General features: G+C 34.5%; 3 protein-coding genes, 1 long non-coding RNA gene and 2 pseudogenes across 9 annotated transcripts; 3 read left to right on the top strand and 3 right to left on the bottom strand.

Moving 5' to 3' along the window:
• Positions 1-1,986: 1,986 nt before the first annotated feature.
• LOC111811522 (uncharacterized) lies at positions 1,987-4,274 on the bottom strand. The gene is made up of 4 exons (XM_023698413.2): positions 4,150-4,274; positions 3,902-4,078; positions 2,762-3,037; positions 1,987-2,685 (listed from the first exon to the last, which is right to left on the bottom strand). The coding sequence occupies exons 1-4, from the start codon at positions 4,187-4,189 to the stop codon at positions 2,213-2,215; spliced, it is 966 nt and encodes a 321-aa protein (XP_023554181.2). The 5' UTR covers positions 4,190-4,274; the 3' UTR covers positions 1,987-2,212.
• Positions 4,275-6,711: 2,437 nt separating this feature from the next.
• Positions 6,712-17,737, top strand: SHOC1 (shortage in chiasmata 1). 4 transcript variants are annotated; one of them, XR_002817553.2, is made up of 11 exons: positions 6,712-7,067; positions 8,762-8,848; positions 8,937-9,020; positions 9,122-9,193; positions 10,306-12,281; positions 13,332-13,539; positions 13,696-14,190; positions 15,065-16,735; positions 16,818-16,958; positions 17,035-17,118; positions 17,527-17,737. XR_002817553.2 is itself a non-coding variant. In XM_023698400.2 (10 exons), the coding sequence occupies exons 1-9, from the start codon at positions 6,750-6,752 to the stop codon at positions 16,920-16,922; spliced, it is 5,016 nt and encodes a 1,671-aa protein (XP_023554168.2). In that variant the 5' UTR covers positions 6,712-6,749; the 3' UTR covers positions 16,923-16,958; positions 17,035-17,737. The 4 variants fall into 4 exon arrangements, 3 of the variants coding, with proteins under 3 accessions (XP_023554168.2, XP_023554171.2, XP_086974121.1); XM_023698400.2 differs by having other exon boundaries at positions 17,035-17,737; XM_023698403.2 differs by having other exon boundaries at positions 15,077-16,735; positions 17,035-17,737.
• Positions 17,738-18,151: 414 nt separating this feature from the next.
• LOC111811514 (Myosin heavy chain-related protein) lies at positions 18,152-22,978 on the bottom strand. Of its 2 annotated transcripts, XM_023698405.2 has the most exons (9): positions 22,792-22,974; positions 22,366-22,566; positions 22,149-22,271; positions 21,988-22,025; positions 21,781-21,880; positions 19,535-21,574; positions 19,382-19,420; positions 18,649-18,734; positions 18,152-18,528 (listed from the first exon to the last, which is right to left on the bottom strand). In XM_023698405.2, the coding sequence occupies exons 1-9, from the start codon at positions 22,858-22,860 to the stop codon at positions 18,279-18,281; spliced, it is 2,946 nt and encodes a 981-aa protein (XP_023554173.2). In that variant the 5' UTR covers positions 22,861-22,974; the 3' UTR covers positions 18,152-18,278. The 2 variants fall into 2 exon arrangements, with proteins under 2 accessions (XP_023554173.2, XP_086974122.1); XM_087117996.1 differs by having other exon boundaries at positions 19,382-21,574; positions 22,792-22,978.
• On the top strand, positions 22,449-25,962 carry LOC111811536 (uncharacterized). 2 transcript variants are annotated; one of them, XR_015411922.1, is made up of 5 exons: positions 22,449-22,590; positions 22,880-23,386; positions 23,706-23,781; positions 24,879-24,958; positions 25,165-25,962. It is a non-coding gene; the product is annotated as an uncharacterized LOC111811536 (long non-coding RNA). The 2 variants fall into 2 exon arrangements; XR_015411921.1 differs by having other exon boundaries at positions 24,879-25,962.
• A 10,254-nt stretch (positions 25,963-36,216) lies between these two features.
• On the bottom strand, positions 36,217-48,465 carry LOC147789244 (rop guanine nucleotide exchange factor 7-like; annotated as a pseudogene).
• On the top strand, positions 38,758-44,436 carry LOC147789245 (uncharacterized; annotated as a pseudogene).
• Positions 48,466-62,354: the final 13,889 nt, after the last annotated feature.

Here is a 62,354-nt window from a genome sequence, read left to right on the forward strand (position 1 = left end):
TGCTAAGTAATGAAATCATTTCTAATATAGAAGATAAAGACGGAATCGCAATCACAAACCATACTAAGAATTTCCATGGTAGAAAAATTGATAGGCACTCTATAAAATACTAAATCAGGTTCTTTATAGAGAAAGTCATCATATTTTACCATTCAACCTCTCTAATAAATCTTAACCAAATTCATCACGATCTATTGTAACACCTAAGCTTAGGAGATATAAATGACCCATACCTTCCTACTTAAGGTCTAAATATATGCATGATAATAATGTCGTAAGATTTTATTGTAGACCGAGGCTCAAGTCAATGAAGAAAGAAACTATGCTCGAGATAGTTATGAGACAAATAAAATAAAAAAAAACGGGCAAGGTCAACATGTCATTTTGCACCTACTCTTACTTGAGGGGTCTGGTTAGTTGAATAATAACAATAAAGAGAAAGAAATAAGAGAGGAGAAAGAAAAGGGAGAAGAAGTTAGGAGTGGCGTGTTCAGCCAACCTATCAACACGTGTGTGAGCGCGCGCAGATTCAGGTCGACCTGAACACCCGCCACCAAATCGACACTTCGTTTACTGTGAATAAATAGGTAAGGCCGATGATCTTGCCACTTGCTGTGCACCACGTGTCATGCCCACAAAATTCGAAGGGTAATTTTGCGTCCACTGGGGTTCAAAGCGCATCACTGCTCGCGTGTGTGCCTTTTACAAGGAGCCTTCTCACCCATTCAACCTTTGTTTGCTTGTTTTCGCCCCAATTTCAGTACTGATCCTATTGTTATGTGAATTAGGACCCATCAAGAAAATTCCAGAATTTTTGGAACCCTCCCCATTAAGAAATTCAAGCTCTGGAAGGCACGCATCAACCATTTAAGTAGCTATTTAGATTCTCACGAATAGTACTTGTAGGAACTGCTTGGAATAAGCATGCATGCTGTCAAACTAATAAACTTAGTCATCCAACCCGAGTATATTAGTATGAAAGCCAGGAAAATGAATTAATTAAATAAATTGATGGAATCTAGATATGAACGGCTATGAAATCTATTTAGATTGAGATTGTGATACTGTATGTATGCATGAGGAGGAAGGGAAACTTGTGAAATTTGCGCTCCAAATGAAGATGGACGTCATCTCCCTGTTGAGTATGTTTGTTAATATTGCATGAACGACTTTATGTTAACTCTAGTGCATGATTTTTTTTTTTTTTTTTTGGTTGAATAGTAAGAAAGTATGAGCTTAGACTAAGGTGCTTAAGACTAAGTAAGCTAAACAAAACCCTAGAATGGATACCTCTAGAATATCGTGCACTTAGGCTCGTGAAATAATTACCAGCGGACCCAAATCCCAGTATTCTAGACCACGACAAGTTTGTGAGACCTTGCGCGAGAATTCTAGAGATGAATGAATCCAAATCTAAGCCACCAAGATCCGCCCCAGAAGGAACTAGTAGTACACGACGGTGTTTGTAAACAACCGAGGTAGCCGCCAAACTTGAGTAGTGTGGATAGTGTCACCAGAACCTCCACTTCCCTCTCTGCTTCGATACTGTATCGTCGAGACAAAACTCTGATACTAAGATCGTTGAGCTAGGCAAAGCCGAACAAAGAAGTGTGACCTGTGCCTCAACCTAGCAGTGATAGCTAAGGGGTATTCTGAACAGGACCCCTAGGCCGTAGGAACCCCCATGAAGGAGGGAGCATGAAACCACGTAGGGTGACTTGGTTGGTAGCTGACTGATACACAGAGGGTTCGAACTCCTGATTTTGTCAGTTAACCTCCACACGCCTCCACACATGATGTTTAAGGAGAAATACTTGGTTGGTAGCTTAGTTCACCTTCCCTAAAATCCCGGGGCTTAAGCTCCTGAGACATGGCTGTGAATACCTACTAACATATTGACATGGCTGTGAATACCTATAAATATGTGCATACATTTTTGTAACCCATACACAATACTTTTTCATTTTTTTTTTTGAAACTATGATAAAAAGTTCAAAAACATCACGCTATTATATTACATTCTCTCTTATAATATAAGATTGTATCCTTCATTGTATGCATTAGTAACTTAACTCATTATCCACCATGTCTGAAAAAGTTCTGTACACAAAACAAACAAACAAACAACAGCAAACTACAACCTCGTAATGGTCACAAAAGCAACTGAATTACCAAAAACAAAAACGACACCAGAAATGTGTCTGCAACCACTTCAATTCGCCGATTCCTGCAGTATCCGCACCTCCGCCTCCGTCCCACCGTGGTCCTTCCCCGGCCTCCCTTGCCCAGCCGATTGGCCTCCCGCTTTCCCCAGCCACGACCCCACCGTGTCTTTCACCACACCCACCACACTCCTCCCCGACTCCGTTACACTCCCTTTCGGCGGCTCCCTAAATGCACTTTCTCCAACTTTCACCACCTCCTGCTTCCTTCTATTCAAAGCTTCCGAAATCACTTCCGACAGGGCTCTGTCCTCCTCCCCTGGCTTCAGCTTCTCTGTCACTGTTAAAGCTATCTTCGATGCCACAAAATCCTTCGCTGCCACTGCTTTTCCACTCACCGCTGAACCCACAGCTGAGATCTTCTGAGCGTAACTGACCTGATCTCTGCGTTGATTCTGTTCGTCGTTTACTTTCATTTTTGCAAATGAATCCAAAATCTGCGATTCCCCTGCTTCTTCGCTCCCTAGTTCAAAATGAAAACGGACAGATTAAAAAAAGGGTCTTTTTTTTTTTTTTTTTTTTTATGTAAAATTAGTTACCTGTGCTTGCGGGATCGTGAACTTTGACCTCAGAATTACGAGGGTGAAGGTGGGTTTTGTTCTTAGGCGCGTGAGGATCCTCCTCCAACTTACTTGGAGACAGAGACATGGTCGTGTTTGAGGCATCAGCAGACTTATCCACGGAAGTAAAGAGTGTGGTAACTGCAGCAGGATGACTTGTCGTTTCTCTTGGACCTGGAGGAGGCATTCCAATTCCGACGCCTTCATGCTGCCTTTCTCCACCCACACCGCCCCTCATTGCGGCACCTTCATACACTGCCCATCATATAAAAGATCCATGTAATTTGTGGTGTGGATGATTGAGAAGAATCCCGCGTTCGCTAATTTAGTGGGTTTATAGGAATAATCTCTCCATTAGTACGAGACCAATATCGTACCATTGTTGGATTTATAGGAATACTCTCTCCATTAGTACGAGACCAATATCGTACCATTGTGGAGGGGTGTGATTTCTAATATGGTATTAGAGTCACGTCCTTAATTTAGTCATGTCAATAGATTTTTCAAACGTCGAACAAAGAAATTGCTAGCCTCGAAGATGTATGAACAAAGGGTGTACTTTGTTCGAAGGCTCCAGAAAAAGGAGTCGAGCCTCAGAGGGAGGCTTTCGAGAGCTATGTAGACTTCAGGAGAAGCTCTATGGTATAGTTTGTTCGAGGGAAGGATGGTTAGGGAGAGTCGGCTAATTTAGTGGAAGATCGTGGAGAATACGATGAGACTCACAGAAAAGTCACGAGAGATTATGCTCAATGTAGAGCATATCATACCAGAGACAATAAGACTCACAGAAAAGTCAAAGTCACGAGATTATGCTCAATACAGACAATATCATACCATATCATCACGAGATTATCACGAGATTATGCTCAATGCAGACAATATCGTACCATATCATCACGAGATTATCACGAGATTATGCTCAATGCAGACAATATCGTACCATATCATCACGAGATTATCACGAGATTATGCTCAATGCAGACAATATCATACCATATCATCACGAGATTATCACGAGATTATGCTCAATGCAGACAATATCATACCATATCATTATGGAGGATCGTGATTCCTAACAATTTGAGTTGTTTTTTAAGCATCAAAAGGGAAAATAGATACCAGAATCTTGAAGGACCTCATCATCTTCTTCTTCATCATCATCATCATCGTAGTCATGAGGATGGTCATGGGCGCCATGCTTTGTAATATTGTCCTTAATCTTCTTAGCCTTAGCCTTCACCTTCTTCAACACCGACTGCTTCTCATGATGCTGCCCATCTTCTTCCCCTTCCACGCCTACCAAAATGTCATTTTTCCCTGTTTTTCTACGCAAAAAACAACCAACTACAAAAGAATAAGAACGATACCTTGGTGGTGTTGTTGCTGAGGGGCGATTTGGGAGTCCATAATGAAAGAATGTGACAAGATAAGTATGAGAGATAGTAATTATAGTAAGGAAGGGAAGAGGGTATATCTTAGAGGGAGTTTTTGCATGGATGTGTGGCCGTTTAAGAAGAAGACACGAAGTAACTAGTTAAGGGTAATGCACACGTAGAATACAACGTGGCATGTCACTCTTGTGGGAATCATCTTTTATTTACGTAATGGATAATTAGAGAATGAACGCCCCACCACCAAAACGTGGGTAGAAGGTAATGAGGGTTTATATTTTAATCTTAGGTTGATATGAACCAACCGAGATCAATTATATCATATGCTTCAATGAAAATGTGAAGAAAATACGATTGAAATTATCAAAAGATATTTCAATTCATGCCACATCGAAGAAAAATAAAGTTTCATGTTATAAATTTGAGGTGGATTACAATTTAGAGTTATTGTATTTCATTAATGTATTTTAAGACTTTTTATTTCTTTTAGGTTACAATTACATGATGGTTAATTATGGTTATTAAGTATGAATATTAATTTTCTTTAATAGTTTCATTTTGAGGCGGTATAAAACCATGTATGTTGTATTTGTAAGTAGACTTGGAAAACATAGTAAAAGAAGTAAGCAGACTTGGAAAACATAGTAAAAGAAGTATTTGTGCTTTTCTTTAGCCAATGACTAAGTTTCTTTGCAATTCTATATAGTTTAGGTTGCATGTCGAATCATTCAAGCTCGACATGATCAATCTTGCTTGTGGAGTGATTCGAATCTCAAATAAGTGTTCTTGCGTTGAGATATTTGATCAACAAGAATCATTCAAGCTAGACATGATCGATCTTGCTTGTGGAGTGATTTGAATGTCAAACAATGAGATATTCGATCAACAAGATAATCCCAGTGATTTTCACATATCATGAATATTTAATTTTGCATCTAATAAGTCATTCATATTGATTGGATTGAAAATCGAATTTTGTAATGATCCAATTAAAAAAATTGATTTGATTAGATTGACTCGAGTTGGGCCAGTCAACTTGGACTAGTCGTCCCTAACTTCGAGAAACGGTTACTGGCGCGTGTGTTCTTTGTATGACCATTTCTTTTGTAATGATCCCATGTTTATGATAATAGTAAAAATAAGAAGGGGAACGTTATCATATGTAGGACCATCATTTAAAACAAATCACTATAAACATTTTTATCGACTTAAATGTTTATAAATTCATTTTAAACATGATAATAGGTGAAAATACGAATGACAACATTCATTTTCAAAGTTTAGAAATAATAAAATGTTGTTGGCTTATCCAACATTAAGACTACGACTTAAATGTAGAAACTTAGCTGTCCTGATTTGATTCTGTGGCCTCCACCACAGCTGAAATAATAATCTGTACATGGGACCTTTGTCTTTACCTAAAAAATGTAAACGTGATTTGAGTATTTAAAAATACTCAATAAGTGACCCCATTGTTAGGGTCGAAAAATACAATCACGTGCAAACATGGTTCATGGTGGGGCCTACTTCTCGTGACTATTTCTTCTCACACATGAACCCACTGGATGGGATTGTATACATTCCCTAGGTTTGACTACGGGCTAGCGCATGCTAACATTGCCAAAAACTAACAAAAAGAAAGAAGTGTGTATCCATATCATGGTGTATGTTTACATACAAGACATATCGGAAAAGTATCCTATGCTCGTGACACACAACATGCATGAAATCTCGCATTTTCAAATCATAGTACATAGTTATGATGCTTCCATACTTTTCATGACATGACCTTCCTGTGAGACATACATACGTGTGAATGACATATCAATTCATTCTTATTATACATGACTCATCAGTGTCTCATACGGTATAACGTGAACATGATATCATAACATATATAGATTTGACATATTAGAAGAACCTTCATCACATGAAGATCATAAACATCACATAATACAAGTAATAAAACGTAGATAAACCACATGGTATGTGTTATTCATATAACATATAATGTCGAAAATCAATTAATCACGACAAGCCATTGTATCTTGTTCTTAAATCGAAGGTCTTGTTTTCAATATATATATGTGAAAAAGAGACTTTAAAAAGAATCCAAATAACAAAGATCGATAAATTAAGTTACCAAAAGATTATGGAAGAGACACACCATTGTTGACACGAGCTATGAAGGTTTTAAAAATGGACAAAGATGTCTCTCCCATTTGAGTCGTCTTTGTCGTATCTTGCTATGGTTGAAATGATTACAATAGTTTATTATTAATATTTTTAAAAGTATATGAATTTTGTAAATAAGATATTTTAAAAGTAGAAAGAGCAATTCCAAAAAGGGTACTATCTTCTTTTCTCTAATCTCTAAAAATGGAAAGAAAATGAGAAGAGGAATGAAATGAATTACATCGCAATAGGAGGGGTACTTTTGTAAAAAGTAAAGCTATTTAACTAATATAAAATTTAAAATTGGGGGATATATATTGCCCCCATTTGCAGCGCCAAATTCAGTTTAGCTTCACCGTGACCGTTGTCGCTCTTTTCTCTGTCTCGCTCTGTCTTTCGAAATGCGAACTCGGTTCCTCAACATTGATTTCTTCGCTCCAGGAAACGAATCCTTCCACCGCCTCCCTGTCCCTCACCGCGTTTCTAATCCACTTTCCACTGTCGGCGACCTTCTCCACTTCGATTTTCTCCCTGAAATCTCTCTTGGAATCGATAGCTTATCAATCGATTCTGCTATCTCCAGGTTCTTTGACGACGTTCTTCCGCGGAGAATCGAGGATGATGATGTTTATCGCGATGCTGGTTGTCAGTCTTCTGGATTTCATGGTTCCGCGGAGAGGATTTTCTCTTCGGGAAGTGTTGGAACTCGACTTCGGGAGGTAAAACTTTTTGCTCAATCAATGCTATTCAGTTTCAGTACAGATCTCGAGTGAATGTTCTATACTTCTTGTGGCTGTGAAAAGAAATCTGTTCGTGAGAGATTCTACGAAGTTTATGTTTAATAGCGTAATAAGCTTGATTAAGTCTAGGAACGGTCTTTAGCTCAATTTTTACGATTCTCAAGGCTATCTAATATTCTTCAGAAGATATCCTCATTTCTGCTTTAATTACGTGGATATTTTTATGTGAATCCAATGCGGTGATCGAACTCAAGAGTCACGTCATTGTGAGGCAACAAATTGTCAACTGAAAGGATTGTTAAAACATGAAATGATTTCCAATGGATACTTTTATGCATGATTTTCATGAAAAGCCAATTTGAGATGTTTCGGATGAACTTTTGTGGTTTTATGTTTCTGTCTTCCAATCTAACTTTTTCACAGAAATGCATCTTCAAAGTGAAATATAATCTATATAATACAAAAAGCCTGCCATACAAGATTTCTCACGCTAGGGAACCACAACCACGTAGGGCAATGTTGTTTCTTAAGATGGGGAGAGCGAAGAGAAAACTTGGTGTCTAGGAGAATGACTTCTTCCTTCACCTGTAGTTATCAGTACTTGATTTGATTGCAAAATAGCACGTTTGCTGACAATGATTAAAATTGCTGTTGACTGGATCGTCTCTATATTGTCGAACCCAACTAATGTAACTTATCAATAATTTAACTAGATGAGCTGGGACGAACTAACAGTACTCTAGCAGTAATAGTGACCAATAATTTAACTAGATGAGCTGGGACGAACTAACAATACTCTAGCAGTAATAGTGACCTTTAAAGTACATTTTGATTCTATTTTTTGTTTAACAAATGTGAAAATACTAATATACAACGTCAAAATGAGTTAATTTTTATCATACTTCATAACATTTTCTTTTCTTCTTCAACAATAATAACAATTATTATTAATATTATATAGATTCTCAGTAATGTTTTTATTATTATTATTATTATTATTATTTATGTACATCACCTTTGGACAACCTTTAAAATTGTCATCTTAGACCTGAAACACCGCTTCTATCCTGATACATTTATTTAAAAAGATAAAATTAAGATTGAATTGGAGAGTAACCATCGAGTCCTTGAGACAATGTTTAAAATTACTACATCATTAGTTAAGAAGTAGCAACTCTTGAGGTTCTCATATTGATGTATCAATACTGGCTGCCCAGATTATGGGCACTCTTCAGTGTAGTTTTGTGATTCTCAAGGTATTATCTTGGAGGTTCTCGTAATTTCTAATTTTATTCGTTAAATAAACGTTTCTCCATTGAAGGAAAATGTAGTTAATGATTCAATAGTTAGGTATAAATTATATTAGTATTAGATTGAGCAATGTCACAGAACGCCCATCATTCTAACTAAAAAGAAACCTCCATGATTTATTTTGCAACCTGCACTAGGAGAACTAGTTAGAACCAATCTTGACATACCATTTCTTCTTTCACCTTTTTTGGGCAAGTTTTCATTTGTGTTTCCTCAAATAAAATAATCATGATTATGTTTTTTTAACTCTTCATCTTAAACTCTAGATATTTTTCTTTAAAGGATTCTGGTAGTGGTATGTACCTCCATCACTTATTCAGCGTTTCCTCTTTCCTTTTCTGGTTCATTTTTGTGGATTGCAGGAAGAAGCTAAGGGTACTTATGAAGATAATATGGAGGGGAGTTGGAAGAATTTTGGATCTGAAACTTCAGAGATGGAATTCGTAAAAGTACCCTTCTAGCTTTCTTGAGATAAATTATTTTGTTGCATTGTTATGGTATAATGAGGATTTGAATATATAACATATGTTGTGGCAGAAGGATATTGGGACTGAAATACGGAATAGAAACTTTTCAAATGATATGATCCAATTTGAAACACCTCAGCTTGATGCGTTCTTGGTATGGTGTATGACTATTTAAAGTGAAAAATACATTTGTGGTTTATTCTACTTAACTGAACTTTGGTTACGTCGTGTTAATTGTTTTGCTCATATCTGTAGGAAAATGCCTTCTTGTTTGAGAAGGAGGAGGTACAAATTCTGACGGCAATGCCAGAGGTTGAATTTGATCTTGTAAGTGGAATATCCTTGTAAATAACTTCCGTAATTGATGTGATAAGCTAGATTTTATGTCGTCCATAGTGTTGCTAAAGAGAACAGGAATATTAAGACTTTCAACATTTTTTCATTCTTAGGATTCTGATGGACAATGGAACAAGAAGTGATGACATCTTGTTTAGAAGATAGTATTTGGGTACAAGAAAAATAATATTTGGGTACAAGAAAAATAATTAAGTTATTATAATTGATTGATAATGGTATAAGCAGTTACAGAATCTGGTTTAAAAGGCCTTAGGTTAGAACAAGGAAGATGATAACGTTATTATAATTGGTAGACAACGGATTAGGATGTACGAATGACATTATTTTAGGATAAAGAAAATTGTAAAGTTACTATAATTAGACAGACAGGTGCAAAACGTGCCGCATGTCTTTGCACCTATCTGAACTCTGAAGTGAAGATTTTGCTTGGAAGAAGATAACGAGTTTTCTCTCATTCTTATTGTGAGATTAGAGGATTGACAACTTAAGATGTATTGACTGAGAAATAATGATTAATTGGTTTAGCTTTTTCATAATGCACAGTAGTATGTGCATTACTCAACTTTTTATTTAAGCCATATTTATGAAGAATTATCTCGTCAGTGGCTGTTGAAGGATATTTGTGTGATCCCATTAAATAATTTAATGGAACTAGTTGACTTCCTAATTTTTCTTTTTGGATTTATTTATATTTAGTTAACTAGTATATATAGAGATTTCAAATATATAGATTATCTAGTGATTTAGAAATAGGGTCAATTTATACTTGCAACAATGGCTTTCAAAAGTTTACATATATTGCTATAATGCTGGTGATGCCAGTGTAAACCTAACTGTCGGCAGGTCTCTCATAGTTATAACTAACTAACTTTTGTATTCAAGATTTTCTCTACTATATCTTTCACGTAGATGAACTTCCTTATTTTCCGGGTATCCTCTCTTCTTATAGAACTTTAGTTTTTGTGTGAAGTCTGCAAATCTAAAAAAGTCACATGTATCTTCCTCATGTTTTTTTTTTCTTCACAATTTTTAATGGTTTCTCGTTATAGGTAAAATGACGATAATCTGGATATTTATTGCAGGAGACCCTTAATCAAGGGCTTCTTAAATACCCTTCCGAGGTCAAAGAATCAATTTATGATGTTGAAATCATTCCCTCAGAATATCTCTTGGACCAAGAATCTTGCTTGTTTGAAGATGATTTTGCTCAGGACCAGAAGCTATCGCATCAATTCACCTTTCCCTTTTTAGAAGTAGACGAGATGGTTCTTGAAACTTTGGCATTCTTGTCGTTGCAGGATGAACTTTTCTTTATTCTTGAGAATACTGAATCAGCTCACATGATACAAGATGATAATTTACTTGTCAATAATGAAGAATACTTGTCCTCCATGAGGTGTGATGCTGAAGAGTTTCTTTCAGATCATTTTTTGAGGCCATGTGCTGTTTCTGAGTTGGCATCCCCTGACATATCTGGAGGATTGTCTGACTTAATGAGCATGATGGAAACTTTGGAGATTGCAGTGAGCTCTGAAGTTCAAACAAAATCAAGTTGTGATTTGTCTGTAGAACCAGCTATTTTTGAAGAATTCCAGCTGCTGGACACATACTCAAATCAACATTTTGGAGTCATCTTTGATTTGGAAGTATCGGCCATGTCAGAAATTACTGACTGTACATCCATTGAAAACACGAATTTCAAGAGTTTCAATGAATTGATTGTTTGTCATGAACTTGTCCTTGTAGATGACACGTTCAAATCATTACCTGTGCCTATACTATCTAGTCAGGGATCTGAAAAACCCCTGAATGCCTTCATAGAGGATGTTCTAGCCAACCTAAATAAACAATCATTATCAGCTTCCGATGGCATATATTTGGATTGGCATCTATTGGATGAAAGTAGCTACAGCTCTGGACTTTATTCTTCGTATCAGAATATGTTGGAAGAAATTAATTTGAAACCCGTAGAATTTGACCAGGAACCTTGTGAAAATGATGGTATATTTTATAGATACGTTTTCTCAGATGATGCTTTAGTAAGGGAAAGAACAGAAGACAAGGGTGAACTAAAGGAGTCTTTTCCTGAGGGTATTCCAATGCTTTCTGGTCAAACTATTGACGTTGCTTCAAGCAAATTATTGAATGAAAGATGTCAACAAAAAGAAAGGCAAGGTCTTGCAGCTGTTGGAAATTCCGTGAAAGCTTTATCGTCATGGAAATCAAAATCAGAGTCCAACGATCTCAAGTTTTTCTTGAATTCTCAAAAACCTGCTCGTGTGAGAAAGAGTGAATCTGTATTTAGTGAAATTGACACCAATACTACTCTCCCCAAGGTTCCACGTGATGGAATATTAACTAACAAACCTTCTATGTCCAGTGCTGATGATAGTCTGAAGCAATTGAATGTTGCAGTACATCAAGTTTGTCTGTCTGATAACATTCTACATCTCATTAATAACTCTGAGAAAACTTATCTCGCTATCTTGCAGAATGAGACAGAGCTGAGGAAGAAATATCTTCCATATGTAGCTGAAGATTATTTATTAATGCTCAGCCTTCCGAAACAGAAGTTAATAGACTGTATTAAGAAAATATATCTGCAAGGGACCAATACTTACTGGGAAGAAAAGATAATGACATTAGCCACGTTATATGCCACTAAACAGATAGTTTGGTATTTGTGTTTCTATGGTATCCACCCAGCTCATCTATATCTAAAGAAGTTATGTCAGAGCTCGGAGTGCTTAAAATCGAGGTTGGGTTTCTTGGTGTCATCGATTGAGGAAGCAGGAAAAATGGTTGGCAGAGAAATTACCATATCGCATCCGGCACTTACTACTATCCAGGAAATCTTGTGCTCAAGGACTTCTATCAGTAGTCTCAAAGTTCTGGTTGTAGCCAACCAAATTTTCTGGTGGTCATTGAAAAAATTGCTCGGGTCCTTTGGGATATCCTTTGCAGAGCTAAATTATGGGAGTCTTACAGATGAGCAAGTATCTAACGCAAACGCTATGGTTGATGACCTTGCTTCCAATTGTTTATTGGTATCCGAAGAGTAAGTTCCAAATTTAGTAAGTAAACACTTCACAAGCTACTTGTTGTAGGTCATGTTTTAAATGCTCAACGAAACTAGAAACTTAACATGTAATGAACGATGAGGGAGGTTGGCATGGATAATTAAACATTCACTCATTAATTATCAGTTTTTTACTTTAAGCGTAGGTTATATGCAGCAACAGATGAACGCATGTTAGGAATTTTATGAGATAACTTTATTTTCTGCAATTAGGTTTTTTTTTCCTAGTGCATTATAGATATATTTTTTTTCTCATGCTAGTATTTAATTTGTTTTTCAATGTTCATCACTCAAACGAATTATAGCCATAAATTGGGAATATTCAATGTGAAATATCATGCATTTGCATGTAGATAATCCATCACAGGCAACGTTTAAATGAAAAAAGGACTAGGCGGAATACCCTACCCAATGACACCAAAGAGAAAGAAAACCTATTTTCATCAAAATCTTTCTCCTTTATGGAATATTTTGCATCCAGGGCTAGATATAGTGTTGTATATTTTAATTTAAAACGAATTTTATACCTTAGGTTTTAATTGATGAGAAGAATACCTTCTCCATTGATATAATGGATTTGACTTGTACATGCCCATTGGAGTGCTTTTCATTTTTTATATTTTCCCCTTGAGTTTAGTGTCATAGAGCACTTGTCTTTTTTCAAAAATATGTTTGTAAATTGTTGTTTTTTCCTTTTGGTATTAAAAAAAAGAAAAAGAAAAAAGAAAAGAAACTAGCTGATGCTCAAGCAGAGGTACAAATTCAAGTGTTGAGGTAAATTTTCATTTTTTAACAATTGTGAATTGTGACATGGTGTTCCATGCTTCTTGTATGAGTAAAATTTAAATCGAAATCAGAACGTATGGAATCCAAATGCGATAATCCTGGTATTGCAACTTTCAGAATATTTTTTCATCCAATTTTTGCCTTTTGACTTTGAATCGAGTTCTCAATTATTATTATGGCACATTCTAAATTCAATAATGTGTTTGGAAGAACTAAAAATGTTTGTTCTTCCCCAATTTCAAGGTACATATCTGGGAGTTTTCCATTCAATAAATTTAGCATTGTCTTGGAATATGGAGGTCTGAATGGTTCTTCTCAGATCTCCGCTTACTTTTCAAATTTAATCGACATGCCTCATCTACACTTCATAATGTTGGAACTGGATAAGTGTGGCAATTGCAAAGCATTTTGTGAAGGTGTTGATTTTCCTCAACATAATGAACTGACAATCGTAAGTTTGTTCCTCATACATGTTTGCTGATATATTGCTATTAAGTAATGCCAATGATTATTATGGGATTACATGCTTTTATTGAGTTGGAAAAATATGTTACCATACCTATCCTTAAATTTACAATTGATTAATTCTTTCTGTATCTGTTCTTAGGAAGAGAAGTCTTTGGTGGAGAATCAAACCATGATGTTGGAGAAATTGTTGAACTTTTTACCTGTTGAGGAAAAGTATATATTGGCCTCTCCGAAGAAAACAATAGAAGCAGAGAATCGCAGAGTGTCTCTGCGAGCACCAGTAGTACCAGTCTCAGATAAATCTCAACATACTGACCTTGTGTCCTTTCCTGAGGCAATTATTATTGTGAACACTCAGAAATTTGAAAAGGAAATGATTGTATGTAGAAGAAGTTCCTATCAAAGAATTCTTGCATTGGAGAAAGAAGGAGTGCAGGTTGTGGAACGAGATCTGTGTTTGCCTGTGGATCTAATAATTGCTCCTGGAATTTGCTTATTTTGGTATGACTGCACAAATATTGGCAGGAAAGGCAGTACTTCAAATGAAGCTTCTTTGTGCTTGAATTTATGCATAGAGAATATTGCAACAGATGTTCTGACCTCTCTAAGCTTCGCTTTTCGTGGTTGCGTCCTGGTAATTTTTCTACTCTATGAAGACTGTTTATTCTTATTATTTATGAAGAGACTATTTCCCATTACCTTTGTTTCTTCCCTTTTCGACTCCCTTCCTATGCATTTGACATTATTGTCATAATTTTACAACTGAACTACTATAGCATACTCTTGTATTCTTCTTGAAGATGCCAGAGTTATCTTTAATTTTTGTTGAAAGTTAGAGACAGGATCTACCTTCCAGCTACATGCTATAGCTCTGATGCTCAACATGAAAAATCATTGTTTTAGTTATGAGTTAGGAAGGTGCCAAAAATAGAAAATTTTGCTAAACTGCACAGGAGGTCGAACCAAACGAGGGAATTTAACAGCTTGTTTTCATGTCTTGGGTAGAGGTTTATCAGAATCTAGGGAATTTGATTGAAGCAATATTTTAGATATAAAAGTCTGCTTCTGTGAACTTGTCCCTTCTCTATAAACACTGTCACTTGGCTTGTTCGTGGAAAATAAGAGTCCTTAATTTCCTGGAGTTTGCAATTAGGCTTGTATAATGTTTTTCATTTTCTTTAATCATTCAAGACTTGGTTCGTATTCACTCATTTTTTATATTTCAGTTTTGAAAAGTGATGACCAAATTTGTGCACAAATGAAAAAGAAACTTAGTCAAGTGATTACAGTGTATGCAGGATTCTGTCATTGTCTCTAAATCTTATTCATTATTAGCTATACTTCAATTCCTGCATTTTCTTGCATGGACATGGAAATTTTTTCATCATAGTGTAGCAATTAGTTGGTTAAAAGACCTCAGTAGACTGATTGTTGCTTGTTGTTGGTATATTATAACCAGGTGCATAATCCCTGATATTGGTTATTCTCTCTTTTGATACAAATAGTAGATTTCTTTTCAGGTCTTCGAGGGAGAAATCAGTTCCCTATCCATCGTCATGGAATCATCAGATGGACTTTATGCTGCAGCGGCAAGTTTAGAAATTGATTTTCAGCTCTTCTGTTCCTATTCATCTGAGTTGACGGATGAAATTATCCTAGGCTGCATTGAAAATGTTTCTAAGTTGATGACCAGGCGCATATACCCCAAGATGTCTGAATCAGAAACTCTTGCTGAATCATTTCTTACGAGTTTCCCTTCAATTAATCCTTTGATAGCTCACGGGATACTTTCTTCAGAAAGCCTTCTTGCTGACTTTCTAGAGTGGCCACATGAGCGCAGGCTCCATGCAATTAGAAAATATAGTATTCCCGATGACTGTATCTCTCTATTTAGTGCTCTGTGCAAATATGGTGAGCGGGAGGATTCAAAATCTGTGATGACAGACTGCTCCTCTTCGCTATCTTCTGGGGCTGATTCAGAAAAGTGTCACTTTAATGGTAATTCTGAAAGGAAGAGAAGAAACTTCACTGGTGGTACCCAATGCATTGAGAAAAATACGGATTGCTTGTATTCCAATACGCTGAATCCGTTCACTGCTGGCACTGCAGAAACTTTAGTAGCATCCAAGTCATTTGGTTCTCAACTGTTTGAAGATCCCGAAATATTTTGTGATCTCAAAGGTTTATCTTCATCTGTAAATAATTTCTTTGATCAAAACCATAATCTAGCGTCTTTTGACGCAACTGTATCGATGGATCCTACCAGGGTCTGCAAGCCACGTGATTGTTGGATCTCCACAGCTCCTGAAATATCCGATGAGATTAGAAGACATTGTTCATCATTTGTCCAAAATCAGGGTTTAGACCGAAGTAAAAAGAAAATACACAACTTTCATAATATGAATAAGTCTGAGAATCACCATGAGGAGCTTATAGCTGAAGTAGACAACCTGATTGATAACCCTGTATTAAAAGATCACTTTGCAACTATGGCTCCTATGAATTTCTTGCCTTCGATGCTTGAGAATGAAACAGATTCATCAAGAAAGTCTAAAATTCAAAGAAGATTGTCTTATGGACAAAGCGATCACCCTTTCTGTGCAGTTGATGTTGGGAACAACTCGAGTTCAGATTTTTGGAGTTCTATCAATTTGCATGGACAGAGTTCACGAGGATTGGACAATCAGTTTCCAGATCCTAGTTTCGAACCCAGTATTATGCCTCTTAGGTACAAGGATGATCATTTAGATGAGGGTTTAACACAAAATCCTTTAAGAGATTCAAAAGTATCGTTTTCACTTTCAGAGAAGGACACATCACATTCTGATGTAACCCCATTGTCCGTTGCTCTCCGTTCAAAACATCTTCAAGAAAGTTCACCTTGGACTATGGAATTTCTTAACCGAATTAGGGAAAAGAGCAGAAATCGTCAGCATTCGGTTCCACGTGGCTCTTCTTCACCTTTTCCTGAGAATTTGGGTAATGTAAAAAAAACTGTTAAAAGAAGAAGTCCCTCCATTCTTGAATTTTTCAAGTACCAAGGGGGAAGCACTCTGCGGAAGAAACCGGAACAAAAGAGACACAAACCATCAACACAATCATCAAACTCATCCAAGAATGTATTAGTTGCAACTCGTGAACTTTCTTCAGGGACGCCTATCGATAAAAGATCAAGACAGGTTTATATGTGCTTATTTCTGATACCACATGTTAGACAGTTTTCTACATTCTTTAAAACAATTTCTCTGAAATCACTTTCAGACTTTATCTTATGCAACTGATGGCAATGGGAGCCAAACTAAGCTGGTCTGGAGCAATGACAATTATGGTTTAGGAAAAAACTCACAGAAACTTGGTAATAAATGATCCAATGGAACACTGCATATGCTGGCAAACTAACAGGTCATTATTTCTCTCTTTCTTCTTTAATTTTGTATCTTTGAAGTTATAAAATAAAGTAATTATGCTTAATGTGCAGATTTTCATCAGCGAACTATTCTAATACAACTGAAATGGTGATACTGCAGCTTAATCGCAAAGATATATCCTTGATATTTCACTGGTAAGCTTTATTGGATGCACAACCATATCTTTTAATAGTAAATTAGAAGCATAGAATTCTCATATCGACATTGTCCCATCAACTACTCATGATTAGTGGCAAACTGATACTAGCCTGTAGATGAAACTGTTATTTCTCTCTTGCGTAAGGAATATGCACTTTTACTTTAGAAGCCTTACTCCAGAAAAATTAAATAAATCCATTTCTTCAAGTAATGCCAATAGTTTTAGTTTCCAAACATATAAATTTGGAGTCGTCTCGATTGGATCTATTTTCACCTATACATTTGTGACTAGAACACAGTGTTAATTTGTAGGAAGTGTTAATATAACAATTTTGAAAGTGATGTTTTGGTAATTTATGTTCTGTTATTTCAAAATCTGTAACTTGCGAGGTGCCACACTGCAGCTGCGCTGTCGTGACCTTGACAGAGAACCAAAGCACTGGGATCATCCTCAGATGTGTTCAAACATCCTGTATCTTTACAAGCTTAGAATTTTATTATATTCATACTCAAATGCCACTTCACATAATTTAATTATGAAAGGAAGACTGTGTCCATGTTTGGGAGCTCCTTATTCATGATTCTAGCAAAATGCTCTACATTGAGTTTGTTACACGTGTCAAGATGAGTGGATAACTTAAAACTGTCAGTTTTTCTCTTCATAGATGGAATCATGATTTTAATCAACATCTTAATAAAACCCTCATCTAGAATGGAGGCTCAAGAGCATATAAGTGTTGACTATGATTATACCCTTTTTACTTAATTGTTACCATTAACTTTCTGAACCCAGCACATAGCATTCCTGCATATAAGTGTTGACTATGATTATACCCTTTTTACTTAATTGTTACCATTAACTTTCTGAACCCAGCACATTGCAACCTTATTGGAAGCTAACTCTATTGGAAAAAAAAAATCTGGAATATAAGGCCCCGATTGGTAGTTTGGTGCTGAAGCTTGGGGGTTAAGAAAAATGGGCTTGTCTCCCAATAGAAAAAAAAAAACAAAAAAAATGAGGGAATAATCTTCTGACAGCAAATATCTATAATTTTGTAATTTTCAATAAATTGGTTATACCAAGTTTTCTGTTTAAGCACTCGATATTTTCCTGCTGAATATTCTCAATGACTTGGTGAAGAACCAGGTAAAAATACTAATTTCTTTTACTATTTTTAAGGTTTCGCACAGTCATTACAAGTTGTTGTCTTTCGCCTTCTACTTCTGCAAATTTGAGACTTATCTCTGAATATCTCTCTTCCATTTCTTTCAGCTCTCTTTCCATAGTTTGGTTCTTCTCCTTTAGAGAGGACATTTCAGTAAGGAGGTCAATACAACAGTCATCGTTACTTTTAACAGAAGTTGACAATTTCAGTTCCTTATTTGATGAGTTTGAGTCCACTTTCCTGCAAATCAGAATTAACATTTGTATATTTAAGTAAAGAGCCCTTATAAGACCCATAAAATACAAGTAAATTATGGAAATGAACATGCTTCTGAATGTTGAACTGACTGACTGCTTATACCTTCCACAAAGTTCTCCATGAACACTGTTCTGGTTCGGTCTCTCTTCTTTATTACTTGTTTTGGTGATACCAGAACGGTTGATGTCCTACATTTCAAAGACATCTGATGTGTTAGCAGTCTAGAACATGGATGAAGTTATATCAATGAAACAAAAAACAAGGTCTAACAAGGGCAATTTTAGCCTAGTATGAGCCAAATTCATTTCATTTTTTATTTTTGATATCTCATTTTTCACAGAGAACTATGATAAACACTAAGTGCTTGACAGTCTTTTCACATGCTCCAATCATGATGATCTGGAATTTATGTAGATGGAGACAGGAGTCACCCTGATGAGGTATTCTGAATGTATATAATTACTTATAATGCTTCTCAGTAGAAAAAAAATACGTTAGGTAGCTAAGTTAATGTAGTTTTGTACTTGCAGCATTAGATTAATTCTGAACATAATCTTGTTCTCTAAGTGACTGTCGAGATGATTCTTCTCTAGAACAAAGATAACTTTGTATTTACTACAATACTAGTTCCTTGCAGCTGCATTGCTTGCTGTCATACATTGACAGTAGATATTATCTTTCTTTCTTCTATTTCATTTTTGAATATATGTTTAAATCATAAAAATTTAGTACTTTCTAACTATATAAATGGTGGGGAGGACTTGGAAAACATCAATTTCGGAATTTTGTGTAATATTTTGTATCTGGATATTTAGTTAAAGGGCTCGAGAACTACCTGAAGCGATTGCATCACCTCTTCTGAAGCTGAAAGCTCCTGCATGGTATGAGGAAGCGTTTGAGATACATTATGAATTGAAGCTGAGGTTAGATTCAAAGCTGAAATTTCTTGAACTTCCAAATTGATGTTTGACATGCAAGAAGTTCTCACCTTATTTTGTAGTTCACTCTTTAGTTCGAGTACCTGTTTTCTTAGGTTTTCTTTCTCAGAATTTTCTGTCCGTGATTCCTTCCTTAGCTCATTAATTTGTGCTCTAAGGCTTTCCATTTCAGCTAGTAGATTGTCAATTAATCTATCTTGCTCGTGTTTGGAAGCTTTCATTCTAATCAGCTCTTCCTGTACCTTTTCTGCTTCTCTCTTCGAAAAAGCGATCTCTTTTTCTAAACTTTCCCTTTCTTTCCTTCTTTCTTCCGATGCTTCCATTTCAGAAATTGAACATTCAGGTTGTTCGCTCTCTGCCTGCTTTGCAATATGCTTTTCTGCATTTAGCGTTTCTATATTTGATTTCAGCATTTGGATTTCCTCCTCCTGATAGTCTTCATGCTCTTTCGCATCTTCAAGTTGTCTGGACTTATTATCTAGCTCCATTGACATGTGATGCATTTCATTTGTTTTTAACTCTAGCTGGAAGGAAAGGTCATGCAGTTTTTCTTCGCTCTTTTCTGAATCTTCATTAGATTTCTGGAGCATTTCTTTCAATACTACTTTCTGCAGACGCAATTCGTTTATTTCTTTGACAGATTTAATGATTCTCTTTTCATTATCATTTAACTTGGAAGCCATTTCCATTGAAAACTTTTTACTTCTCTCCTGAAGAATGACGGCTTTTATGGCATTTTTCCATCTTGTCTTACTCAATGCTTCTTTTGCTTCTATAGCCATTTTTTCCAACTGAACATTGGCATGTTTGATGGCATTGAATTCGTCATGATACTCACGAGTCTGCTTTTCCAATTCTCTCTCCATGCGCTTGATCTGACCTTCAAGCTCATTGATTGAGATCAAAGATTCTGAAAACTCCTCAGTTTGTATTCGGAGTTTTTCTTCTAGCCTTTCTATTTCAGATTCCAGTTCTTTTATAACAGCCAAAGAACCCGAGTATTCATTCTGTTTTCTGAGATATTCTGCCTTGTTTCTCTCGAACTCTGCAGAGATGTCTTCGTTTTCTTGCTTGAGGATTTCATTGTCTGACATGAGTTGTTCTAAATGCATCTCTAGCTCTTCTATGTTCTTCAGGTGCATTTCTATTTCTCCATTCAAATCTTTGATCTCCTGTTTCAACATGTCCACTTCCTTGACATTGTCATACCCTTGAATCAATTCTTTTGGCACTTTTGGGTTCTCATCATTATTCCTTTTACAATCATAAGCAACTTTTCCATCACTCTCCGAGGATTCTAAAGTTCTTGAAAGATCAGCAATTACCCGATTCTTTAGCTCAATCATTTCTTCGAGATCTCTCACTGCAAGAACTAAATCAGAGTTGGAGTCTTGTGTTTTCTGCAGTTGAAGCTGTTGATCAATTCGTAATTCCTTTTCCTGCTTAAGCTCTTCCCGTGTTGCGGCCAGCTGAATCCCTGCTTCCTTTATCTCAGACTTCAAAGTTTTGGAGTCCTCTGCCTCATCATTACATTTCTTCAAGAACTTGAGTTGTTTGCACTCTGTTTTGAGTGCATCCCTTTCCTCAGTAAGGCAAATGATTTGTCGTGATAGATTCTGCCCTTGTATGGTCTCCTTCGTGACCTGTTTACGAAGAGACTGCAACTCCATTTCTGTTACTTCTAGCTTTCTCATGAGCATAACATTCTCATTTCTTACCCTTTCAATCGAACTATTTGGAAGCTGGTGCATCTTTTCTCTTGAAGTGTGTTCTTCAATACTATTTCCTGAGTCACCAAAACTTCCATCTGAAACTGAACCCAGTGACCATTCCGTATTTGATCGCTTATGCGCTTGGTTTTTCACCCTAGTGGTGTCGACAGTTGCCTTAGTCATGGAGTTCTGTCTAAGGGATGACAAAAGGGTAGGACTTTGGATAGCATTCTTCTTTGATCTGGAATCCTGTTGAGTATTTCTTTCATCGTTACTACCATCCCAGTACGATGCAAATTTAGCAGAATTACAGCCAGGGGATACTTTAGAGTTGCCATTTTGTTCTGCATCCTCACGTAATGTACTTAAGTCGCCATTCTGCAATCCCACCAATATAATTTGGATCAAGCGAATGGGTCAACCTATCCTTAGTGATTACGAAGTTTTTTTATTGAAAATGAAAGGGAAATCTTTCTTCAATCAAATTGGTTTTAACTTCAAGGAAACTATTCTGCATTAAAATATGTTTCGCAGGTGTTGTTCCTAAATTCAAAATGAATTGGAAAATTGGAATGAGACCTTACTTCTGTGGGATAATGGTTTCCTTCTGTACTTGAAAAGCTAAGCTGGCTATTAAAGAGGTTCTCATGTTGACATGGTGCAGCGCCGTTCTCTTCATAATCTCTGTTAATTGGAAACTAAAACTTCATAAGGTGAGGCAGATGGAAAACAAGCAAAAAAAGAAAGGGTCACACTGTAAATTAAAGTAAATCTCAGGTTCTTGTTATTACCTTTTATCATTATCTCCCTCCATTTTATGAATAGTCACCTGTTTAGCCAATTTCCATGAATATCAGGAACATCCACATATATAAGAAATAATGTCATGGCAGTTTTACTAGACTTCAAATTTCTAGGTACAGCTCAAGTGGATGAGAAATAGAGAACCAACGTGTAGTATGGCGCCAGAGTTTGCGAACTTGAGAGGAAGGGAAACTGTCATGGGTTCAGTTTCTGCTTCAAAATCTGCAAAATCAATTGAAGCTTCGCCCACAAAGCCAGATTTTGATGATCCCTGCACATACACACACAAAATTTTACAACTTGCTCCACCAGATGGCTAATTACGAACTGGAGAGTATTTGGAAGTCTGTGTTGCTATGCCTTACCGTTGAAACCACAAAATGGTAAATTTTCTCATTGATTTTTCCTGTTTTTATCTCCCTAACAAGCTTGACTGTTTCATAAACAGGATTCTCCCACACACAAGTACCATCTTGAATAGCAGCTTTCTCAAGCTTCACTGTTGCCTTTCCCACATCATCTGGCACCAAAGATATCATCAAAGCCGGTTTCTTCAACTTCGGCACCTGAAAGAAAGCCAATAGTACTGGGTAAGATCCTGTCCTTACAAAATTGAGTTGAAAAGTTCAAACTTCAAATATTCTCTAGCCATCAGCGTATTATCTCGTTAAAATTACTGAAAATTTATAACTAATTAACATTAATATTTTTAGAAAACCAGTAAAAATTACCGACATTTCATGTTGAGCAGAGAAAAATGTAGTTAACTACTCCGGCTTTCAAAATATTACCTCTGTTGCCTGGAATTGCAGTTTGAATACAGCTTTGATCTTCTGCTTCTTGCTCCATGATTTGAACATTTTTCAAATTCTGTTTCAGATCTCCAAGAATGAACCTCTAGTTCCTGACCAGAAAACCCACCAGGCTCTTATCGAATATTTAGAACTTGAAGTCGGTCTGATGAATTGTTCTGGTTTGAACCGGAAGAAATTCTCTCCTCCCTGGTCGCTGCAATATTGGAAAATCCTGAAAGCAGCAATAAAAGATGGGGGCCTATAAAAATTAAGTTTTGTGGAGATGGAGATGGAAAAGATGAGGCGAAACAAGTAAAGAACTAGTTACGTGGGAAGAACAACTGAGAAGTTTCTCTCCCATGGCAATCAGACAAGCAGCTGTGCAGTATTGGAAGAGGAACAACGCAGAAATGCATTATGATTTACTTTTGGCTGCAAAAGGCAGCGGTGCAATGCTGCCGCTATTTTCTAAATGACAAATGTGACCCTCTACTTTAATGATACCTCTCCATCAACCAAATGAAAACTTTATTTCAACGTTGGGAACAATGCGGGTCACGAGCTTTTGGCCTTCCACGTTATTCCAAGCTTGGTAAAATTTCTCACATTCAACTGTTTATTTATTTATTGTGTACTCTTAAAACTTTATCATTGGTCTAAAGTTGGTAAGATTATCTTCCATATTTTATAAATATTTCAAAACTTTTTAAAAAAAATTTCTTCAGACAGAACATGGTGTTTGAATTCTGGAAGTTAAAAACTAAGTTGAAGGGTATTTTTGTAATTTGTCCTTATTTATATTCTGGTTAACACTCATTTCTTCACCAATTTTCATTCATTAAGTTGCAGTTTGGTGCCTTGTTGACTTCAGATTGTTTCATATCAATTTTATATAATAATTTCAATGGCAGTTTAGAGTTCTCTTTTCCAGAGCACAGTGGTCCTGCACTGTTGAAGTGTGGTAACAACCATATTTATATCTCCAAGGTACGGCGACTCAGATGGCATACTATTCAACATATTGATTACTGGTTTAGATCTATAGTATCAATGTTTTGACTAATTAAATTAAGTTCTATTTAAATTTGAGTTCTTAATTTCATCTCATTTAGAACTTGGTTCGTTCAGCCTATTTCGAAATTTTATTTGCCCTACTAATTAATAGCCTTTCTGTCCTTTTCTCTCTAATTAGCTGGATTCAGAGTGACGTACAAGTTTTTTTTTTCCTTCTTTTTTTCTGTTTTTGATTCTTTTAGGTTAACATTCACTTTTCCCCCTTTTGTATTTTGAGTCTACAATTTAGTTGCCTTTTATTCTACTTCTTCGTTTATTTATTTGTTTAAGGTGATTTTGATGTGATTCCCCACTATTATTAACATTAGTACATTATCATTTTTTAAAATTATTCTGTGTTATTGATGCTATGCTTACGTTCAATCACTTCCTTCAGACTAGTCATATTTTATTTTATTAATTTCTTTGATTTTTTTTTGTGGTAGATTGATATTAAAGTTATAAAAGTTTTAATTCCTCAAGGTTAGTATTTTATAAGTGAAGCTTAATTTTGAGTTAGAAATTAACTAAATGTTGATCACTGGTATATGTGATAGACGAATCCAGCTAAATTGGTGGGCACCTTACTTTACTTTTTGTTTGAATTTTTGGAAAATTATCATGTGCAATTAATAACACATGACATATGGTAGATTACCATTATGTGTAATTAATGAAGAAAACACATCATGTGTTAATAATCAATATCATTCTAGAAAAGGCTAGTTTTGATAGGGTAAATAAAATGGTCAGAAAAAATAGAGCCATTTGAATCTATAAAATGACCAAATTTTGTGGCATTGAGAGTGTTTGTAGGATAACGTTGTGCATAGTTAGTTTGCCAAAGCCACATAAGCTGTATAAGAAAAGAAAGAACCTCATGAATTGGTAGGTCGCATTATTGGTTTGTTAAGGAAAATGTGTGTGTGTAAATGAGACGAAACACGTGGGGTCATGTGCCATTTCCACTACATATATATATACACATATATATCCATTAATCGATGTGGTGTGTTGGATATTGAATATAGATTCCAGCTGGTTTGCTCGTGGAGGTTCCGTTCTTCATTCTGCCATTAAAAAGACCCCACTCCAAGCAATTATGGACGACGTAAGTGCTCAAACTTTCTGCTTTTTATTTCATTTTTTATATTTAAATTTCTAATCTCAATTGATGCTAGATGTCTTATCAATTCCTTATGAAGTATTAAAAGTATAATTCAATTAATTGAGCATTATCTGTGTCTTATTAAAGATTTATTATAAATTTTAAGAGTGAAATTATAAATGGAAAGTTACTTTTATCCTCGCTTTTAGTTTTGCTTGCATCAGACCTTTGCTGAAGGATAATAAAGTGAGTGCTCAAAAGCTAGATATGCATGAGAAACTGAGTGGAATCTGTATGTGGGTCTAGGTTTTGATTTGAGAGTATATTAACCGTCCTAAATTATGGTTTATATATGTTTATATTTGACCCTTTATTAAGTGCCATATTTGACCATTTATTATATGCAAATATTTTATATGATATTTAGCTCGTATAGTATTTTTCCTTGCATATTTTATATTCATTTATTGATATATCCATTTTCTTTATAATTTTTTTGATTCTGTAAATGATTATTTACTACCATTTAAGTGGGGTGGTTTTAGCAAATATTCACTTATTAGATACCGAAACTGAGTAGGAGATTTAGTTACAGTCCTACTATTAGATACCGAAACTGAGTAGGAGATTTAGTTACAGTCCTACTATTAGATACCGAAACTGAATAGGAGGTCTAGTTACCGTCCTACTTCTAAGATATCGAAAGAGCATTGTTTGTTTTCATTTATTGCCTTCATTTAGACCCTTCTTTAAGTATTATTATTATTAGTTTCATTCTAAAATGCATATAGAATTATTATTAGTTTAAGTAGATAGAGATTGTTTCTCTAACGACGTGACGCGTTTCTTTACTTTCAACCTATCTTAAAATTAATTTTTATTGTTAGTATTTATTAATGTTTTGAGTTGGTGAATTATGATTCTTTTCATTTATTGATAAAATTAGAGGACTAATTATGATGGAACCAGTGATATTTTAATTTAAAATTATTTTACTTTTGTATTGATATGCAAGTGTTAGTGAGTAAATTTATAATTTAAAATTTTTAATATTCTCAGTTTTTAGTTTTTTTATTTGTCTGGTCTCTGTAGTGTGACCAGTCCAGTCCTATAGGGAGACTATTAGTGTAGATAATGATTCCTTCAGGCATGTTGGATGTTTCTTATTTGGATATAGATATTATTGTTGTGTTTAAGATTTTCTTTTCTATCCCTTTTCGCCAGCTTCACATTTTGTCCCACGTATATTGTTTTATGATCGTGATTTGTAATGTTTCATTGGCTCTTTCGTTCTTACTTTACTTTCGAGGATGAGATAATGTTTCTATCGAAAGTATGAGGATCTTTTACTTTATTCATCTTGAATGCTTTGGTTGAAAATATTATTTATAATGCCTAAAAGAATATAAAAATAATATCTAAAAATAGAAATTCAGTAATCAAATAATTGTGTTTAGTCTTAGGATGTTACGAGAATTTCTATAAATGAAAATATAAAATATTTTCAACAATTTTGTTATGTTATTTAATTTTAGATAATTAATATATTTTATTTTTATTAAATCAAATTATTAAAATTTTAAGTCCATTTCTTAACCTCTATCTCATATAATCAAATTTAACCAATTTTTTTTCATAAAATCAAATAAACTTTTACCAAATTGAAAATATAAGTATACATGTTATATTAAAAAAATTAAATATAATAAATTTACCTCACTCCCCCCACTATAAAACACAAATATTTTAATTCATTATCATTTATAATCTCTTCTCCTAAATGATTTATTTCAAAGCTCCAAAATTGAAAGATAAAAATAAGTAATAAAAATAACGAGCAAACATTAAAAATAAAAAATAAAAAATAAAAAAAATCCAACACGAAACACAAATAATAGAACAAAAAAAAGAGAATTATATTAAAATATATATATATATATATATATATATATATAAAGAAAGTCATGCCAAAAGAAAAAAGAAAAGTGGGAAGAGGAGATAAAAATAAAAATGTAAAAGTAGAAAAGAAAAAAAAAGTATTCCAAAAGAAAAATAACAGAAAAAAAAAAAAAAAAAAAAAAAAAAAAAAAAAAAAAAAAAGAGGGTAAAGAAATCAGAGATGGATGGAAAAAAAAAAAAGAAGAAGAAGAAGAGATGGTGTTTGAGGAAACTCATGAGCTTTGATGGGTAACAAGATGTATGTTTTTCTGTGTACAATGTCCCCTGAAGACCCTCAACCAAAACGGGCCCTTTAAGGTGAAAGAAGGGATTGAGTTGGTACGTTAATTTGGCTAAAAATTGATTCTTTCATACAATGTGACAATGTACATAAACGATGAATTATGCTTGCTTGCCTTCTTAAATGTTTGGGTCCAACCATACATATTTTATTTAACCGCCCTATTTTTTATGCTTGCTTGCCTTGTTAAATGTTTGGGCACAAGTACACTACATAAATTAATGTAACTACAATTTAGATACTTTTAGATTACGTAGTATTATTTTTTTTATTAAAAAAAACTACCATTTATGATTAGGAATGGATCTACGTTAGCGTCATGCCTCCTCGAGCTATCTTTATTTATTATTTCCTTCAAAAAATATTGAAATGAGTTGTTGGTTTGTTGGCTTTTTATTTATTTATTATTATTGACTTTTTAAGTGATTCACTTTTTGTTAAAAATAACGGGTTGAGCAAGATTTGAAATATTTGACCATCACTTAAATTGGATTTTCAAAAATGAATTTGAGAAGAAACAAAGTCATTTTTGAAGGAAACACTTAGAAAAGAAAATATAAAAAAAGAATTTTTGAGTGTAATAATGAACTCTGAAATTTTGTCCACGTTGAGGGAATGATCATGAATTTATAATTAAGGAATATTCTCTCTATTTGTATGAGGCTTTTTGGAGAAGCCCAAAACCACGAGAACCTATACTCAAAGTGGACAATATTATACGATTGTGGAAATTTTAACCTTCGTTATAAAAAAATTTTAAAATATTCTGACACTACTTAACCCAAATCTCTTTTATCTTTTACTTCTACCTTGATCTTTGTCAAAAAACTCACCACTGCTAGCCATCAATGCCCATCCACCGGACTAACAACTACCACTCACCATTGTCGACTGCCAATGCCCAAAAGCTAGCAACCACCACCAACCATCACTCACTGCCAATGACCATCAATGGCTACTTTGACCACCATTGACTTCTAGTGACTAGCGAAAAGAACTTGTGGCTAACAATAACTAGGACTAAGGATGAAAACCAACGATCACTTCGACAATAAATCGTTGGAGTGATCATTGGTCACCCACCATAGTCTCTTGTGTTCAAGTTATAGTGTCACAATTTGAGTTTCAAGTTGTTTGAATTGAAAATTTTGCTGTGGATTAAAAGAGTAACAAAAATACATAAATTTTTTTGCCTAATAAAATATACACAGTATACTTGATAAACAATAAAGAATTAGGGCCAGTCTAAAATAGACCATAAGTTGGTATGATTTTGATCGTGGTCATGGATGCAGCTAAGGAACTACACTCTTAAGGGTTCATTCTTAAGAATCTGAATTTTGAGTCCTTGATCAATCCATGTCTAAGCCTCGTCCTATGTACCCATGTAGTCCCTCATCTCTCTCGAGACAAATTTACAAAGCATGAGTTATATCTGGAAGTCTACCTCTATTTCCACACTTAATACATAGTCATATATTGCTCTCTGTCCTACATATCCATGTGATCCCTCACCTCTCTCAAGGCAAATTTATAGAGGATGAATCTAATCGATAAGCCTATGCCCATTTTCACATCCAATACATATTCATGACTTGATATGGGTCCTACGTACTCATGTGGTCCCTCACCCCTCTCAAGATTGGTTTGCATGGGTCTTATATGAAAATTCATGTCCATTTTCACACAATACATAGTCATAAATCTTGAATTTGAGATATTTTCTTAACTAGACCAATCTAGGTCATCAATACAAAATTGTGATGCTACCCGTCAGGCTAGTAGAATCATATATGACATCCTGCCCATTGAGGCAAGGCATCCCATCAATCGAGGTGAGAAATCATGAGTTCATGGCATACTAAAGAGGTAGGAAGGTCTAGGGTAACTTAAGGCATCTCTAAGCTAGGTTCGATCCATCTCGTGGGGTGATACTTAACTATTAGGACGTTGTGTTAGGGTCATGATTCTCGTTGTGTCATATTATGAGTTTAGCCTACTTGGCTAGCTATAATCTTAGACATATTATGAGTTTAGCCTACTTGGCTAGCTATAATCTTAGAGCCAAGACATTGTGTCATGTTTATTAGGTCCTACCACCTAATTTTTAATAATAATTTTGATTATTTCATTAACAATTTAATATTATCCATAGTATGAAAAATTTAAAGTTATTAATGTAATCTTCAACTGGATGTGGTTGATGTACAAGAAGATATTATTCAAGCAATAAACTAAAAGATTTACCGTATATGGATATCATTGAGTTTCTTATCTTGATAACTTTATTGATACGACTCACTTTGTAATTATTACAAATGATTTGATCCAAATCGTTCATGTCATGACATGTGAGTAGGGTATCCTATACAATGAATTGTATAAAATAAGACCACAAAATATATAATATATTTTTATAAATTTGTTAATTGAGAGCATTAATATTTCACAAGATGATCATATGCAACTCGATCTTAATCCTTAATGAGTTATGAACTTCTACCTTTGAGGGCTTGCCTTCGATTTGTGTCACGACCCGATTTTAATCTCGAATCGCGACTAATTTAAAACATACTTGAAAACATAAATGACAAAGTAAAATGTGTACAATAAAATTTTTGATGTTTAAAAATATAAATACATTTTATTTACAAATCAATAATAAAGTTTAAATAGATTGGACTCGATAAACAAAACAACTTAGAATTAATATCAAATCAATTAAAACACAACGTGGTTCTATATGACTTCAACTCCAGATCCGTTTCCATTCTCGACCAGCTTCATTTGGTCATCTAAAAAACATGAGAGAATAGGAATGAGTACAAAGGCTAAGTAAGTAACCCTTAATCATGTATTTTGGGAATGCTAGGATACCACTCTTTTAGTTCTTATCTTTTGTTCTTGATTTTTTATCATAGTTCTTAGTTCTGGTTCTTGACCTTAGTTCTTGGTCTTGATTCTTATTTTTGTTGTCATTAGTCCTTGTTCTTGGTTCTTGAGGCTTATACTACTTTAGGGCAGGAGTCTGTAGTAAACTTATTTCACGACCTTAAAGTTAAAGTAGCATATTGTTTACCTGAAAATTAAAGCTAACTAAAGCTTACTTTGGAACAGTATCCTAATTACTTAAAAACTAAGGGCGGACCTAGAGCTCATCTTGAATTAGGGTAGCCTACTAGTTGCTTGAAAACAAAAGCTATCATAAAGCTTATTAGGTAATATTCCAATTGCTTGAAAATCAAGTGCCAACCTAGAGCTCATCTTAAGTTAGAATAGCCTTCTGGTTACTTGAAAACTAAGGATTATCCTTAAGCTTATCATGAGATAGAATCTTGATGGCTCAAAAATCAAGGGCTAACTTTGAGCTCATCTTGAGATAGGTTAGCCTCCTAGTTACTTAAAATAGCCTCTTAGTTCCTTAAAATTCAAGGATTATCTTAAAACTTACGGTGAAGTCAAGAATGAACTTGGGTTATCTTAAGTGTGACATGAAGCTTATAATATACCTTGATTGTGATTTTTAAGAATATTCAAGGTCTTGAAGTGAGCCCAAGTCATATTAAACTTCTAGACTTATTTGGAATCAACTACCTGCATAAATCTTAGGGGTTAACCATAGGTGGTATTCTAGTCATATCCCTTCCTCCTTAACTTATATCTCTAACTTGGTTTAGGTTCTAATCTTACATAAATTTTCATTTCTTTATACATAACCATTTTTTAAAATCTTGAGTTATTCATAGGATACTTGGACTTTGAAATGACTTATGGTTATTCTTAGGACATTTCAATAATTTTTACCTTAATCCTTGATTCAGTCTTTAAACAATTCTCTAATGACTTTGAAATCTTGCAAAGTCAAAGTCATATATAAGATCTTAGGCATTTGGAGTTTATTTGGTTCATAAATCAACACTTAGACATATAGGGACATTTTGGTCATTTATAAAGTTAAATTTGGTGCGAGCCTTAAACATGATCTAATGATTCTAAATCTTTGCATAATGGGTAAAAATCATAAAATAAAATCTCTTATAAAGTTTTATGACATTTAGAGGTCGTTTGGGTCATGAACGGTAAGTTACCTTTTACTTTAGGGGCATTATGGTTATTTTACTAACCTTATCCCATGACTACAAAATTCCATTTATAACCCTAAGATGTCATATTATTCCAATATTAAAATTTTATAGGTACTAGAGTTTAGTGGGTTATTTTAACATTACTTGATTCTCAAGCAAAACACTCGATTTAGATCCTTAACTCACCGTTCTTTGTTTATTTCTTCCATATTCCTTTAGATCATACTTAATTTAAGGCTCATATTAAATTTTAAACGATTCCTACAAATATTTCTTAAGAAAAATGGTAGATGACTACTTATTGATAGTCAATTTCATAGCCCTTTGATTTTGAATCATATTTAAATGTGGTCATGGTTTGATTAGTTGTTCACCACTTTTCAATTACCTTCTCTTAATTTGGAGGTGACATGGCTAAATTAAAAACACCCCATTCTTGAATGTTCTTGAATTCTCTTTGCTAAATTTTTTATTTTTATAGAAAACCATTATTCTTATTTTGAATACTTTTTCATTCTACATCATCTTCAAACTTATCATCTTCAAACTTTCACTCTATAATGGGCAACTTAATTATGAATTAGAAAAATTATATTTTTTCCCTTTTTGTTCCCAATTTTTCTCGGGCGTTACACCGCTATGAAGATTTTGTGAAAGAATAGAAAATTCAATCGTTGAAGAGTTGGAATAAGAAGATTAAAAATTCACGAAAACTTTCTCTATACTCTTCAATGTAGATGTATTTAACCTCTAGTTTTGTTTAATTATAAATAAAAAATAAGTTAATTTCATTTTTTTTCGCTAATGAATTAAACCATCATTCTCAACATGTATGATACCTTAGTTCTTATTATTGAAAAATGTATGTTAAGAATAATTTTACCCTAAATTATGAAATAGGTATACAAATTTAATGTATTTTGTTTTTGAAGTAACAAAGGACTTGCATGACTGCACTAATTTCTTAAAGATATGAAAAGTATTTCAAATATGATTTAGTCTATTTATTATGATAACATACAAACCTTAATATTAATAAAATTAGAGAATATCTACGCACATGGAATCATATAGAGAAAGAAAGTATCAATGACCAAGATTTCTAGTAAGGACAGACATTTTGATATAATATAAAATGGCTCTATAAGCTAAGTGAAAGAGAATCATTTTGATACAATATAAAATGGCTCTATAAACTAAAGTAATTGAGGGAAACCTACAAGTCTCAACTTCTCTTGAATAAGCTAGAGGACATGCTGGATATAAAATATTTGTTGGGTACATATCTCACCATTTTTAGGGTAAATAGGAGATGGTTGAGATTTATAACTAAAGATTAAGTAATTAATTATTTAAATTTTAATATTAATTTTGATTAAGGTATATATATAAAATGTTGTGTAATGACTTAAATTTTCTACTTAATCTAAGGTCATTACTGTACATATATCATGAACACTGAAAGCGAAATTACCTCCTTTAAATTTCATATAATATAACTTTCATCTTAAAACACGACCATGGACTTACGTGTTCAAAAACATTTTTAAAACGACTACCATATGCATGTGTCATGGTCTCGAGTTGCAATACTGTTGTCAGCCGTACAAGGATGCTTTGCCTTTATGCGAAATTGAAGTAGCACGATCCCACTTCTACACACGGGCTCCTGCCTAGTAGTGTACGTCGTGAAAGAATAGGGATTCTCCCCAATGCATGAACACACAATAATACACTCCTACACACGGGCCCCTACCTAGTAGTGTACGTGTGTGTACTATTGTGAAAGAATAGGGATACCCAATGTATAAACATACAATAATGCATAAGGTCCAAACAATTTTTCATTTTTAGTATTATTTAATACCATTGCTAAGCATTTTGTTCATCTTGAGTGAATTATGAATGTATGTGAGAGATTGCTCTTCCATTTGCATGAGTGAGAATTACTTTTGTAATGGATTTAATGTCCACCACTTTATAGACTTGACTAAAGAAAATGCTGGGAACAATATAAAATCAACTTCTTCCAATAAAAGGTAAGCATATGAAGAGTTCTCTAAGCGCGTATTTTTTTTACTTAAACAATGGGTCACACCCTCTCACTAGCTCAAGAGAGAAGTAGCTTAGCTTATGGTTGATTATAATCAAATTATTCATTAAAACAACCGTGATTAAAATAAACTTTTGATTAGTTGTAATTACAAATAACTCGTGAAAGATTGACTTGATTACAGTGGTTACATCCTTGGACACAATTTTTTTCATAGTTATTAAGTTTACTTGACCTATCTTCTATCATTTTTATTCTTAGAAATAAATTTGTGTTTGACAATACATATTTAAAAAAAATTATCAATATTATTCCGCGGCTGGAGTCACAAAGAACAAAGAACAGTTTAATCATCTCCCAATCATTTTTGGTTAACTTGAATAGATCCTTACCTTTTTTTATTTTAAAAAATGCTAACCTGATTTTTGTAACACAAAATGATAAGTAAAATCTAAATAATTGAAATAAGAAAAAAGATTTTTTTGTGGTAACACAAAATGATAATTAAAATCTAAATAATTTGCAACAAGATAAATGAAAATAGATATCTAACTTAACCAAACTTTTTTCTCCTTCCAAGTAAATCTGTCATCTTTGCTTTTCTGTTGGTTTTTTATGCAAGAATAACCACATCATTTTTTTTAGGTAAATCTACCATTTTTTCTTACCTACCATTTTTTCTTGTAGAATTGTTCGGCTAATACATGATTGTCGTTGGAAGAGTTGTTGATGAGAGATATTTGGAGAAAGAATTTGAGATGGGTGGAGAGATGAGATCGGCTACCATTTTATTGTTATTTTACTTTGTTACATTGTACCTTTGGAAAAAACTTTAATCCTCAAAAGTGCTTTAATCTCGAAATAACTCGAGCTCTCGTTATAAGAGTTTTTTGTTAAGTCTTGAAGCACAATTAAAGAAAAATTCTGATCAAGTATGCCCTAATCCATATGAGTCATAATTTTTTTTTTTTCATGCATAAATCTATTAGCAACTTGTCACTTGGTATTCATACAAACCTTGATTTATTATAAAGTGTTTTTGAGGGATATTTACGTATTTTTCCTCTTGACTCATACTCCAAAGTTGTCCTTGTTGTACCACAGGACGCCACAACTACAATGCTCTGGTACCGCTTATTGTGCTATACTGTCACAACAAAAAATTATGATATCAATTGTTGTAGCGGAATGCCACAACAAAAAATACTCTGATCACTACAAGAAATAATGAATACGATAGCTTACGAAAAACGTTATCATAAACTTTTTATAGTATTTTGTGTACGTTGTAACAACCCATGTCCCATATTATTAAAAGTCTAAGATTTTTTATAACTATAATTGATGCTATAATAGAGTATGAAGCAATATCTTAGATGTGTTGTTATGAAAACATTTTATAGAATTTTTTTATTAAGTTATAATATGTTTAATACGGCTAAAATAATGTGTTATCTTTTAACTGATAATATCATTCTTTCAGTGATTTATAACTTCAATTTATGTTATAACAATATTATTTAATAATTTATAATTATTATAATTATCGTAATGCACATTTGATAGAATTTATTTTTTGCTACCTAAATTTCGTTACCTCTTGATCATTGTTGCATAAGGTATATTTTTTTTCCTCGAGTAATCTACTCTTGACTAAATTTGAAAGTCACATACATAGAATGATATTTTATAACGCATTGAATACTAAAAATTTTATATTCTTAATTGAAATTTCACAATGTATTACACATTACAAAATAAAGAAGTTGTTTAAACGAGGTAAGATAAAGTCTTTGTTGAATATAAGTACCAAAATAGTTCACAAAATACAAAATTCACTAGTTTTGATGAAGTTGATACGGAGATAAGGTGTCATATTCAAATTGATCCTTTGAGACAAGCAAGATAATTTTGAATGAGTCACTTCACATCTAAATCCACTTACATGCCCATGATCAAGACCAAGAACTTTACTCAAGGTATCATCAACAATATTATTAGATAAAATTATTGTCTCAACCTCGGCTTGTTCAATGCGCTCCTACCAATAAAATATACCAAATACATAATGCAATTCTTACATATAAGAAATGTCAACTTTCCACCATTGTTTCACCCATCTTACATGATCAAAAACATCTTAACAAAGTCAGTTGTTTGTTCAATGTGCTCGTACCAATAAAAAACCATTTCACCACCTATTTCAAATACATTATATATCAACAAATACAATACTTCCAAACTTTTCACACATCCAATAAGATTAAGTCATTTTTAAACAAATTTAACACATATTATATGAAAAAAGAATCAAATCAAATATTTTTTTCTAAAATTTTCATCCCTCCCACTCCCACTCCCACTCCCCCACCCTCCCACACATGTTTCACATGCTATAAGCAAAATATCCTAATAAAATCATTTGTTTGCTTAACACGCTCATACCAATAAAAAACCACTTTAACCGCCCATAATAAACCACTTAATTGAATAGATCTCTAACATAATAATTGAACTAAGAAATGGTACAATCTAGAACATCACAACCTTTTATGAACATAATAAAATAAAAGACATGCCAGTGTCCCAACAACTTGTGCATTCACTTGTTGTCTATCCTTCTTTGTATGAGCCTTTGTCCATAATATAATCCTTGAGATCGAAGTTTGATCCGAAGAACTTTTCTACTGTAAAACGAAATAAATATACTAAATTCACAAATACAATATGAGAATTGAATAAAACTACAGTAATATTGATATTTACCATCTCTTAATCCAAATGAGCATACCCTTTCATACTACACGTATGAGGGAGTTGTCTTTTCTTCATGGCTTTAAACTTTTCACTTTTCAACTACTCAATAAGACAACATAAGTTTTTGTTATAACAGAGTATATAATAATTTCAAAAACATCATAGGTAACTTTTTGAATATATGGTTTGTGCTCTTACGCTTGTGTTGCAGTTGCCTTCTTGAGTCTTCCTAGAGACCATAAGAAGGAACTCGAGACATGGGAAGCCATTATTTTTCTTCTTAACGCTGTAGCACTCTATGGAAAGAGGAAGACCCATTAGTCTTGGGGCCCAGTATTCGTTGATCAACATACTCGAACTCACAAACTTCAAAATTATCTAACATTTCGTGTAGAAACACTACAAGAATGAAGGTTTTTGATAGAGTTTTAAAGATAGCATTTTTTATTTAATGCAATTAAAAGGACGAGAAAAAAAAAAAAAAAGGCTAAAGATGAGAAAACGCTCAAAGTTAAAATTAAATAAAGTAGGAAAGAGAAAAAGGAGGGAAAGAAAAGAAATTGGAAAAGCCCCATTGAAACCCTAAAATCTATGATAATAAGAGAACAACTCTCCCTTGCAACTCTCTCCCACCTATTTGGGCAAGACTATCTCAGCAAAACAACTCCCACCTATTTGGGCAAGACTATCTCAACAAAACAACTCTCTCCCTTGCAACTCTCTCCCACCTATTTGGGTTGTCAGCAATTTGGCAAAAATCACTCTCCCTATATCTCCACAAGCACAAGCAGTGAATAGGTTCTTAGGTATGAGTTAATATAAAATCTTATGCCCATCTCGTTTTCATCCCCTCTCTCTCTACCTGCTTCTTTTTTTTAGATTTTGTTTAGTATTATGAGGTTTGGATTGGGGATTGAGGGGTTTATAGTAATTTTTCCTCTCAATCTAGTGATGTATGTGTATGAGTGAGTTTTTTTTTTTTTTTTTTTTTTTTTTTGCTACTGCAATGACCCTACTCATGTATATAAACACATACTCCATATTGAAATTTTTTTGCTCGTGAAATTTTTGTTTTTGCTGGTGAAATTTTTTGTTATTGCTATGACTTTTTAGTCCACATCCACTAGAGTAAGCAACATTTTAAGGGAAAAAACACATTTTGCAACAGATAAACACACACTACTCCATCAATGATTTAACATTTCAATGACCCTACTGAATAAATATTATTCTGCTACAAAAATATATATATATGTTCTTGCAAGGAAAGTATTTGTAGCTTTCTAGTGATACATGAGTGAAATTTCTACTAGAATAAGTAACCTTTTAAGAGTATGTGTGATTTTTTTAGGAGAATTATATATTATAAAATTTGTATTAAAATTTGGATAAAATAATTATGAGAATATATTGAATCTTGCAAGATAATTATGAAAATTAGAAAAATAATTCAATTTGAGCGACTTAATTTGTTTTCATTATTTTAATTTTGCCTTGCTTATGGATTTTTTTTTTTTATTTGTTTGATTAGTCCATTACAAGGCATTAGACAAAGTGCCAGCAAATGGTGGTTTAAGATTTAGCCAACTGATTGAGATTAAAGGTGTTGAACAGATAACTAACTGTAAGTTACTTATTCTCGTCTTATTTTTAGAAAGATTTGAATGTACTTGTTACACTAAGTTTTTACCTTTGGTGGCTCTTTATTATCATTATATATATATATATATATATATATATATATATATATATATATATATATATATATATATTATGCTCCAACTTTAAAGATAATACAAATATACCAGAGTTATCGATATCTTCTTTTCTTAAATAGTGATTGTGAACCAAGTTCTCGACGGTCCAATTGATCATCCTATTAAGCATACCAGAGCTTTCAAAATGTTCAACAAAGACTAGTTGTATTTGAATCAGTATGAGAATATAAGTATCAATACACTTTATTTTTAAGACACATATACTTACCAAAATTGACTTTATCTAATAGTGCTACCGATGAGTACATGGAAGGAGCATGGAAATTTCTACAAGAAATGAAGAAAAGGAAGCCGGATGCCAAAAAGTTTCTATGTCCATGTAAAGAGGGTAGGAATATGAGACATTATGATATCCAAACCATATATGAACACCTAATCATTAAGGGAATGGACCTTATATATAATGTTTGGTATCATCATGGAGAAGTATGTGAGGAGGATGATGTTGAAAAAGAAGTCGATGATGCTCTTATGTTGGAAGCAACCATCTTATATAAGAGCACATATATTAGAGAGGAGGACAAGAAGATTCTTTTACATCAACGAAAGACAAAAATATTTCTCACAATATCCAAGAGGCAAACACTCCATTGTACATAAGATATACAAAATATACAAAGATATCAGCAGTTGTGGCATTGTATAAACTTAAGACATGGTTGGTCAGATGCTAGTTTCACAAGCCTTCTGGAACTTTTGTATGACATGCTTCCAATTGATAATATCATTCCAAAATTATTTATGAAGTTCGAAAATTGTTCAAGGAATTTGACTTAGGCTACCAAAAAATCCATGCATGTGTCAACGATTGTTGTCTATTTAGAAATGAGAAAGAAAAGTTAGAAAGTTATCATCAATGTAATATTTCAAGGTGGAAGGTTGATAGACAAATGAATGCAATCAAGCAAGGTATACTTGCTAAAGTATTAAGATACTTTCCTATCATTCTGCGACTTAACGAATGTTTAAAATATATGAAATGGGTGAAAGTTTACGATGGCATTCCCAAATAAAAGTACTGATGGAAAGATTCGACATCTAGCTGATTCTGTTGCATGGGAGTTGATTGATAAAAAGTGGCTTCTTTTCTTGGTCCACTCGTAAGGGAGGTTGTACGTTAGAGAATTGGAAGAAATTACCTACAAGACTAAAATTAGTGTTATGGAAGTCTATCTAGGTATGAAGTTATTTTAATTCATTTATCTAGTTTTAATCATTTGTATAATATTACTTCTAACTGTTAAACCTAAAATAGATCATAACTGTATATACTAAAATAATCTAAGATTTACTCGTGGTTGCCAAATCAATGATTTGAAGGGTTTGTTACCAAATCTATGAATTCAGAGTTGGTTATCAAATCATAGATTTGGAATGTAATCTTCATTATACACATCTATAAATACATGAGGTCGTGACCTATATAGGTCATCGTGCCATTCAATCTAACATGGTATCAGAGCCAAGGTTTATTTTTTAAATGTCTACCATGTCTTCTTCCTCCTCTCCATCCACCATCTCCAACACCGTCTCAACTACCATGGCGACTTTTGGCCCAATCCCTCTACACCATGTTGTCACAATTCGTCTAACTAAAAACAATTTCATCATATGGCATGCCCAGCTCCTCCCCTACCTACGGAGTACGAAGCTTCTGGGCTACCTCGATGGCACCAATGTTGCACCTGCCAAGCTGGTCCCTTCCTCAACTGCTGCTGGTGCTGAGCTGGTCTCTAATCCGGCCTATAATCAGTGGTATGATCAGGATCAACAAGTCCTTAGCGGCCTTCTCTCCTCCATGTCTGAGGAGATTCTTCATGATGTGGTTGCCGCTACTACGTCCAAGGAGGCGTGGGATACCCTGCAGCGGATGTTTTCATCGTCAACTCGTGCTCGCACTACTCAGATTCGTGTTGAGCTCGCCACGTCCAAGAAACGAGATCAATCTGCTGTAAATTATTTTTGCAATGCTGGTGATCGTCGTGGCCCTTCTGCTCGTCCTTCCTGCCAGATCTGCGGCAAAGTGGGGCATACTGTTATACGCTGCTGGCATAGGATGGATGAGTCCTATCAAGATGAACCTTCTTCTGCTCCTCCTACGGCACTGGCGGCTACTTCCTCTTACAAGATTGACCCAAATTGGTACAGCGACACAGGCGCTAGGACCATATCACCAGTGACCTGGATCGTCTCGCTGTGCGTGAACGTTATCATGGAGGTGAACAAGTTCAAGTCGGCAATGGAGTAGGTTTGCGTGTTTTGCATACTGGTCATTCTCTAATTAATACTGCTACTCGTCCTCTTGCGTTGCGTAATATTTTGCATGTGCCTGAAATTTCTAAACATCTTCTTTCCGTTCATAAATTTTCTCGTGATAATGACGTATTTTTTGAATTCCATCCTTGGCATTTTTCTATAAAGGATCGACAGTCGAGGAAAAGTCTCCTAAATGGGAGGTGTGAATCTAGTCTTTATCCTATTAAGCCATCCGATGTCGATAATCTCAAGCACGCCTTGGTGAGTAGATCTACTACTCACGCCCAATGGCATGCACGTCTTGGACATCCTTCATCTCAAGTAGTAAAATCTATTTTGCGTCTAAATAATATTTCGTGTGCTAGTGAGTCATCTTTGTCCGTTTGTAATGCGTGTCAGTTAGCAAAGAGTCATCAATTACCATATACTAGTTCTTCCCACAGGTCTTCGTCACCTTTGGAACTTATTTTTTCGGATGTTTGGGGCCCTGCACCTCCATCTGTTGGGGGTTTTAAATATTATATTAGTTTCATTGATGATTTCAGTAAATTTTCGTGGATCTATTTGATGCATGATCGTACAGAAGCTCCTCGTATATTTTTACAATTCCAAGCTCATGTTGAGCGTCTCCTAGATACTAAAATCAAGTGGGTCCAATCTGATTGGGGTGGGGAATATCAGAAAATTCATAACACATTTTTTCGTTCCCTTGGAATTGGTCATCGTGTTTTGTGCCCTCACACACATCAACAAAATGGGTCTGCTGAACGCAAGCACCGTCATATTGTTGAAACTGGCCTAGCCCTTCTAGCTCATGCTCATGTACCTATTAAATTTTGGGACGACGCGTTTCTTACAGCCACATATTTCATCAATCGTCTTCCTACTCGTGTCATCGATGAAAAATGCCCCTTAGAGCTTCTTTTTCATACCCCACCAAATTACTCCTTATTAAAAAAATTTGGGTGTGCTTGTTGGCCTCATCTTCGTCCTTATAACAAACAAAAGCTCTCTTTTCAATCGAAGGAATGTGTCTTTCTAGGCTACAGTTCTTCACATAAAGGGTATAAGTGTCTTGACACCGATTCTGGTTGTGTCTATATGTCTAGAGATGTCATATTTGATGAAAATGTTTTTCCATTCAAGAGAGCCCCACCTAATTCTTCCCCAACCATGCAGTCGACGCATCATGCCCCTGATTTGTGCACCTTGCATTTGGGTAATAGCAGTACTAATTTGGAGAATGATCACATGCATATGCCTGGGCCTACTAACTCTTTGGATGCAGAAAATTTGGTGTCTACATCAGCTTCGGAATTGCCGCAACAATCCTCCGCGTCGCTGCCATGCGAATCGGCGTTGGTTGTTCCGCCAATGATTGAGGTCTCGGCTCCTCCGCCAGCAGATGATATTGCATAATGCCCGGTCGAATCCTCGACCGCTGGTCAACCAACTGCTGTAGCATCGGTTGCTCCCCTCGCAACGGCTGATACGGCCGTCCCCTCAAATGTGGATCCTGCACCTACTACTCATCTGTATGTTACTCGATTGAAGCACAATATCAAGAAACCCAAGGTGCGTACAGATGGAACAGTAACATATCTTGTAGCTCGGTCTTCTGCCTCTGAACCTACTTCACATATTACTGCTATAGAGCATCCCCTCTGGCGTCAGGCAATGAATGATGAATTTCAGGCACTTCAAAAAAATAAGACATGGCACTTAGTTCCTCCTCGTGCTGGTCTTAACGTTATTGATTGCAAATGGGTTTTCAAACTCAAGCAAAAGCCAGATGGCTCTATTGATCGCTACAAAGCACGCCTGGTTGCTAAAGGTTTTAAACAGCAGTATGGCGTTGATTATGATGATACCTTTAGTCCAGTTGTTAAGCCCACTACCATTCGACTCTTATTATCTCTTGCTATTTCTCGTGGTTGGGCTATTCGGCAGATTGATATTCAAAATGCTTTTCTTCATGGCTTTCTTAATGAAGATGTTTATATGAAGCAGCCCCCTGGATTTGTGGATTCTCAACACCCTGGTTATCTCTGCAAGCTGGATAAGTCGCTTTATGGCCTTAAACAAGCTCCGCGTGCCTGGTTTTCTCGCCTTAGCTCCAAACTATTACAGCTGGATTTTACACCTTCAAAGGCTGATGTCTCTCTTTTCATTTTTAACAAAACGGGCATTCAGATGTATATCCTCATCTACGTTGATGACATTATTATCATCAGCTCATCTTCTACGGCTACTGAGAAACTTCTTACACAACTTCAGGATGATTTTGCCGTCAAGGATCTTGGTATTTTGAGTTATTTTCTTGGGATTGAGGTCCGCCATACTTCTAGTGGACTTATTCTGACACAACATAAATACATTCGAGATTTATTAGCCAGAACCAATATGCTCACCTCCAAAGGTATGGCCACACCTATGCTTCCCAGTGAGAAGTTGTTATTGAATGGTGGTGAAAAGCTCTCACCTGAGGATACTACTCGCTATCGAAGTGTCGTTGGTGCTCTCCAATATTTGTCTCTGACACGTCCTGATATATCCTTTTGTGTCAACAGAGTGTGTCAGTTCATGTCCTCTCTGACTTCTATACATTGGGCGGCAGTCAAACGAATTCTCCGTTATCTACATGGCACTATTGATATGGGTTTGTGTCTTACAAAGTCCAGCACTGATTTGTTGAGTGCCTTTTCAGATGCTGATTGGGCTGGGAATCCTGATGATCGTCGAAGCACTGGAGGCTACGTGATCTTCTTTGGTGGCAATCTTATCTCTTGGAGTTCGAGGAAACAATCGACAGTTTCTCGTTCTAGTACGAAAGCCGAATATAAGGTGGTTGCTGATGCCACTGCCGAATTAATTTGGATCCAAGTCCTCTTGCGTGAGCTCGGGATCTCGCAAGCGCGAGCGCCTAGCCTATGGTGTGACAACATTGGTGCCACCTACCTATCCGCCAATCCAATCTTTCATCGACGGACGAAGCATGTTGAGGTTGATTATCACTTCGTTCGTGAACGAGTATCGACTCGTCAGCTTGATGTTCGACTCATATCTTCCAAGGATCAGCTCGCCGATATCATGACAAAGCCACTGCCAGCTCCTTCTTTTAGCTATTTTAGGCGCAATCTGAACTTAGTAGTAAATCATCCAGATTGAGGGGGGTGTTAAACCTAAAATAGATCATAACTGTATATACTAAAATAATTTAAGATTTACTAGTTGTTACCAAATCTATGATTTCATGATTTGTTATCAAATCATAGATTTGGAATGTAATCTTCATTATACACATCTATAAATACATGAGGTCGTGACCCATATAGGTCATCGTGCCATTCAATCTAACACTAACCATTTGGTTCTTCAGTCAAGGTACATTATGAACAACGATTGGTAGAAAAAGTTTATTTTTCAACAAATGGGTAGATGGTTAGATTATGGAGGGCTGGAAAATCTCTGATGGTAAAACAAATTCCCAATGCCCAACAAAAGAACTTATGTAAGATAATTTGCAATCGGTAATGATTGGATGGACTTTGTCAAAGAAAAAACTAGTGCAAATTTCATGGTAATGAATATTTATATATGGAAAAAAACTTACCTATGATATTTTTGAAATTATTATATACTTTGATATAACAAAAACATATGTTGTCTTCTTGAGGAGAAAAGTGAAAAGTTTAAAGCCATGAAGAAGAGACAACTCCCACATACATGTAGTAGGAAAGGATATGCCGGTCTGGCTGAAGAGATGGTAAATATCAATATTGTAGTTTTATTCTACTCTCATGTTATATGTGTGAATTTAGTATATTTATTTCATTTTGCAGAAGAAAAGTTCTTCGGATCCAACTTCGATCTCAAAGATTATGTTATGGACAAAGGCTCACACAAAGAAGGATGGACAACTGGTGACTTCACAAGTTGCTGAGACACTCGTATGTTAAACTTGTTTGAAAATTACTTATTTTTAAGTTTGCAAGTATTATGTTTATTGATATCCTTTGTTTATGAAGTATGTGAAAGGGGCGGTTGAAGTGGTTTCTTATTGGTATGAGCGGTTGAACAAACAAATAATTACTTATCATAAGATTGAGCATATGTGGTGGTGGTCTTCTAATGATCCAATTGCTCTTGTTCATCACATCCTTATTAGACCGCATGCTATTAGAGTGTGAGTTGATATACCAAGGAAATGCAATGCCTATTTGTGGCGGCCTACATCAGAAATGACATGTATTGAATAAGTTGTGGGTAGTACAGTTGCTTGGCCATTCGACAAAGTGATTATCGGTATATAATTTATAAAGTTTATTTATTTAAATTAATGAAATAATTTTTTCATAGTTAATTAAAACGTTCACATAATCATATATTCATATATATTTTGTATATTTATATAGGGGAATATAGTGATGCATGCCTTATTCATGCCAAGCCTTATTCATGCCAAGCCTTATTCATGCCAAGGATGAATTTGAAGATGACACTCTATCTACATGATAAACTTAAAGCCAAACTTGGTGAATTTTGTATTTTATGAACTACTTTATGTTTTTATGTTTTTTTGTACCGGCAAAAACTTTATCTTACATAATTGAAACTTCTTTATTTTCTAATGTGTAAGTAAATCATGAAACTAGAATTAAGAATGAATATTTTTCTTTGTATTTAATGTGTTATAAAATATCTTTACTGGTATAGAAATGACCAAAAGGTAAAAATGCTACTATAGGTTAAAGATAACATACTATTTTAGCTATATTAAACATATTATAGCTTAATAAAAATTGCTATAAAATGTTTTCCTGGCAACTAATATAAGTTATAGATTCATACTATATTATAGCATCCATTATAGCTATAAAAAAAAACGCTATAAAAAGTCTCGGACTTTTAATAACATGGACTGGCTATAAAAAATCTACGACAACATTTTTCGTAAGCTATCGTACTTATTGTTTGTTGTAGTGAAAGTTTATTTTACCAAATTCAAAACAGATCTGAAGTGATTGTAACACAGAGACAAGTGAACATTGGTGATCATACAAGAAGCATGTTGTCCCGTTTTTGAAGAGCAGGAAGATTAACATAAAAAGAAGCATGTTGTCCCGTTTTTGAAGAGCAGGAAGATTAACATAAAGATTCAAGGGTGGTCTACGCGCCATAACCTGAAGGGTCATAAAAAATCCCATAAAAAATTGATGCTTTACAAATACCCAATTATATAAACTCTCCCATTTTCACATTCTGGATGTAGTCTCGTTCTTTGATTGTATTGAACAAAAAAATCCAACTCAAACATAAAAAAATTCAATTCAAACATAGAACCGAAAAGAGAGATTTGATTGTTGAAGCTTTTGAGAATTGATGGAGAAGCTTTTAGTATTCGTAGAAATTTACTTATAACATATTAAATCAAAGATTCAACCAATTACAAATGCATACATTATATATTTTTAATGTTTATATATGAATGTATTCATATTGCATTCTCAATAATATTGACATTTAGTTATACAAATAAAGCTACGAAGGTAATCGTATGGAAGGCAAAATAAATAGAACAGGCAATCCTAACAGGCATATGCCTGTTAGGATTGCCTGTTCTATTTATGTTGGGTTATATGTCCTAAAACTCATAGTTTGTAAACAAAAACATATTCTATTTTCAATTAAGTTATTATTGTTAGTTTATTCAGTAAAGATTGTTATTGAATAAAGTGAACTTCACGATCATTAATCTAAATCCAATAAACTAAGAACACTCTGGCTATAGTATGATTACTTGAACTATATGTAGAGACATAAGAGTGGATCAAGTTCAAGTATATATAGTCAAAATGATCTATAGTATAAGGATAAGGCTGAGTACCTTATTCTGGGGACACTATGAATGCGGCCCACTTTTGTATATGATATAAACAATGTGATCACTAAATTGTACATGTGAAGACATGTGAGTGGGGGCGTCCTATGCAATGAGTATTGCATAAGATCGGACCATGAAGAAAACCACTCTCACTTTATAATGTCGTTTACTGTTGAGACTGATTTTCTTTTCATTCGATAACCTAGGTAACTCAGTTTTAATCCTGAGCTAACCATGAACTCCTGTTTATTCGAAATTATCCTTAGATTTGCATGGGTGAGAGTGGCTCTAGTTCGCCGACTCAATAGGCCTCCCATTTCAGTGGGTGAATGGCTGGGGACGTGGGGTGCAAGATGGAATTCACTCCTACCCACTTTTAGGGATAGAAGAGAGGTAGTTCCCTTAAGCACTGACTCCAGGTCTTGAACAAGGGGCCCCACCCTCTCATTAGCGTGAGAGGGATTCGGTTTATTGGTTGGACCACAAACCAATTGTTCATTAGAGGATCAGTGAGACATAAGGAACAAGAAGTAACTTTAGGGGTAAAACGGTAAATTGACCCAGCTCTAGTTACGAACAACCTGTGAATGATCGACTTACTAATCATGGTTATATCAAATGGACAGAAATATATCTATAGTGAGGGGAGTACAACTACTAAGCTATAGTGGAGTGTCCTAGTAGTTAACGAATGTTGGTTAACAAGGTTAATGAGTTTAACCGGTTAATCTTGGATCGTTGGAGCCCATGATCTATAGGTCCATTAGGTTCCTCTACTAGCTCATATCGGACTAAACCATAGAACAGTGTGACGAGTGAGTTCGAAGTGTTCGAATTCAAATTAGGAAATATGCGCTACATATATTCGATATATTTAACCGCATTTTTGTTTTATTTACGAATTTAACAAAAAGAGAGAATCTGATATATTTAAATAAGATTTAAATATCTTAATCAATTATGTGTCGGAATTGATTGGGATTGGCATTTGAATTAATATTAAATAGTTTAATTAATTTACTTTAATTTGAAATTCATTATTCAAATTAATTGTTGAATTAAAATGAAGAAAGTCAAAATGTTGACTTTAATGGAAAATTCCATGTTAGTGGAATTTTGAGGTGTCAAAATTTGGTTCAACCAAACTTGCATGCTTGCCAAATAAATCCCACAAGTTTGAGTGGAATTTTGAGGGTCAAAATTTGGTTAACTCAAACATGCATGCTTGCCACATAATCCCAAACATTTGAGTGGAATTTTAAGTGTCAAAATTTGGTGATCTCAAATTTGCATGAACATGCAAACACGACTCTTTAAATAGAGTGATCATGGTACATGGAAGGTCTTCTCCTTCTTGGTGAAAAACCTTGAGAAAAACCCCTCACAAACACTCTCTTCACATATACAAAATCCCTCCGAAGTTTAGTCACTCACCGGATTCCACAATCCCGTTCTAAGGCCGGAGGATAGTGGAGAAGACACTAGTGGTGGTTCGAAATCGGTTCGTGAGGAAAAAGGAGTTTGAACTACAAAAGGTTAGTATCTAAACTCGTTAAGTTTTAATACTTATGAACATGTTAGTTATTTACTATAATTGATGTTCTAAAAGTGCCTAAGATCCAAACTGCTTCCGCATGTGTTATATTAACACCATCAGCGTAAACGTCATGCTTAAAAAATAAAACTCATACTGCGATAAAGAGCTCGTTTGAAGTTATGTAGTACCTCAAGTTTGCTTCCATTAGGAAATGTCTGCCAAGTAGGCGTCAACTCGACACTGTGATCGCTAACACAAAGAAGCCAATCCATCTCCCTTCGCCGCCACACTTTCTTCTCTTGTAGAATAGGTTCTAATCGCTACAATTGTCTAAATAGAGTGCCTATAACAAAACAATGAGGAAGGAAATCAACATTACACTCCTAGATAGAATATTAGGCACGGAGTGGAAAAGAGATAAAGCATACCACAAAATTTTTTAATGGCATTTGATATAGCGAGTGTTGTACAAACCCCATTTCCACTTATCTCTCCTGGCTGCCATTTAGAAAATCTTTCCTTCATCATCTCAATCTCTGTAGCCTCACACAACATTAAAAGATTAATATAGTTTATATGAAGAAACCCCAAAAAGGAAAGAGGGTCAAAATTAGGTGATGAAGATATTTTCTTCTCCAACTTCGTATTATCAACGTAGTTTTTTTTCTTCATTATTAGAAACATTAAGTCTAATACAATCGGGTTTGTTAGCTTTCGAGTGGACTAACTCAATGAAGAAGGGGAAAATGAGTCCTCAGAGCCACTGTGACTGTACTTCTCAAGCCTTGTGGTCTTCGATGTAAGAAACTTAGAGCTCGAGCTACTCTCACGTTCATGTTCTTCAATCAAATGGCCAAAAGTCTCATTTTGCGGCACAATGTGACCAATTCTTTGGCTCTTTTTAACTGCACTCTCCTCCATTACAATTTTCCCTCCTCAATCACTGTCATAGCACAAAATCAAAGCAACCCACTTAGACTCCACCCACTAGCAGCCTTATCAATCCAAGCCCTTCCTTCCGCAAATTTTGGACGGTGATTTCAACACCTATAAAGCCAAATCAAAGAAAATAGGGTTCAAAGGCCACCATTATTAAAGCTAAAAGACATAGAAAGATAGCCATAAAAAATGAAAGAAAAAGAAGAAGTAGGTCAAGCATGAAAAAATTGAACAAAAAAAATATTGGTTCATCTCAGCATTTCCCTCAAACTGAAAACACATAGCAAAAGTTCATCGACAGAAGGAGTGACAAATCATATTTGACGATTACTAGACATGGATGGATGTTTGGAGATTACATTGGTAGTGACATGGTCAACAAATTGAAGCTTAGGGTTTTGAAATTTTGTATTGAGAGAAGAAGAAACACAACGAAGTTATTAAAATAAAAATGGGCAAGAGAGCTTGAAGGAAGGAGCATCAAAATAAAAATGGAATGATAAATAAATAATAAAAAAAAAACACTAAATGAAACTTGGTTGGGACGGTTTGTTTTTTCAAGGCTTTTATAGCTATTAAATTTACAACAATTTCTTGTAGTGGATACTCAATTGTTGTAGCGGAAGCAAGAGTAAGATCTATCGCACGAACAACTCACGAACAGGAAGTAAACAAAAGATTTGCATGGTTCGGAGAGAAGAAATTTTCCTACATCCACCGGTGGTAACCAATCACTATGATGAAAGTGTTTACAAGTGTATTTCACACACTCTCACACCACAAAGTCTCTCAACAAAATTTCCTCCCAATTGCCGGTAGTCAAAACAATAATAGACAAGCCTTTACATAACAATACTATTCTCATACAAGAATCAAATAAATGAGAATACTAATCAAAATGGTTATAAACTAAATGAGGGTTAATAACCAAAATAAATGAGAATATTAATCAAAATGGTTATGGCAATACATCTTATGACAATTTACAACCATCTCTACCTTTTCAAAATATCCCAAAGTAGATAACGGAACCCAAAGCAGATAATTGGTTTGATTGCCACCAAATCAACATGTTACTTCTTCCTTCCAACATTCACCAGATTCAAACAATGTCAAAAATTTTCACGAGCAACTACCTTTATCAACATATCTGCAGGATTATCAGCAATTCCAATTTTCAATAAACAAATGTTCCCTTCATTAATAATTTCTCGAACAAAATGAAATCGGATATCAATATGTTTGGTACGAGCATGATAGACTTGGTTCTACGACAAACAAATAACACTCTGGCTATCATAAAACACATCTATGTGTTCCTGAGAAATACTCAAGTCATTAACCAAACCATGCATCTAAATAGCTTCTTTAAAAGCTATCGTGACTGTCATATACCGTGTTTTGGTGGTAAAAAATGCAAGAGTAAATTGCAATATTAAACGCCAACAAATAGGTTCACCAGTCATTGTGGGCAGATAACCAGTAGTGGACCGACGCTTATCCAAATTACTCGCATACCTGAGTCGCATATGTCATAGTTTCGATATTCTTGTTCTTTCGAATGTACCACCGTAGCATGCCCCATTATCGTGGTTCCATTAAGGTAGTATATGCAACCTCTTCTAGTCCCTCTAGTTACCACTAAAGTTCCACGAGCTACTTTCAAATTTTCTCCTTCCAAAGTGATACGATAACCATTCGCATCCAAAACACCAAGAGATATCAAATTAAGAACTCTTTGTTAAGGACATACCTCACATCATACAAAGATTTCTTCAATCTATATACCAAAATTTGTTGCTCAACTACTCAAAATCAAATGACGCGTCATAAATATTTCTTCTTCCAAATCTCCATACAAAAAAACAGTTTTTCATACCAAGTTGTGCAAGTTCATAATTTTGAGGGAGACAATCAAATTCTTAAAAATATGATTTTCAAGCCATACACAAATTTCTTTATTCTATATATCAAATGTTATTGTCCAACTACTAGAAAATCAATGGGCTGTGTCATATATATTTATTTTCCCAAATCTCCATATAAGAAAATAGTTTCTCATTCCAAGTTATGCAAGCTCAAAATTAAATTAAACAACCAACGACTCATACAAAGATTTGTTCCAAATTAAATTAAACAACCAACGACTCATACAAAGATTTGTTGCACAACTACTCGACAACCAAATGATGCTGTCATGTATATTTCTTCTTTCAAATCTCCATATGAAAACAGTTTTTCATATCAAGTTGTGCAAGCTCAAAATTAAATTGAGCAATCAAAGTCAACAAAATCTAAATGGATGGAGATTATCACAAATCTTGGAAATATGATTTCCAAGAACAAATATCACCAACAGCCCATACAAAGATTTCTTCCATATACATGCCAAGTGTTGTTGTACAACTACTCAAAAACCAAATGGCGGTGTCATATATATTTCTTCTTCCAAATTTTCATACAAAAAAACAGTTTTTATATTGAGTTGTGCAAGTTCAAGATTAATTTGAGCAACCAATGGCAACAAAATCCAAATTGATGGAGATAATTACAATTCTTGAAAAATATGATTTCCAAGAATAAATAAGCATGCTTGCAATGAGAAACTTATCTTCGATAATTGATGGTGAGTGTGATCATGTTTAGTGGTTGATAGGGTTAAGTCTTTCACCATACCCCAAATGCCACAATCTCAAGCTTTGATACCACTTGTTGTACCCCAGAATACCACAACCAAAATGCTCTAATACCACTTGTTGTGCGATAATACCACAACAAAAAAATGCTATGATACCAATTGTTGTAGCGGAATAGCACAACAAAAAATGATCTGAAACATAATTGTTGTAGCGGAAGCAGAAGCAAAGATCGATCACACTCACACCCACAAACAGAAATTAAACAAAGAGACAAAGATTTACTTGGTTCGGAGAGAGAAGTTCTCCTGCATCCACGAGTGTAGCCAATCACTATAACCAAAGTGTTTACAAATGTATCTCTCACACTTTCACGGTACAAAGTCTCTAAACAAAAGTTCCCCCAATTGCCTCTAGGCAAATACAGAATGACAATGACTCCATTTGACTCCACACCTCAAAACAATGATAGACAAGCCTTTAGAAAGACATAGCAATACTAATTCTCATACCTGAACAAAATAAATGAGAATATTAATCAAAATGACTAAGTTAAATGAGAGTTAATAAACAAAATAAATGAGCATATTAATCAAAATAGTTATGAAATAAATGAGAGTTAATAACCAAAATAAATGAGAATATTAATCAAAATGGTTATGACAATACATTTTCATGACAACTTATAATAGTCCTAATTCCCTAAGATCTTTCATACTTACTCTTAATATTGTAAATGAGTCTCATATAAATTTTCATAGTATTTTGAGTATTTTAACGTCTTGAAAACATTTTAGAATTCTCCTAGGGATATTTGTCATTTACTAACCCAAATTTTGATTTAAATCTCCAACATATTCCAATGGCCTTATAACTTTATATAATCCCTTTAAACTATGAAATAAAACTCTTCATTAAATTTCATGTAATTTAGAGGTTATTTTGGTCATAAGTCAACGGTACATAATTATAGGGACATTTTAGTCATTTTACAGCTACATTTGGTTTAGCCCCTTATCATAATTTTTCTTAAGTCTACTACTTACTATGCAACTCCCATCATATTACATATCATCATAAGCATAAAATTTTGCAACATAAAATATTAATAAGCATACAACTAGGTCAATCATTATATTACACTCAATAGTATAATTAAGACTATAAAATTCCATGTTAAGTTACATTTAAGCATAGTAAGTGATCATAGCACAGACAATACTTGTAGCGATCACTAGGACATGCCAGCATATGAGTATATTCTATCTTATGTGGCTAAAATATGCATGATTGAGAGTGTAGATCAACAATTTAGATGAAAATGCTATGTATGTTATGTAAAATTATGAAATTGCCCGTAGGATGAAAATTTGGAATGCTGGTTGACTTTAATGCTTTCGTTTTGTTAGAATGGGGATGGGATGTGATATTTGTTCTATGTGATTGTGGATGTTATCTCCCCATTGAGTTTGCATGAATGATTAGATTATATATTCGGTGCTTTAGGTGATCGATAGAATTTTCTCCCTAACATAGCATGCATGAGTAAACAATGTTAAGATTAGGGCGCTAGAGCTAGGTCGTTTCGATGTTGCTTAAGTCAGTACATTTCCAGTAGATCAAGCACTCTAGGATCGTGAGCGGCGATTAGAGGTCTAGACCTTACTGTTTTTAGAAATTGGATTAGTCCTAAGGAGTTAGTCGTGAACGTCCTTAAGATGTGAAATGAGATTTAAAAACAGCCTAGACTCTCTAAGAACCTAATCAACCTCCATGACAAGAACGACCAAGAAAGCTTAATAGTAGGAGTGTACATGAATCAGATTTTGTTGGATTGAGGAAATTTTGTAGACCAAACTAAAAGTTTGTGTTAGTTGGATCAGTAACCCAACCCAACCCGAAAATTTTCACAATCCAACCTTCTATTTTCTGGTTGGATTGTTGGATTTTTTTAAAAAATTCGGGTTGGTTTGTCCGGTTCTTAAAAAAAAACTAATTTTTTAAAAAACTTTTATTTATCCAAAATTCATAATCATTCGGTACAATCTTAGATAAAAAAAAAAAAATTAGAAGTTCACAAACAAATTAAAATCAATCTATAATCATTCAGAAAAATAAATTATTCAACAACAAGGTAAGAGTGTAACATCCTAAATAGAACTAAAGACAATTAAATATTGACACTTTAGCCATTGGTTACCCTCCAAGTAAGGAAAATATAAGGATAGACTCTGAAATTAAAAAGTAATAAAAATAATTAATTTAAACAAACTATACATCACAAAAATAAAAAGTACTACAAAAATATTTTACTTATATTGAAAGACACTTATTCATGCATGACTGATAACTCTCTAAAAGTAGAGTTATATAAATTTTTTTATAGTTAATTTTGCAATCATACTCACAATTTCTCATTAATTGCTTCATTTGTTCTAATTAGTATACATGAAATAGTCAATTGTGGTTTGAAAAGAACATTAATTTGCACAAATCAAGCTTAATTGAACACTTAATTCAGTTATTTGGTAAAATTTCATAACATTTATGTTGAACCATTATGCTGTAGCAAATTTGGAAACAACACTGCTTGCAAATTTGGAAATAAATTGCTGACCCTAATGCTGAAGCATTACGAAAAGCAAACTTTTCGGGGATGACATGGAAATTTTAATCTGCATCACCAATCCACCTAAGTCATTGACTTCCAAATTAAAAACATCTTGGATGGACGATTTTATCCTTACTCAGTCCCAAGTGAGAAGAAACAAACATTATAAAACGAAAAGGATACCTAAAAAAAGAGGAGAGCCACACTTTAGAAAATAGATTTTTTGGATTAGATAGCAGCAACCTCTACTGCAGTGAACTGCTGTGACATTCGAGAAGAAGAAGAGAAAACCCTAATCCAGGAGCTATTGACAGCAGAAGAAAAAAAAGACCAAGAATGATTGATTAGGGCAAAGAGGTGGTGTGAGAGCTCAAGGGGGGAACTTCCATTGAAGAACCGCAACAAACGTAGATAAATTTCTAATTTCTTACGCTCTTTTCTTAATCTATAAATTTAATATGATTGAGATGGGTTCTTCTGTTTAATTCAGTTTGTATGGAGAGCTAAACATTATAGGGGAAGCGAGAGAGTTTTATGTAGTTTAAGTATGTTGACAGTATGATTTTAATTTATTAAAGAGTGGTTGGTAGTGATTTACATGTGTGTTTAATTAGCTACTTTACATACATAGTTGTTTTCTTATTCGGGAGAAGAAAGGGAGCAATTAAATCATGTTTAATTCTTCTCCTAGAGTCTTGTTAATAGAAATTAATAAACGATTATGGAAGTAATCACCATGCATGACCCTTGGGAGTGGACTTGAGAATCTATTAGAAGAAACTAAAATCTACCACAAAACTCAACTAACTTATCTATTTAATCTCTCTCAGCAAAATCATCCTTATTATTGTTGATTTTCTTATCATTTTCTGTTTTTCGACAATAGTAGCACTCTCGTTAATTTGGTTTAATTAGTTTAAAATGACCAGCACCATTTGAATGCTACCCAAAAACTCACTTCATTTCTAATTATAAGACTAACAAAAAAGATAGGTTCTGGGTGGAATCAATAATTTACTTATTACTTGTTATTTGTAACCGTGTATACTTACATTTATTCGGGTGAAATTTACATCATTTTATTATATACATCCATAAGCGATCAATGACATTGATAAAACTGTAAGACTCTAAAATATCATAAAAATATAAATTATGATATAACAATGTAGTTTGTAACAAAGAAATAATAAATAAATAAATTAGAACTTAGAATTACTCTGAATTTTAAAACAAAATCTTCAAGTAGTTGATAAAGATCTAATGAAACTAATTTCTTACCAATAGAATTTTGTGTCCGGTGTTTTAGTTGTAAAAAAAATTATAAAATAATTAAAAAAATTCTCACATTCGTGCTAAATGTTGATCCAGAAGATACCGTATAAAGTCAAAATATTTTGGACCACTTTTGATAAAATTCAATATTTAAAATCATTTACTTTTATATAAAAAATAAAAAGAATTATTAAAAAACATTCACAGTAGTCAACACAAAGGCAATACAAAGCAATAAATTTTCATATTAAAAAGAGTTCTGTTTTTGCTTCAAAATAATTCGGGTATTAATCATAATTAATAAACCTATCATAATCAAAAAGACAAAAAACTGATGGATGATTGTTTGTTATTTTATTCATATTATAAATAATGTGTTTAAAATTAGTATAAAGTATATATTTGTTAATTTAACCACCTATTTAAAAATAGTATAAAATATATGAATAGTTGTTTGTTAGTTTATTCCTATTATAAATAATGTATCAAACTTGCACAGAGAGATTGTTAGGATTGCCAAATTACCCCTCTAGAAGAAGGGTGAATATTGAAGAAATCTTAATATATTTTATAAGATTTTGTTCGACTCTAGTCTACTTGAAATTTTATTAAATGAATCCGAAATTCAAATCGATTTTATTTGGTTTCAAAAAATTATCCCAACCCAACCTAACCTGAAATATTAATCCAACCCTTATAAATCGGGTTGGGTCGGTTCGAGCAGCCGAGTTGTCGGGTTCAATATACACCCCTAATTAATAGGCCTATTAGCAGTATGAACGGTGTCACTAGAGTCTCTACCCCTATCTTTCTAGTACAACATAGTGCTAGCAACGCCCTGCCATGTAGTAGTTGCATAGTAGCATTATCATCGAGCCAAGCCTATGCTAGGTAGTGTAGTTTGTCGAGGTGACTAGTTGTCACTATCATATGTGGAAACAATCAAAGGTCTCATCAAGAGGCTTGTTGTACTTTAAACCTATCTTGAGAGGGGTGAAAGACCACATGGGTAGACTTAGTATCTGGCAAGCACGTGGGATCGCTCCCTCAAGTGTTGACCGTATGGTATTTCAAGTGGAAGGGTCGCTAGTTAACCTTACACAAATATGTTCAAACGAGACACTATATTGCCTTATGAAATGATGAGATCACGCCTCAATGCAAGATACAAGTCATTTACTATTGTGGCTATGTAAGCATATTGTGTATGAGAATAGAGAAGTTGATTCACCGAAAGGTGAGATTCGTTCGTCCAATAGATCTGCAGCGTTAGAAACCGATGAATAGCTTTCAAACCCTCAACAAGGTCTATGACATATAAGAGAACCGATCGGAACTTCAAAATTCCTAGAGTTTAGAGCAAGTCGTGTAGTAATCCATCTCCAAACCCTCGATAAGGTGTATACTCACTCCATTCTACATTTTTTTTTTCAGGTGTTCATTGGCTGTCAATCATGGTGGGGGACCGTTCAAGAGTTGCACGATCATAAAGAGGTCAATCTAGTATTGAGTTTTTATGTTTTGTTTGAATATGTATCTTATCCCAATCTCATTTTTAGTTCGTAATAACTTGAAAACACCCTCTTTTTTATATGGTGCTATTTGTTTTTAATTTTTGTAAATTCTATCATTAATTAATTATTTATTTATTTTACCTTTTTCGATTCAAAACTTCAAAAATTGGATTGTAACCTTATAACTTTAAGGATGAGAAAAGGACCTTAGAAAAGGATCATAGGGTAGCTACACTCTATGGTGCTAAGTTGTGCTCTCTTGTTGCTTTCGAGTCTTTTCTATCATCAATGCTGAGTCTTTACATTCGAAAAAGCCAAAGGAACCATATGCCTTATTTGGTCGAAGGTGGTTTTCAAGTATTCATAGCCTCGCTACCCATGTGGGATCCCAACATCTACGTGATCTAACTATAACATCATTGCACTCAAAGACTTCGCTTAAATTACAACCTCATTTTTTCATGTCGATAAATAGAACGTTATTTCAATCGAGTAGGGATGAATCAACAATGAAGAGAAAATCTTTGCTTCTTCATTGAGAATTTAAGGAGTACCATAACCACATATTCAACAATGAACGAGACCCAAATAAGAAAATGACTCAAATGAGGATTGACAACTATATTTTGAATTTTCATCATTGGCAACACACATAGGAGACTCGACCATATCTGTCTGAAAACATGTCAAAGCCGAGTTGTTGGAAGATCTCGATAGGAACTATCCAAAATGAAATACAGACACCACATGTAACAGGGTTGGGAATAGCGGAGAAGTGTTTTGGATGCTTAGTGTCACGGTCATGTTTGTGCAAGTCGTGTTGCCCATGGCCGCATGCCTGTTGCATGCCAAAACCCTTGTCTTGTATCACTTTATTACTTTCCTTTGCTACTTTCATGATGTATAGTTTCCTTATTGTATCTTTCAAGTGTAACGTTTCGGCAGAATCATGTGTACGTCTGTAGATATGAAGTGCCTCAGATCGTACTATACATGGGGATACCACTAGTCATCAATTCTTCCTATTCTGAGTTATATGCTATATAAGCTGGGACTTTTTTTTTTTTTTTTTTTTTTTTTTTTTTTTTACCTATATAGTAGTTTTTTTCAATTTTTTCAAATCTTGTTTTTAAAATCTTTTCCTAAAATCTCTATCTACTCCGGTCTTCTAAAATTTTCTTCTCAATGCGTAGTTAAATTCTTGGGTATACGTTGTCAGGCTGAAGGAGACACAATTTTGAATCAACTGATTCACTCAGTGATGAGAGTGAGTGTCGCACAATCACTTGCAAACATTACATAAGAACGCGATTGTGACACGTGGATGGGCTAGACGAAATGTAGCTACAAGTGGATTGAAAAAAAGAAAAAAAAAAAAAAAAAGTGACGATTGAGGGTGATGGTGACCATTGATGAATTGAAGGAGAAAGATGAGAATGTTTTTCTTTTTAAATAATAAGTGTCACGTCAACATGAAATTAATGGTAAATTGACATAACACCAAAATGCTTTCACTAAACTCAGCAATTAAAATGTTACCAAATCCGAACTTATTTAACTATCACACTTATTAAAACATGACTGGGCCCACATCATACTAATTTTTGTTCCTAAAACTTAATCATCTTGAATTCATAACTAACCCATGATTTGTGTAATAATTATTGAAAATTCTTATTAAAAAAATGTCGAGTATTAAAACTATTAAGTAAATTACTCCATAGTTATGATCGAAAAATACAAGCCTATAGAAAAATGAATTATGTCGTTCGTTCGATCTAAAGTCATGGTCTTGAGCTTCAGTTCTTTCTTTATGCTTGCATCAACTTTATGCCCATAGTTTCATTGCACGTTTTCACCCACAAAACCCACCAAACTCGCATCATTTTCATGTTCTTTGGAACTGGTTGAGTACGTGTAATGTTTATATATAATTGATAACAATTTTGTATACACCAACCTATACTAAATGCTTTAATGTTGATAAGGACAATAGAAAATTCATGAAAAAGTAGAGAACGTGATTTCATGCCTATAGTAATAACATACCTATATGAGATTCCACAAGCTCGAAATATAAATTTTAAACCTGATGCATTATAAAATCATTTTTTCGTACAACGTTCTCATATAGTTATATATACATCTTTAAAATCATAGTGAGAATTCTTACAAGATTAACATCATGGTTCATGTTAGGACTTTTGTAATATAACATACATCAAATAAACATTTGACCAAGCTTATAGCATTCCAACAATAAAATCACTTAGCAAACAAAAAATTAGCAATAATCTACTCAACTCCGGGCCCTCAGATCATGTTTTCAAAATCAAGAATTTTAATCCTACTGAATTTGAAACTTAACTTAAAAAAAGTTCAATCAACCCAAAAACTTCGAATCCTTGTTGGTCTTGCTTCAAATGGGTACATTTTCACATATCGAAAGTTGTTGGGCTATGGATATTCACGTTTGAGCACTGTTGTAGAAGGGCACGAGTGCTAGCGAGGACGCTAAGTCCGAAGGGGGTGGATTATGAGATCTCACCTCGATTGAGAGGAGAACAAAACATTCTTTATAAGGGTGTAAAAACCTCCTCCTAGTGGACGCATTCTAAAAGTCTGAGGGGAAACCCAAAAGGGAAAGCCAAAAGCGGACAATATTGCTAGCGGTGGGTCTGGGCCATTACATTACATCTTTTAGAAACCGATATTAGATCCATCAATCTTCTTGATCCCAATCTTTGAACTTTCTATCTTCACAGATCGTGATGAATCTATCCTAGCTTTAATACCATTTGTTAAAATCACACAACTCACATACTCGATCTAGGTGAAGAACATGTAAAATAAAATAGAGAGGATGCAAAGAGACACGTATGTGGTAGCACTAGATGGAAAACTCCATAAGATAATTAACTTAAAAAGTAAATAGAAAAGTAGATAAGATGTTACTTAGAAATTAAGTAAAGTAGATAAGATGTTATGTTAAGAATTAAGTATGTGAATAGGTAAGATGCTATCTTCAAAACTAAATAGAAGAATAGATAAGATTCTATTTAAAAAATAAATAGGAGAATAGATTTACACGCTCCACATTCGAACAAATCCTTCCAAAGTTCTACTGAGGAGACATCAAACCATTGACATTTGAGGGAAAAAAAAATAATTATGGGTTAACTTTAGTTAAGAGTTAAAGAAATTTAATAGTTAAATGATTTAAGTTTAAGATAGAACTCATCTTATCCTATTTATTCTCTTATTTAATTTCTAACATGAAACCTTTTTTTCTCTTTTTTTTGTATGTTCTTTATCTAGATCGAGTAGGTGAGTTGTGCAATTGTAACAAATGGAACCAGAGAGTTCACCATGTTCAAGAACATGAGAAAAAGAAAAAATAAGAGGTCTCTAATTGAATATGTCATGAAAAACCAGACACACCGCTGTCAACGAGCGAAGTTAACCCAAAAGTTGAAATCTTACCTGAGAATGTGAATGGCAACAGCCCAGTTGCTAGAATCCCACAGAAGTTGGTGGACGAAAACGACCCATACGAGAAAATTAAGGTGGAGGAGATGCTAATGAAGATGAGAGATGATATAGTAGAAAGAATGAGCGGTTACCAGGCGCAGATGATAATAAAAAAGAAGTTGATGGCAATAGATATGAGGGTGGATCAGGGGCGCCTATCACTGTAGACGAAGGAACCCATCAATGGCCAAAAGAAGCTTAATTCTAGCTCGGTTCAAAGGATGAATCTTTTTTACCATAAAATTTGGAGAAAGAAGATATATGTTTTCCGCTTTGACATTGCTGGAAATGGAGAAAGAGAAGGTTCATTCGAGTACGACAACTATTGGAGAATAGCTTGATGGATGTTTCTGGATAATGTAGATTGAATATTATCTGTACTATAAATATCTTCATAAACCCTTGTGTTGGGATGAAGATGGATTCCATGACCATGGAGCAGCATAAGCTTAAAGATTCACAGGTTGGATCAACTTCTAGAAGATGTCGATTAAAGATTATCTATACCATAAAGATTTTCGCGAATTCTTGTCTAGAGTGAAGCTGGATTCCATAACCACATAGCAACAGAAGCTCAATGATCATAGGCTCTAGGGTTGATCTAATTGATAATGCCTGGATACACAGTTGAAGCTCAAGGATCGAAAGTCTCCATGATTGATCCAGTTGATGTTGTCCTGAAATGCAGTGCAAGGTAAAGGATCGGTAGGCTCCATATTTAATCCAGTTGATACTCTCTTGCAACAAAATGGAAGCTCAAGGGTTGATAGGCTCTACGGTTGTCTAGTTGACGTTGTTCTAAAACGTGGTGGAAGCTCAAGGATTTGTAATCTCTAGGGTTGATCTAGTTGACACTCTCCTAAAACGCAGTCGAACTCAAGGATCAGTTGGCTCCAAGGTTGATCCAATTGACATTGTCTTGAAATGCGGTGGAAGCTCAAGGATCCGTAGCTCCAGGGTTGATCTAGTTGATGTTGTCTTGAAAAATGGTGGAAACTCAATGATTGGTAGGCTCTAGAGTTGATCTAGTTAAAGCTATCTAGAAACGTGGCGTTCAATATCGTCAAGGAGAAGACAATGTCTGGTTTGTTGAAGGTGTTATTGAATATATATGAAAAAATGTTAGACAAGATAGTCAAATAAGAAACTCGAGGGTTAATTGAAGACTTCACAGGTGCGTTACGAGTGCTAGATTCAACAGGGTAGTTGCGAGTCAGAATCAAAATAGCTTTAGGGGTTGGGAAAAGTCTTACCCATCAATAAAGCAAGAACCACACTCATCTGCCAAGAGCTTGGGATACAACTAAATTGGGTTGATAATTATCGAAAAAAACTCGCTGGAAGAGTAGCCGTTGAGAATTAATAATGCTTAACGAAGAGTATTATTGGAGAAGACAAGTCTTGAACCAGTACTTGGGAACCATACTTTGAGCTCAACATGAGAGAGGCGTGACGTTCGTGGAAGTGCTCTGAGCAGAGTGAGCATGAAAGAAGCAAGTAGCACTCATTGAAGTGCTCCAAGAAGTTAGCACACGTGTATTTCTTGAGGCATCGGCTTGTGCACTGAGAGGAATGACCACGAGAGAGGTGTGATGCTTGTGTAAGTGCTCCAAGAAGAGTGAGCACAAGAGAGGCAGACCGCATCCATAGAAGTGCTCCAAAAAGTGAGTACATGTATATTCCTTGAGCCATTATCTCGTGCCTAAGGCGGACGGTTTTACAAGGGATGTCAAGATCAACATTTGCTCGACAAGTAGCACTGGGTTAGAGGTTAAAGGCATATTAGAATGAAGCTACAACAAGACTAAGAGGAGCATCAATGCACCATCAACCATGCATGGTTAAGTAAAGAGTTAGCTAAAAAATAGTGTCAACAAATGAAAGGACGGTATTAAAAAGTTTCTAAACTTTGCTTTAATAAGAGATGTCGATGAGGAAATATTGTTGTTAGTATGTGCGACTAAGAGAATACATATGTTGAGGCTAAGATGGCCTCACTTAGGCGAAGATATATCAATGCGAGTTTTTGTCATGGTTTGTCTAGTAAGTCTTGGGCCGAGTTCCAAAGAAAGACATAATAGGTCCATAGTCAGATATTCGAAAGCCATTGGGCAGTTTATCGTGCTTATGCTGTGAGTGGAATATTCACAAGTTAGACACAGTTTTTTGTATTCATTTTGAGGCACGTTTATTTCTAGCAAATTAGATAGCAGGTAGTTTGATGTTCAGATTATCATTGGAACGATGCCAAGATCAAGTGGGAGAGAATGTCACAATCCATGATGCAATTGCACCCCTGAGAAA

This window comes from Cucurbita pepo, chromosome 15 (genome assembly GCF_057944985.1).
Source record: "Cucurbita pepo subsp. pepo isolate OVF chromosome 15, ASM5794498v1, whole genome shotgun sequence".
NCBI classification, from domain to species: domain Eukaryota; kingdom Viridiplantae; phylum Streptophyta; class Magnoliopsida; order Cucurbitales; family Cucurbitaceae; genus Cucurbita; species Cucurbita pepo.

What these genes read in the sequence shown, in the direction of transcription:
- LOC111811522 (XM_023698413.2), bottom strand. Translation starts at nt 4,189, where the DNA reads ATGGACTCCCAAATCGCCCCTCAGCAACAACACCACCAAG. An exon ending in TGAGGTCCTTCAAGATTCTG is followed by an intron (nt 3,038 to 3,901) that starts GTATCTATTTTC and finishes TATGATGGGCAG; the next exon opens with TGTATGAAGGTGCCGCAATG. An exon ending in TCACGATCCCGCAAGCACAG is followed by an intron (nt 2,686 to 2,761) that starts GTAACTAATTTT and finishes ATTTTGAACTAG; the next exon opens with GGAGCGAAGAAGCAGGGGAA.
- LOC111811514 (XM_087117996.1), bottom strand. Translation starts at nt 22,860, where the DNA reads ATGTTCAAATCATGGAGCAAGAAGCAGAAGATCAAAGCTGTATTCAAA. An exon ending in ACTCTGGCGCCATACTACAC is followed by an intron (nt 22,026 to 22,148) that starts GTTGGTTCTCTA and finishes TTGGCTAAACAG; the next exon opens with GTGACTATTCATAAAATGGA. An exon ending in AGGTGATGCAATCGCTTCAG is followed by an intron (nt 18,735 to 19,381) that starts GTAGTTCTCGAG and finishes TTTGAAATGTAG; the next exon opens with GACATCAACCGTTCTGGTAT.
- SHOC1 (XM_023698400.2), top strand. Translation starts at nt 6,750, where the DNA reads ATGCGAACTCGGTTCCTCAACATTGATTTCTTCGCTCCAGGAAACGAA. An exon ending in CTCAGCTTGATGCGTTCTTG is followed by an intron (nt 9,021 to 9,121) that starts GTATGGTGTATG and finishes TCATATCTGTAG; the next exon opens with GAAAATGCCTTCTTGTTTGA. An exon ending in TGTTTATTGGTATCCGAAGA is followed by an intron (nt 12,282 to 13,331) that starts GTAAGTTCCAAA and finishes CCCAATTTCAAG; the next exon opens with GTACATATCTGGGAGTTTTC.